The sequence below is a fragment of the Lithobates pipiens genome, unplaced genomic scaffold (genome assembly GCF_037356315.1).
Source record: "Lithobates pipiens isolate NorthernLeopardFrog02 unplaced genomic scaffold, aLitPip1_a1.2 Scaffold_18, whole genome shotgun sequence".
NCBI classification, from domain to species: Eukaryota; Metazoa; Chordata; class Amphibia; order Anura; family Ranidae; genus Lithobates; species Lithobates pipiens.
In genome coordinates, this window is record NW_027507758.1 from 82,042,752 (window position 1) to 82,114,840 (window position 72,089).

A 72,089-nucleotide genomic window follows, 5' to 3' on the forward strand; every position below is an offset into this window, starting at 1 on the left:
ATATTCCTTTGGTCCCCTCCTCAGATACCTCCTCGGGCAAATCCTCCGTCCCGCCAGCATACAGGAAAATAATAGCGCAAACCCTTCATACAGCTCAGCTGCTTCACGTGTGGCGACTACAACACTCGGGGGAACGGGATTATACATTCTACTCCCCTCCACATAAGTTGTATACCAGAATAGATCTCTTCATGATACTCCATGACCAATTACACCTAGTGAGTAACACCACCATCAGCCAAATTACGTGGTCGGACCACTCTCCTATTTTTGTCACATACATCCTCTCGGAAAGACCCTCGTCTAGATCCCTATTCTGGCGTCTAAACGAGAGCCTCCTACAGATCCCGGAGGTTCTAGCAGACGTGACTAAAGAAATGACCCTATACTTTTGGGAAAACTACAACACTGCGACCCGGGTTCCCTTTGGGAAGCGCATAAGACAGTCCGTAGAGGGATCCTCATCAAACATGGAGCGCGGGTCAAGAGGGAGCGCAGTGCTCAGCTAGTTGGCTTACACAACAAACTAGCCATCGTGGAATCGCGTCACAAACACGCTCCCTCACCTGTGCTAGAGTTAGAGCTGGGATCCCTACATAGACAAGTAACAGACCTGTTGCACTATAGGGCCAAAGCAGCCCTACAATTCAGCCGTAAGTTAACTTACGAGTCAGGGGACAAGTGCGGGAAGACGTTAGCCAGAGCGGTCAGAGAGTTGAAATCAGCGGCCTATATCCCCCAGATTACAGGCCTCAAAGGTCAAAAAGCCACGATACCGACACAAATCTCATAGGGATTTGGAAACTTTTACTCCATGTTGTACAACCTACCAGGCAGCCAGGCCACCCAACCAATGTGAAAGTTAGCATTTCCGGCATGCCGGTAATGTAAGTGTTTTTTGAAACTGGGTTTACTACCACTTTAACGCAGTGGTATCAGAGACCAACTTTCCTAGAGACACTCTGAGGGCCCACATCTCCTTAATTCATAAGGAGGGGAAAGACCCAAGTTTTTGCTGCAGCTACATCTCCCTATTAAATATAGATTTGAAATTATTCGCAAAGATACTGGCCACACGTCTAGCACAACACCTCCAAACCCTGATACACCTCGAGCAGGTCGGCTTCATCCCTACTAGGGAAGCTAGAGACAATACTGTAAAGGTGTTAAATCTGGTACATGTCGCAAACACTTTCGGAGTTCCCTGTGTCTTTGTGAGCGCTGATGCCGAAAAGGCGTTTGACCGTGTGAATTGGAAATTCATGTTTTCAGTTCTTCGTCACATTGGCCTAGGTCAGGGGTGCCCAACCAGTGGCCCGGGAGCCACATGTGGCCCGTGAAGCCTACCGATGTGGCCCACGGCCTCCTGCTCTAGGATGGCTGGTTGGCAAGCCCGGATAACGGATAGGTCATCCCAGAGCATCAGTGTTGTGAATGAAGCCGGCGGTAGAGAAAGCAGGCGGCTGCGGAGCAGTGTCACATAAGCCAATGCTTCCTGCTTTGGTATCACTACTGCAGAGTGATACCAAATATGGCCATATCTGTTCTGCAGTGGTAACTGGGCTGCTTCCAAACTGATCCGCAGGTGCACCGCCTACCTCCAATTTGATGTGCTAAAATAAAAAAAGGGAATCCACCCCCTTCTGCCTGCATGGATAGGATAGAAGGGCCCATAGAGTAGAGTGGGCTGTGTCCGTGTCTGTGCTCCATATGCAGAGTGGAAACAGGCCTGTCATCCGCCCGCTCCACTCATTGTGGCCCGCGACCAGTTGCCAAGTCACTTAAGTGGCGCTCGCTCTTCAAAAGGTTGGGCTAGGTAGAAGGATGCTTGACTGGATTGATATGATAAAATCTTGAATTTGATTTACTGCTTGTGTTTCTTTTATCTGTCTCCTAGGTTCTCCTAGTGCACTTGTAGTGCCAATTGGTTTTTCCATTATTAAATAACACCCATTGTCACTATAAACACAAACTTAACTCAAAAAGTGGTATTGAGCATTGAAAGAAGAAGCCACACATTGTTGAGTAGAAAGCCTTTTACTCTGTGCACATGTGCATTATAAAACATTTTGGGGTAAAAAAAAAATCTTGGTTTTTAAAAGTTTTACCTTGAAATTTTTTGAAAAGTACATAAACAGGCATGTTTTCAAACATATACACAACTCTAGAACTTACAAAGTTAAACATAGAAAACACGAAGGCAATATCAGATATTATAGTGTCAAAACTGTGTTGATCTGTTGATCTTGCCTTCATCAGATGGGGTGATGTCACCCCTCTAAAAGCCAAATTTAGAAGATGCACACAAATTGGGAGTCAAAATGGGGATTTCCTTCCTGATCCCATACCTAATGTCAACATGTACTACCTCCCATCATGGGGGATCAATGGATGTGTTTTGGGGGTGTAACCCCTTCCTCTCACCTACTAGAGTTGCGAGGAAGGGTTGCACCCACAAAACACGTACATTTATATCCCCTGGTGGCAGATAGCAAGTTGACACACTGTGTGCATCTTCCAAATTTGGCTTTTAAACTGTATGAAAACTTTAGTTACATTTTCTTAAAAAAAAAAAAAAAAAGGTGTAATATTTTATGGATTTAGATTCTCCCTAAAACATCAATCGTGTTCTTCATTCTTTGTTCAATCTCCTTGGTTTTTTCCTTGATGATGTCTAAATCCCGACTACTACACACCATTATCTCCCTGATGAGGATCTGTGCACTTGCACTGGTGAAGTTAGATTGTTTTCCACAACATGCACATCACCTAAAAAAAAAAAAAAAAAAACACCATGTATTATAAATATGCAGGCATACATCTATTAGCTGAAGCTGTGGTGTCAGACACTGACCTGTTGTGACAAGTTCAACCACTTTCACTTCCACCTCTCCTTCATCCACATCCTGAGGCTGTGGTGTCCTCTGCTCCCCTTCTTCCTGAGGTGTGGTGTTCTTGGTGTAACAAAAGGTATACTTAGCACACCGATATTTGTGGCCAGAAATATTAATGTGAAACATTGCTTGGAAGTGGGGTACAATTGTCTGTTTTGGCAGAGTTACAATTTGAAGACAGGATTTATTGTCTTAACAAACCTGGAATAAGTACCTTTTTTGGACAAGTTTCACACATGTAGACACCCCTAGTATACACTGGAGCACCTGTGTGGGACACCGTAAAAAGTTTGTTCTGGTGTCCCACACTAGTGCTCCTGAGTCCAGATGTGTAAATAGCTGCCGAGTGTCCTCTCTTTACATTACACTGAATCAAGTTTGCAATTCATTCTAGTTACAAACACATCTAGACAACAATGTCCTAAACTTCTTTTAATACAAATTAGCATGACCAAATGTAGTTAACCCTGTATCTGCCAAAAATATCGTCTTTAGTTGGAAAACAAATGATGTGTACTGCGAAGGATTACTGTGCCCACGAACATGAAAGTAGCCATTTTTAACTGTAAAACACTAAAGAAAAGCACATGGAGCAACATGCAATTAATAATAATAATAGGAACACACGACAACTACTTACTTTTTAGAAGCACTCTCTTGATCCTTCTGTATTGATCAATTTCAGGTCTGACCAGCTTTTCCTCAATTGCTCCTTGGATCCTTGTACCCCAAAATTCCTGTGCACACTTCTCACAACTTTAGACATGATCTTGGCCTTTCTTAGATTTGGGTTTAGGTAGGGTACATACTTCCCATCATAATCTGCCCTCTTCAAGATGTCCACCGTCTCCACCATCTCTCCAAAGGACATATTTGAGGCCTTATATCTTCTTCTCCGGGATCATGACGTTTCTGGCTCCGGGCTTTCCTCCATGTTACTGCTACTACGCACCTGCTGTGTCTCTGCCATGTGCTCTCCCACTGTGCCGAAATAGAAGGGGAGGGCAACGCGGGCAGAGTTTCACGCATACGCAGTGTATATAAAGCTAACATGCGTGTCTCGTACCTACATTCTGTGTGTGGAGGAAGGACGAACGGAAGCGCCGCATGTTATAACGAAGGTACCATTTTAACTTGGGACATCAGTGGCCTATACTGATTCTAGATTGAGGCCTATATTGGGATAAGATTTTTGAGAGTTTTGCCTGATATTAGTGTTTTGGTCTTGTGTTTTGTCTTCCAGCAAATATGAAACAATTCAAAGACCCTGAATTCATGGGCCAGTTCATAAACCGATACAGGGATATGAGAAATTTGTGGGAGGTTAAAAACCCCCTTACATTGCAATAAACCAGCTAGGAAGGCATCGCTGGAGAAACTGCTGCAATTTGTGAAGACGCAGGTCCCCGACGCAGACATCGAGTTTGTGGAGAAGATAATTGGTAGCTTGAAAAGCACGTATGGGAAGGAGCTTAATAAGATCCAGGCTTCCATGAGATCAGGAGCAGCAGCAGAGGATGTGTATGTACCCAGTCTGTGGGACTACAACAGGATGCGGTTTCTGGAAGACCAGATTGAAGCCAGAGAATCACTTTCTACACTTCCGGCCCCCTTCCATTCATCCTTCCTTTCATCCTTCCCTCAACCCCACCTGGGCCTTCCATCCTGGAAGAAGTTGAGGAGCCCAGCTGGAGCCAGGAATAGTATTTTTTAATATTATTAGAGGACTGGAGTTAGGGACTTTAAATGAAGGTATGGCCTGGTAAGGTCAATTCTTCCATCCCTTGGGACTTTAAATGAAATTGTGGCCTGGTAAGGTCACATATTTCCATCCCTATACATATCAAGAGAGGAGAGCGAACAAAGGGGTGGGACTTTAAATGAAGCACATGGTTACAATAGAGTAGTTTGGTGATCATGATAGGGATTTATTGATTGCCAAAATATACAAACAAGGTATACGATGTACAGATACATTAAAATGGTGCATGGGTAGAACAATACATCTTCATTATAACTTGAGTACACACATAATGGCAAGGCAATCATATTCCAAATTACACCAAAAACATATTTAAGGTAAAACCATAATACAAGGTAATGCCTGCAAAGCCTCGGGCCTCTTGGATCCTTATATGGGATATTAAAGGTTAGCTAGCAAAGTTATCTGGGTATAGACGAATATCAAATTGTATGGCAGCTCTATGCATTTCGTGGCTAGAAGGCCACTCGTCAGGAGCCAGCACTTGATGTACCTAAAAATAAAAATATTAATATTGGTATAAATTTAGATAATAGAGTGAACACAAATATGGGCAGGGGTAGAATTAAACACCCCCATACCACATGCAAGTTAACTTACTCGAGTTTGTGCGGTGGTGGTGTGGTGCCAAGTAACGTTAGCCATCTAACAGTATCCCATATTTATTGTCTGAAAATTATTGTTGGTAACTAGATTTTATTATTGATAACAAATGAATGATTTAACAAAAAGTTTTTCACATATGAATAGACAGTAGATAGAAACTTTTTCCGTCGGAAAAATAGAGAACCTGCTCTCAATCTTTTGCTGGCAGAAATGCCGCCACCAAAAGTCCGATGGAACACACACACGGTCACATTTTCCGACCAAAAGCTGACATCGGTCTTTTGCTGGTGGAATTTCCGATTGCGTGTAAGCGGCGTTACTGTTGCCGTCCTATCATCTAAAACCAGTCTGCCCATTTTCCTCTGACATAAACGAGGCATTTTTGTCCACACAACTGCTGCTCACTGGATATCTTCTCTTTTTCAGATCATTTTCTGTAAACCCGAGAGATGGTTGTGCGTGAAAATCCCAGTAGATCAGCAGTTTTTGTAATACTCAGACCAGCCCGTCTGGCACCAACAACCATGCCACATTCAAAGTCACTTAAATCCCCTTTCTTCACCATGCTGATGCTTAGTTTGAACTTCAGAAAGTCACCTTCTCCACATCTAGATACCTAAGGCTGGGTTCACACATATGCAATGCGAATTGAATCTCAGGTTTCCCTGCAAAGAGAAAAATCTATTGTTCAGCATTTCATGTCAGTTTTTGATCAGGATAAGGTCAGGATTGCATCAGTATCAGGTCAGGTTTATATCAAGATCAGGTCAGGAATTTATCCTATTCACATCGGAATGCATCTGCGAATCAGATGTGTTCCCAAGAAGATAATGTGCTTGTAATTCGCACCGCAATGCACACTTTTTTGGGCAATGCGCAGTGCGAATGCAACGCACATACGTGAACCAGATGCATTCAGATGAATGTATTTTAAAATGCCCTGCGAATTGGATGCGGTGTAAGCTACATCTAATTTGCATAGGTGTGAACGGGGCCTAAATGCATTGAGTTGTCAGCATTCGATTTGCCGATTAACAATTTGTGTCAGCAAGCAGCTGAACTGGTGTACCTAATAAAGTGTCCGGTAAGTGTGTGTGTGTGTATATATATATATATATATATATATATATATATATATATATCCCTCCCTTTACACGCACATGAACTTTTTTTTTTATTATTATACTTCTTTATTTTTATTAAATTTTCAACCATTTACATAACAGCAAGAACAGAATGTACATAGCGCTCTAAAACCACCATCTCTATCGAGACTAGAAAAAAGGAAAAAAAGAAGAGAGAAAAAGAGAAGCGATGCACATCATTCAAATTATTGCACCCCTACCCATTAAACCATCTCCCAACCTACCCCACCCCCCAATACACACTGCTCGCACCAGACACTCCAGCCAAGGGACACTTGACTGGTTGGGAGGGAAGAGGAGACGACAGGGACATGAGGGAAGGCGGGGGGGAACAGCGGGGGGGGAAGCAGGGCATCCCGCAACCTCCCCCGTGCCCCCACCTGCACCACCCGGGGAATAGCCCCTCTCGTTTAGCCATGGGCTCCATAGCTCCCTAAATTTCCTTAAGTTACCCTGCTTTATATACACCACTCTCTCGCACCAAATTGTGGAGTCCATGGCGCTGACCCATGATTCAAGTACAGGGGGGTTTCTAGCTTGCCAATTCAGTGCTATCAGCCGCCTAGCCTGGTACAAGCACCTTAGTACAGCCGTTCTTACCATGGGAGGAGCTCTACCCTCCTCCAGAATTCCTAAGAGACAGGTCCTAGCTTCTGGCTCCAAGGTAACCTTAAAAGTCCTATTTATTCTCCGAACTATTTCTATCCAGTACCTGAACAGCTTTGGACATTTCCACACCATGTGGAGGAGATCCCCTGGTGCCTTACATCTGGGGCATTCATCTCTGGCTGACCTTCCTATCTTCCACATTTTATGGGGGGTATAATACACTCTGTAGGTAAAAAACAAATGGGACACTCTCTGCGAGGGGGATAATGATACCAGCCGCCCACGTTCTAGTATCCTCTCCCATTGCTCCTGGGTTATCTGCCCTATGTCTCTAGCCCATCCCTCCCTACTCCTATCTGGTCCCTCTCCCTTCAAGAGCTTATCCCTAAGTTTAATATATAGTTTGGAGATCACCCCTTTCTTTTGCGTATGTTCAACCAGGCCCCGGAGCAAGGGAGTTTCGACCCTCTCTATAGTCAACGACCCAAACTGGGCCCCGATCCCATGCCTAATTTGTAGATATTTATAGAACTCCCTATTCGAAATGCAAAAATCTCGTCTAAGATCTTCAAAAGATTTCATGTGGTTCCCTTCATATAATTGCATTAATCTATTGATTCCCTGCCTTTCCCACTCCCGAGGCCTGTCTATTCTACCTAGCTCTGGTAGATTTCCGTTATACCACAAAGGGGTATAGTCGGTCACCCCCGTATATCCCATGATTGACTTAGATACCTGCCACACTTTCCTCAGCAAGCTGCTAGTAGGGCACCTGCAGGTAAATAAATCAGCCTCCAAAATCTCAACCAGCAGCTTATAAGGTGATCCCTCAATCATCATGTTATTACTTGAACACTCTCTACCATGGACACCAGCCCCGACCAGATGCTGGAGCTGGGCTGCCAGAAAATATAGCCTTGGGTGTGGGATTGCCACTCCTTCCCTCTCAGCAGGAAGCTGCAATGTTTGCAAACTGATCCGAACATTACCCCTCTTCCAGATCAGCTCTCCACTTTCTTGAACCACTTCTGATTGATCCAAATGGGTGAGTTATGCAAAATATATAATATTTGCGAGAGCCAGATTATTTTAATTAAATTGCAGCGTCCCGCTACCGAAAGGGGAAGGCAACACCAAATATTCGCTTTTTGTTTTAACTTTGCTAGTAATGGTACCAAGTTCTCGCTGACATAGTGGTTTACATCTCCAGAGACCCAAACGCCTAAATATTTTAACTTGGTTACCACCTGTCAGGAAAGGCTGGCTGGGGACAGTGGTCCGTCACCTGTCTGTGCGCGCCTGCGGGTGCCTGGTGCGCGTGTTCGCGGTCGCCCGGTTGCGCGCTGTCGCCTGGTTGCGCGCGAGCGCACGGTTACCGGCGACAGGCGGGCTATTTAAACCCAGTTCTCCCTTCTGATCTTGCTGCTTGATCTACAGCGTTCCTGAGACTATTACCTGAATCCGATCTGTTTGTGTATTGACCCGACCTGACCTGCGACCTTCCCTGCCTTCTGCCTGCCTCTGACCTTGTCTTGTCTACGACTCTGCACCTGTCTCATCCTCTGGTCCATCCGTGCTCATCCGTTATCGACCCGGCTTGTTCCACGTTCCTGCCTCTGCCTGCTGCATCTGTTCCTGTACTGACTGTCTGGTTTGACCCGGCTTGCCTGACTCTTCTGTGTGCCTGCCCCTGAGTGATCCACCTGTTCCTGTTGGTCTCCTGCTGTCTACTGGTTCCTGTCTGCTGTCACTGGGGCCTGCTTGTCCAGCTACAGTTCCTGAAGTCAGCCAGATCCATCCACCGGCTGTTGATCCTGCCAGGCACTCGTGCTACCTCTGACTCCCGTGCCTCCTGTCACCATCATCAGGGGCCGTGAGTCGGGGACGCAAGAGAGGTCTCCTTCTGCATTCCGGGCTCACCACTAGGTACGTGACAGTATCAAGCAGCCATGACCGGGCCCGCGCAGGGAGCCTCTGCCAGCATGCCTGCTCCACCAGCAGTGGTGATGTTACCCCCTGAACCTCGAGTGCCCACGCCTGAAAGATTTTCTGGTGAACGCAGCAAATTCAGGGCCTTTCGCAACTCCTGCGAGTTATACTTTGCTCTTCAGCCACGGACTTTTTCTTTGGAAGCCACCAAAGTGGGCTTTGTGATCTCCTTGCTCCAGAATGAACCCCAGACATGGGCACATCGCCTTCTTGAACAAAAGGCTGACGAACTTTCCAACCTGACCACCTTTTTTTGACGCGATGGCCCGAATCTATGAGGACCCTCAGCTCTCAGCAACAGCCGAAGCTGCTCTCCATGCATTACAGCAGGGTCGCAGGGCCGCAGAGGACTACGTTGCAGAATTCAGGCGTTGGAGTGCAGACACCAATTGGAACGATGCTGCTCTCCGCTACCAGTTCCAGTTGGGTCTGTCTGATCCCCTGAAAGATGAACTCGCCCGTGTAGGGGTTCCTCAGACTCTAGATGAATTAATCAATCTATCCATACAGATTGACAGGCGCCTACGTGAACGCAGGTCAGAGAGAGCCGCAGGTCCGTCACGTCCCACCTGGATGTTGCCAAGAGTGCCCAGTTACCCAAGTACTATGCCACCAGCTCAGTCTACTCCTACTACTGATGTGCCGGAGCCTATGCAGCTGAAGAACGTCAGCGTCGCCGCATGAATGATCTGTGCATGTATTGCGGGGAGCCTGGGCACTACGTGAGGTCCTGCCCAACCAAGATCCGTAAGTGGCTTCCTCCTTCTGCTGATCAAGTCCTTGCAATCACCAATGATTCCCCTCATCTTGCTCTTTCCATTTTTTTGCAGCTCCCCGGAAAGAACATCCAGGTTCCCGCTATCGTTGACTCGGGAGCATGCAGCTGCTTTATGGACTCTGTTTTTGCAGCAAAACACCACATACCACTACGCTCCAAGACCCAAGGACTACTGATACATCTTGCCGATGGATCCGCCATCCGGTCTGGTCCTGTCACCCAGGAAACCATCCCCATCTCTGCCAGCATATCCAATCTTCACCATGAACTTTTATGTCTTGACATCATCACCTCACCCTTGTTTCCTGTTATCCTGGGAATGCCCTGGCTCCAGGCCCACAACCCTTGCATTGACTGGACTACCAGAGATGTTACCTTTCCTTCACCCTATTGCTTCCAACATTGTCTACCAAGGACTTCCAACCAGCCCACAGCTCTGATGTACCTGGATACGGAAGCTCGCCAATTAGTTCCAGATGCATACCACGACTTCATGGATGTCTTCAGCAAGAAAGGTGCAGAGACTCTTCCCCCTCACCGGGTCTATGACTGTCCTATCGAGCTCCTCCCTGGGGCCGAAGTACCATTTGGAAGAATTTTTCCTTTAACTGAACTGGAACTGGCAGCACTCAAGGACTATATTGACGAAAATCTTAAGAAAGGATTCATCCGCTCTTCCACATCCCCTGCAGGAGCTGGCATTTTCTTTGTGGAAAAAAAGGACCATACCCTTCGGCCATGTGTCGATTATCGGGAACTAAACAAGGTGACCATTAAAAACCGATACCCTCTTCCTTTGGTGCCAGAACTTTTTCAGAGACTGGGGGCATCAGTAATTTTTACTAAATTAGACCTACGGGGGGTCTATAATCTGGTCCGCATAAGAGAGGGTGACGAATGGAAGACAGCATTTCGCACCCGATTCGGACATTTCAAATATCTAGTTATGCCGTTTGGGCTCTGCAACGCCCCCGCCACCTTCCAGCATTTTATAAATGACATCTTCAGAGACTTCCTGGACCTATTCGTCATCATCTACCTGGATGACATTTTGATCTTTTCTGCCTCCATCAGTAGCCATCGTCAACATGTCAAGTGTGTGTTAGAGTGACTCCGTCAGCATCGCCTTTATGCAAAACCTGAGAAGTGTGAATTTTAACAACAGAGTATAGTTTCTGGGACTAATCATTTCTGTTGAGGGCATTAAAATGGACCCTCAAAAAATTTCCGCTATCCTTGAGTGGCCTGCTCCTGTGGATAAAAAGGGTGTTCAGCGGTTTGTGGGCTTTTCGAACTTTTATCGGAAATTTATTAAAGGATTCTCAGCCATCATCTCACCTATTACCCAGCTGACCAAGCAGGGAGTTCGATTTCATTGGACTCCCGAAGCTCAAACTGCTTTTGACACCCTTAAGAGACTTTTTACCTCCGCTTCCGTACTGAAACACCCTGACCCGGCTCTCCCGTTTGTTCTGGAGGTTGATGCATCCGAAGTCGCCGTTGGGGCAGTACTCTCACAACGACAAGGCCCCAAGTCTCTTCTGTTCCCTGTTGGCTTCTTTTCACGCAAGCTTTCTGCTCCTGAAAGAAATTATGATGTGGGAGACAGGGAACTATTAGCAATAAAAGCGGCTTTGGAGGAGTGGCGGTACCTTCTGGAAGGAGCAGCTCACCCGATCCTGATCTATACGGATCACAAAAACCTGGAGTACCTGAAATCTGCTAGAAGATTGAAGACGCGTCAAGCCAGGTGGGCGCTGTTCTTTTCCAGGTTTGCCTTCCATGTCACCTACAGACCGGGTTCAAAAAATACCAAACCGGACGCATTGTCCCGCATGTTCAATGATCCCAAAGTACCTACCTCTCCGGATACTATTCTGTCGGCGGAAAACTTTCTCATTCTTCAGGAAGATCTGTTAAGCCGGATTAAGCAAGCTTCCAGTGAAGACCCCCCTCCTGCAGTAGCAAGGCTGCTTGCGAAAGACGGTCTGTTCTGGCTTGAGGACAAAATCTTCATTCCAGAAAATCTTCGGGCCACCATACTCGGGCTCTGCCATGACCATGTACTAGCCGGTTGCAAAGGACTGTAAAAGATATGTGGAGTCTTGTACCATCTGTAATCGCAGCAAGGGTAATAAGGCCAGGGCTTTCGGCCTGCTCAAACCTCTACCTGCTCCAGAGAGACCCTGGAAGTTAATCTCCATGGACTTTATTGTTGAACTTCCCCCTTCAGAAGGCCATACGGCCATCTTTGTGGTAGTGGATCGGCTGTCCAAGATGGCACACTTCATCCCCTTGAAAGGAACACCATCAGCACCGGAAACTGCACAAGTTTTTATCAGGGAAGTCATCAGACTTCATGGAGTTCCAGCCAACATCATATCAGATAGGGGGTGCAGTTTACCTCTCGTTTCTGGAGAGCACTATGCAGTTCCCTTGGCATCGAGCTATCTTTTTCTTCTGCATACCACCCTCAGACAAATGGGCAGACAGAGAGAACTAACCAGACTCTTGAGCAGTATCTACGCTGCTTTTCCTCCTTTTCTCAGGACGACTGGTTCTCTCTGTTGCCACTGGCCGAGTTCGCTTATAATAATTCCATCCATTCTACCATCAAGCAGACCCCGTTTTTTGCCAATTATGGTTTCCACCCATCATTTCTACCTAACTCTGTTCCTGAATGTTCTGTGCCAGCTGTTCTAAAGACTGTGGATTTTTTCAGTATCAACAATAAACTGTTGCAGGAAACCATGACCAGAGCACAAGCGCTAAACAAAGAGACTTTTGATAAAAACAGACGGGGGGAACTGATTCTGAAACCTGGAGACCAGGTTTGGCTGTCTACAGTTCATCTCCGACTCGCTTGCCCTTCAAAGAAATTGGGCCCTAAGTTTCTGGGTCCCTTCACAGTCAAGAGGAGAATCAATGAGGTGGCCTAGGAACTGAAACTGCCAGAAACACTTCGGGTACACCCCGTTTTTCATGTTTCTCTCCTGAAACCCGCCATCTCTAACCCTTTCCTAGGACGAGCCACAGATCCCCCTCCTCCTATTATGGTCAATGTTGAAGAGGAGTTCGAAGTGGAGGCAATAATGGATTGCAGGAAGAGAAATAACTGTGTCCAATTTCTCATTAAATGGAAGGGGTACGGTTCCGAGGAAAACTCATGGGAGCCTGAAAGCATCATACATGCCAAGCATCTGATACAAGCCTTCAAGAGATCCCATCCTGAGAAAATGGCCCGGTTGGGCATCCGGAGGCTGCCCCTTGGGAGGGAGCAATGTCAGGAAAGGCTGGCTGGGGACAGTGGTCCGTCACCTGTCTGTGCGCGCCTGCGGGTGCCTGGTGCGCGTGTTCGCGGTCGCCCGGTTGCGCGCGGGTGCGCGGTTGCGTGCGCGCACAGGTTACCGGCGCCAGGCGGGCTATTTAAACCCAGTTCTCCCTTCTGATCTTGCTGCTTGATCTACAGCGTTCCTGAGACTATTACCTGAATCTGATCTGTTTGTGTATTGACCCGGCCTGACCTGCGACCTTCCCTGCCTTCTGCCTGCCTCTGACCTCTGGCTTGTCTATGACTCTGCACCTGTCTCATTCTCTGGTCCATCCGTGCTCATCCGTTATCAACCCGGCTTGTTCCACGTTCCTGCCTCTGCCTGCTGCATCTGTTCCTGTACTGACTGTCTGGTTTGACCCGGCTTGCCTGACTCTTCTGTGTGCCTGCCCCTGAGTGATCCACCTGTTCCTGTTGGTCTCCTGCTGTCTACTGGTTCCTGTCTGCTGTCACTGGGGCCTGCTTGTCCAGCTACAGTTCCTGAAGTCAGCCAGATCCATCCACCGGCTGTTGATCCTGCCAGGCACTTGTGCTACCTCTGACTCCCGTGCCTCCTGTCACCATCATCAGGGGCCGTGAGACGGGGACGCAAGAGAGGTCTCCTTCTGCATTCCGGCCTCACCACTAGGTACGTGACACCACCTCCAAACATGAAGTCCTAGGTAGCTGTTGGTCCCCTGGTCTAGCAAGTGGCAAAAGCGCTGATTTATTCCAATTTATTCCCAGGCCTGACTGTTGTTCAAAGTCGCCCATCATCTGCATCACATTTTTTAAAGTAGGATTTATATCTTCAATAAAGAAAAGGACATCGTCCTCAAACAAAGCAATTTTTTCTTCCCCAGACCTACGTCGGAAACCCTGGATGTCCGTACGCGATCTTGTCAGGACAGCCAGGGGTTCCATAGCCAGGACAAACAGGAGGGGAGACAGGGGACATCCCTGTCTAGTCCCCCTTTCCAGCTGGAATATTCTATAAAGTGTCGTACCCATTTTCACTTTTGCCCTAGGTTCGCTATAAAGCAATTTAAGCCATCTAATAAATAGTGGGCCAAAACCAAATTGCTCCAGCACTCCCCATAAGTAGTCCCATTCCAAGCTATCGAAGGCTTTAATGGCATCCAGGGCTAGTATGGCGCTGGGGCCCTCGTTATCCGTTGGCATTTGGATATTTAGAAAAACTCTTCTAATATTGTTACTAGTTCTACCTGGAATAAACCCAGTCTGGTCTGGATGAATTAATTTATGGATATATTTATTTAAGCGGGTTGCCAGCACTTTAGCTAGAATTTTAACGTCGGAGCACAATAGAGAAATCGGGCGGTATGAGGAGACTTCCTGATGGTCTTTCCCCTCCTTAAGAATCAAGGTGATATTAGCCTCCGACATTGAAGTAGGGAGCTTGCCCACATCCAATGCCCATTTGAGTGTTTCCAAGAATTCTGGCAGGAGTACTTCCCCATATCGCTTATAAATCTCTATTGGTAGACCATCTGGGCCTGGGGCTTTATAGTTGGGCATTTCAATTACTGCGTTTTTTAACTCTTCAAGAGTAAGAGGCGCATCGAGGCTCATTCTGTCTTATTCTGTTAGGGCTGGAATTGTTGTTTGATGCAGAAAATCGGTTACTATTCTATCTCGGCCCCTTGTAGCTGATTTATATAAATTTTCGTAGTAGTCAGCAAGTACATTCATAATCTCTGATGGACTAGAGACAAGATCCCCATTCATGGCTTTTATTACCTGGATTGAACCAGGAGAATTATTTGACTGATTCAAAAGAGAGAGGGCACGTCCCACCCTCTCCCCTTCACCAAAATAATGTTGACGTTGAAATATTCTCCTGTTCTCGGCCCTTTTCATAAGCATCATTTTATGCACCCGCTGACTATCTAGCCATTTCTTCTGTTTTTCGGGCGTCGGGTCTTCTATATATGCTTTTTCTGCTTGGGCGACTCCTTTTGCTATTTCCCTGTCCTGTTGCCGAGATTCCCTCTTGATTTTTGCCACTTGCTGGATTAATATCCATCTGAGATAGGCCTTTAACGAATCCCAAACCACTCCTGGTGTAGCTGAGCCTGCGTTAATTTGGAGGAATTCCCTAATCCTATCTATCAGCACACTTGGGGTACCAATCAGTTCCAGCCAACTAGGATTTATCCTCCATTCCCCCCGGATAATTCCATCGCCCGTCCTTATAGATATCGTCAAGGGGGAATGGTCTGAAATCCCTCTTACCCCGTATTCTATATCCTGCACCAGCCCCGACGCCTCGCTATTCCCCAAGACCATGTCTATCCTCGAGAGGGTATGGTATGTACTTGAAAAACAGGAGTACTGTCTTTCCTGTGGGTGTCGCATACGCCATAAGTCACTTAATCCTGTTTCCGTTAGGAACTGTTGCAAGCGGCCACCCCTTTCAGCCCTGTTCCCATCCAGTATAGGGAATCTATCCAGCTTTTTGTCTAATGTTTCATTAAAATCTCCCAGTATTATTATTGGGGTCCCTAGTTTATCCAAGCTAAACGCAAAAAGCCTATACATCACCTCCAACTTAACAGAAGGGGGTATATAAATGTTTGCCAGGATATAGTTTTGTTTACCAATTGAACAGTGCAAAAAGACATACCTACCTTCCAAATCAATAGAGGACTCCCTACAAGAGAAGTCCGTCCCCCTTTTTACTAAAATACTCACTCCCCTTGAATACGAGGAGTGGAAAGAATGATAATAGGTTTGAAATTTGCGGCTGGTTTATTTGGGAGGCTGTGCTAGGAGTCAAATGTGTCTCCTGCAGGAATAATAGGCCAGGTCCCCTCCCCTCCAATTCGGCCAGGACCACGCTTCTTTTATTTAAGTCACCCAGTCCCCTCACATTCCACAAAATAATATCTACCTTATTTGTTTGCATGGGTGTTATCCAGGTCAAAGAAAAAGGCAGACCAGAAGGGAAGCTCTGAGGAGAGAGGGAGCAGCACCCTCACTAATGGCGGCGCAGCCCATCCCCCCACCCCCCCAAGTCCCGCCACATCCCCAGCCCTCCCAATGCGCGAGCAGTGTGCGCTACCTTCCCCACCCAGCCTCCCTACCCTGCCCACTTGAGCCTCCCCTAGGGGTCCCTGCTGTGGCCCTATCATTCGCTACCCGCACATGAACTTTAATGGCATCCCAGTCTTAGTCTGTAGGGTTCAATATTGAGTTGGCCCACCCTTTACAGCTATAACAGCTTCAACTTATCTGGGAAGGCTGTCCACAAGGAGTGTGCCCATGGGAATGTTGGACCGTTCTTTCAGAAGCACATTTGTGTGGTCAGGCACTGATGTGGACGAGAAGGCCCAGCTTGCAGTCTCCGCTCTGGCATATTCGCACACCCCACGTGCAGAGCCCGCCAGGAAGTCAGCTCTGTGCTGTGCTAATCACAGGCAGTGAGACATTGTCCCGCGGCTGCAGAGATCAGGAAATGTCTCACTGCCTGTGATTAGCGCAGCGCAGTGCCGACTTCCTGGTGGGCTCTGTACGTGGGGTGTGTGAACATGTCCAAGCTCATCCTTCGTGCTCAGCCGCAATGAAGACAGCTACAGTTGCTGTAGCAACTACAAACAAAAATCAGCCATGCTTCCTACACATCATGCACAGAAAACCAGGAAGCACATTTCCTTATGATGCCACTACAGGAAAAGCATCTTCATTTGTTAAAGCGGACCCTCAGACATTTTTGCAACTTTCCATCTAATAAATCTTCTGCCGTTGTTGTTTTAGCCCTGGTTCATATTGATGCAATTTGACATGTCAAATCGACAGCCACTTCTGGCAATGGCAGCGTCCGAATTGGTGTGAATCCGCATTTGCGGCGCCGCACCAATTCCCAAAAGTAGTTTCCGTACTACTTTTTGCCAATTTCGGCGTCGCGGTATCCATTGACATCTATGCAGAAAACCGCACAGATGTCTCTGAAATCACACAGAAGTCGGGACTGATATGCGGGAATTAAATCAGCTGAACATGCACGATTTCATTCCCACAGTGTGAACCTAGGCTTAACTCTGGATAGTAAAAAAAAAAAAATTCTGCCAGTAAATACCTTATATGGCCCACTTCCTGTTTGTCTGTAGGGCCAATGAGAGCTGCAGGGTTTCAGAGCTGGAGGTGTGCCTCTGTGTAAATCCAGGAAGCGAACAAGCAGCAGCTTCCACTGCCCACAGTTAACATGGCTGCAGCCAGACTTAGTAGAGGGAGATTTCTGCAGTATATTTGGCAAGTACAGAATCACAGTATATATAAAACAATATGCAAAGTGGTTGGAGGGAAGCTTCAGAATTATCTCCTGTTAATCTTACCTTGAATCTTTACAGGAAACTGTATGAAAAACAGCCAAGATTGGAAGAGAGAACAGAACTTGGCAAGAACCTGCTGAACAATACTGTGTTGAAGTTTTTTTATCTGGAGCCTCTTCAGGAAGCAAGCAAAAAAAAAATTCCTTGAAATTCAGGAATCATGGTAGCAATTTTCTAGGAAATGCAGTCCACCTCAGATTCTTCCCTTTTTTAATGCTGTTGAAAAAGAAGCTGATGACAAGGATGGAGTCTTGAAGGGGGATTTGAGGTATCTTAAGGACAAGTAGTGTTAGAACCCGACTGAATGCGACTCTCACATCTTCTAAAAAAAGCTGAGATCTCTTGAGCAGTCCTGGGGCCTTATTGGCTCTATGACACAACGTCTACATTTTAAAAATGTGTTTTACGTAGGTACATCGGCCCATTTAAAGCAGAGCTCCACCCAAAAGGGGAAGCAGATACCTGTCAAAACCAGGTTCCCACTTCCGTGTAAAATCGTTGCGATCTATGCAATTTCTGCGCCCCCCCCCCGCTGTCTTCTGGGCAACACACAGGTCCAAGAAGACAGCAGGACCATTCAGAAAGTGCAGCATGACTTGCGCATTTGCAGTAGGAAACAGGCTATGCCGCAAGGCTTCACTTCCCATTTCCCTTAGTATGTATGCCATTGCCTGCTCCCGGAGCTGATGGATCAGCTTGGCGACCAGCTCACGCACATACATCGGCAAAGTGATTCGTTCCCACAAAACGCTGTACCCGTACATCAGCTCCTTTAAAGAGGAAGTAAACCCTGATGGGTTTACTTCCTCTTTCATTCCCTGCAAAGGCAAAGCATAATGGACTACTATGCATCGCATAGTAGCCCATTATGTGTCACTTACCTGACACAGGAGCCAGCGATGTCACCGCTGTCCCCTGTAGTCTGGCGCATCCATCTTTTCGGTGGGGTCTCGCAGCTCCGTCGCTGTCATTCGGCGGAACCGCAAAGACGTCACTCCCGCGCATGCGCACGGGAGCCGACGCGCACGGCAGCTCCGTTGTTGGAAATGCCGCGCTCAGTGCGCCGCTGTCTACGGCGCATGCGCCATAGACAGCGGTGCCTGTCTTCGGGCAAATATCTCCTAAACCGTATAGGTTTAGGACATATTTCTTGGACCTACAGGTAAGCCTTAATCTAAGCTTACCTGTAGGTCAAAGTGGTTTGTAAGGGTTTACAACCACTTTAAGAGCCATAGCAAGCGCATGCGCTACATGGCGTGGGACCCGATTCGCGTGCCAGCCAGAACAGAAATTTGTGTGTGTAAACACACAAATCCTCATTCTGACAGAAGAGAAGAGACAGAACTGTTCATAGCAATTACGAACAGCGATCTGTCTCCTCCTTCAGTTAGTCTCACCCCAAGCCCAGTCAGAAATACTCATGAGGGAACACATTTAACCCCTTGATCGCTCCCTAGTGTTAACCCCTTGCCTGCCAGTGACATTTACACAGTAATCAGGGTATTTTTATAGCTGTATAAATGTCAATGGTCCCAAAAATGTGTCAAGTATCTGATCTTCCGCCGCAATGTTGCAGTCCCGCTAAAAATCACAGATCACTACCATTACTAGTAAAAAAAAAGAAATAATAATAAAAATGCAATAAATCTTTCCCCTAGTTTGTAGATGCTATAACTTTTGCGCAAACCAATCAATATACACTTATTGCAATTTTTTTTAACAAAAATATGTAGAAGAATACATATTGGCCTAAAGTAATGAAGAAATATACTAAGAGATAGGTTTGGTTCAACTAAACAGAAAAAGCACCCATGAGAATAGGCACATCCCAGAATTAGAAAATATAATAAATTAGGGAGGTCAAAGGGATTTTAACGGTGTTTATTGTCAGGAAAAAACAAACAAAAAAAGAACAAATTGTAATACATAATTATGTACATTTTTATTAGACTCAAGATTAAAATATCATATATATATAAAAAATAGAAACAGGAGCAGTACAATACAGTGCAGTGCAGTGGTGGTTTGGATGGTCAAATATACTGAATGGAGATATATTATTGTACATTATCCTGACATGTTTTGCAGAAATGCTTCCTCAGGGGATGTGCGAATATTCAAACAGTAAAATATCTAAATTTGAAAGAAATATACAAAGATTAAAGATTAGCCCTCTACGGTCTACTGGTGACATTTGACCTGTGGGGCTGATGACTAGCTGCATTTCAATTGGCAGTGATTGGAAGTGGGTTATGTGGTATGGGGTAAGCAGTGTTCGCTATCTAAATGGTGCTCTCTTTCAATATGTTTTTTTCTTTCTTCTTATACTTATATTGATTGTAATCTTTGTATATTTTTTTCAAATTTAGAGATTTTACTGTTTGAATATTCGCACATCCCCTGAGGAAGCATTTCTGCGAAACATGTCGGGATAATGTGCAATAATATATCTCCATTTAGTATATTTGACCATCTAGACCACCACTGCACTGCACTGAATTGTACTGCTGCTGTTTCTATTTTTTATATATATGATATTTTAATCTTGAGTCTAATAAAAATTTACATAATTATGTATTACAATTTGTTCTTTTTTTTTCCTGACAATAAGCACCGTTAAAATCCCTTTGACCTCCCTAATTATTATAATGAAGAAATATGTTTTTTAAAAATATGTCTGGGGAAATTATAGCAAAAAGTTAAAGATATATCTATTTAAATTTTTTTCAAAATTATCGCTCTTTTTTTGCTTATAGCGCAAAAAATTAAAACCGCAGGGGTGATCAAATACCACCAAAAGAAAGCTCTATCTGTGGGAAAAAAGCAGCTCAATTTTGTTTGGATACAATGTCGCACGACTGCGCAATTGTCAGTTAAAGTGACGCAGTGCCGTATCACAACAAATGGCCTGGCCATTAAGGTGACACTTTTTCCGGGGCTAAAGTGGTTAAAAGTCAGCAGCCACAGTATTTTTTAACTGCTGTCATTTATTTATTTTTTCTCCCAGTCTAGAACTCTGCTTTAAATGAATAGGCTGCTGTACCTGTACAAGTGTGAACCTAGCCACGGTCCGACCAAGCGCATGTTTCCTGCATGTCATGTGTAGGGGAGCCCTTTGATTTCAATAGGCTGCCATACACACAAAAAACACGGAAAAGACCCTGACCCTATTCCAAAAACACACATCACCATGCAGTTTGCTGTTATCAGATGTGCAGAAGTGACATCAATGTTTAGGGTTGGTTCACACCTACAGGTGCAACCGAGCACGCACGCATTTACACGTATTTCAATAGGCTGCCCTACATGCAAGAAACTCAAAAAAATAAGTTCTTGACTTAGTTCTAGAAATATGGCACACCAAAGCGCATGCCATTTGAAGATTTGTGGTGCGCCATTAAAAATGAATGGCACCACTGCACATTTGTTAAAGGTCAGTGCTTTTCTGTGCATGTCGTAAACACACACAAAATTGTGTGCTTTCCCTGCATGCACAGAAATGCACTGACCTTTAAGCGCTTCAGATCCAAAAGATTTACCCCCCTTCATGACCAGGCCATTTTGTGAGATACAGAACTGTGCTACTTTGACAATTGTTGTGCCGATGCTGTACCCAAATAAAATATATGTCCTTTTTTTCCCAAAAATACCTTTCTTTTGGTGGTGTTTGATCACCTCTGCGTTTTTTATTTTTTGCGCAATAAACAAAGAAAGACTGACTATTTTGAAAAAATTATATATATTTTTTACTTTTTTTCTATAAAACATTTCTAATAAAAATAAAAAATCTAATATCTTCAATAATTTAGGTCAAAATGTATTCTGCTACATATTTTTGGTAAAATCCCAATAAGCGTATATTGATTGGTTTGTGCAAAAGTTGCAGCGTCTACAAACTATGGGCTATAGTTTTGAAATTTTTATTTTTTTACTAGTAATGGCATCGATTGGCAACTTATAGCGGGACTGCATTATTGCAGCGGACAAATCGGACACCTGACACTTTTTGGGGAAACAGTGACACCAATACAGTGATCAGTGCTAAAAATATGCAGTCACTGTACTAATGACACTAGCAGGGAAGGGATTAACATCTAAGGTGATCAAAGGGTTAAAAGTGTGCCCAACTATGTGTAATATGTGTGCTGTTTTAACTAAGCAATGTGCTCTTTTTTTACTGCCTGATTTGCAGAATCCTATGAGCCACCACTGACCAGATGCCCATTAAATGTATAGAGAAAGAAAAAGCTGCTGCCGTTAAACACGTCTCACAATTTGTGCAAACATAAATGAGTAAATACTAAATGTATATATAGCATAGAAACATACAAATATTGACCAATGGTGAAGTGCCAGTAAATAATAAATAAATAAAAAATATAACGGGAGTGGAAACTCAAATGCACAGTGAGTATATAGTGCTCATGTGAAATAACAGATTTGTAAAATTCATAAAGTTTGTAGAAGTCCATAAAACATATGCGAGAGAATTTTTTTTTTATAATATATATATATATATATATATATATATATAGCAAGTAATAAAGTGCTCATGAGCAGACAGTGTGTCCTGCTGTGCTTCTAATAAATACGCAGGGTGGTCCATGCAATCACAAAACAGCTTGGTAGGTGTTCAAACGTGCCAGGGTGTCCTCCCTCCAGTGATCCCCTAGGTAGTGAATGCTCTGTTCACTACCTAGCTGCTGTTTCTTATATTGATCCTATTACCTTTTACATATTTTTATATTTTTGATGAGATCATATTTATAGTGCAGCGTAGTATTTACTAATTTATGTTTGCACACATTGTGAGACGTGTTTAACGCCAGCAGCTTTTTCTTTCTCTATACATTTAATGGGCATCTGGTCAGTGGTGGCTCGCAGGATTCTTTGTGTTTTCTAGCTTTTACCTGTCCCATATACCTGCTTGCAGCCCCATGGATCCATTTGCATTCTTTGAGAACTGGGAGTTGGATTTAGACTAGAGGATTTATTCTCTGAAACCACCAATAAAGAGAATGATGTTACACTGGTCTAGAAAGCTGAGACATAATATGGACAAAAAGAGTAACATCTGGTGAGATCTATCCACCATGGAAAAATATTATGTGCCAAAGGTGTCCTCCCTCCAGTGATCCCCTAGGTAGTGAACGATCACCTTAGAGCGTGTGACTTAGTGATTAAGCCGAGTCTAAATACACATTTGAACCTCCTCTGGGCTCAGAAGGGAAAAACTGCATCCAGGACTCCTCAGTGAAATACCTCAGTTTATGCAAAAATAAAAGCGTTTGATAGTATAGTAGGTTTAAACAATTTAATGAACACAACCACACAAACCCTAATACAGGGTACTCACACTTATAAAGTGCGTCTAGTTCACCACTCTATTGCCAGCAATAACCAATATTATTATTATATAAATTATTATTATAAACATTTATTTTGCATAAATGGAGGTATTTCACTGAGGAGCCCTAGATGCAGTTTTTCCCTTCTGAGCCAAGAGGAGGTTCAAATGTGTGTTTAGACTTGGCTTGATCGCCAAGTTGCACCCACTAAGGTAAGCGTTCACTACCTAGGGCAGTGATGGCGAACCTTGGCACCCCAGATGTTTTGGAACTACATTTCCCATGATGCTGAACTACACTTCGGAGTGAATGAGCATCATGGGAAATGTAGTTTAAAAACATCTGGGGTGCCAAGGTTCGCCATCACTGACCTAGGGGATCACTGGAGGGAAGACACCTTGGCACATTTGAACACCTACCAAGCGGTTTTGTGATTGCATGGACTACCTTGCGTATTGATTAGAACCACAGCAGGACACTCTGCACATGAGCACTTTATTACTTGATTATATATATATATATATATATATATATATATATATATATATATATATATATATATATATATATATATATATATACACACATATACATATATATTTATTTTTTTCCCCTCGCATATATTTGATGGACTTCTACGAACTTTATGAATTTTACGAATCTATATGTTTTTTTTCACATGAGCACTATATACTTACTGTGCATTTGAGTTTCCACTCCCTTATATTTTTTTATTATTTACTGGCACTTCACCATTGGTCAATATTTGTGTGTTTCTATGTTATATATACATTTGGTATCCAATTATTGGGTGTATAGTGCATATTACATAGAACAGCACTTTTCAATTCATTTATTTTACAATTTTAGCTGCCGTTTCTTATATTGATCCTATTACCTTTTACATATTTTTATATTTTTGATAAGATCATATTTATAGCGCAGCATAGTATTTACCCATTTCTGAAAATAAGTCTCTGGACTTTTTTCCAAAAACTTGCTGCACAATGGGGTTTGGCGGGTGCATTTGCAGATGCGTGAAGGTGTCATTAACAATTAACAGCACTGCCATGCATCTGCTAAAGGGCAGTGCGTTTGTCCATTTCAGGATGGCTCACAATTTTGCACACATTCCCAACACTTATAGCAGTGAGCCTAGCCTAAAGCCTAGTACACAGAAGCCAAATGTCTGGTGACATCAGCCGATTCAATAAAAAAAAAAAAAAAAAAAAAAGTGGTCAACATTTGGCCCGTGTGTACTGCAGCCGGTCCAACAGAAGACAGCCGCGTGGCCAGCTTCTGTTGGACGAGCATGCTGTAAAACCAGCAGCCGACCAGCTCCCGATCATTGCTCTCAGTCAATAGGTGAGTGCGCTGACCAGAGTGTTTTGCCATGGGGGGGAGGTCCCCCTGTCAGCACACAACAGCTCAGCAGGGGAGATCAATGTACTAATGTTGGATTGTTATTACAGTGGCTCCAACCTGAGCGGGCAGGTTTTTGTTTTTTTCGTTCAACGTGCTGGGTTGAACAAAGAACCCTGATTGTTTGTAATAGGCTTTAATGATATTACTTTAGAAATTAGCTTGTTAGTATACACGACAAGGCAGGATTTCCTGTTAACTTTCCTCTCATTTCCTGTTACCTCTACAGGGCAGTAAGTGAAAAATCAGACATAAAAAAAAAAAACGAATACATGTTTAAACCTACTTTTAGCTTTAGATATACTGTACTTTAATAAACCTATGCAGAGAGAAATACGGGAGCTACTAATTTGGTGACCCTTGGCAAATCATCATTCGACCCCCAGGTTGAGAACCAGTTTTAAGGGGTGCCACCCCATAAATCTCCATACCTCCCTGCAGACTGTGTACTTTAAAGTGTCAAACACAGAGCTGAAATCTTCGTTTGGGGGATCCCAATTCATTTAGGAGCATTAAAAAAAAAAATCTATAAGAGGTGCCACCCCATAAATCCCTGAGTTTGGGGGGGGGGGGGGTCAAAGGCATGAAATTAGCATCCTTACAAAAAAAAAACAAGGGGGAAGACGGAAACATGAACATTTTCACTGTCTGGTGAAGCCATTATCAATTGAGCAAAAAGCAAAGAAAATGTTGCCAATGGAGCTCCGAAAAACAGTAAAAAAAATTTTTCAAAAGTTGAACACTTTTCACAACATCTTTTGAAAAATATGGTCTTCAATTTATACTACGGTATAGTGAATCTTTACAGGGAATAGTATGAAAAACAACTGATATGGAGAGAGAGAGAGAACAAAAACTGGTAAGAACCTGTGAAATAATATTGTATCCAGGTTTTTCTGTCTGGAACCTCTTCAAGAAACAAGTAAAAAAACAAAACAGCAGCAATTGAGAACACAATGTATTTTCACAGCATCAAGACTTAAGCTGTTAATCTGACAGAATCCTTCAAGAATCTTATAACAGAAAGTATGTCCATTTCTTGAAATTCAGGATTTGTAGCAGCAATTTTCTGGAAAACGCCGACCACCTCAGACTCATCCATGTTTTTAATGCTGCTGAAAAAGAAGTCAGTTACCTCGTTTTTAGGCATGGAGTCTGTGGGGGGATTTGAGGTGTCTTTGATCAAAGTAGTTTCAGAACCCCATGAATGTGACTCTGTTTTATTTTCTAAACTATGTGGGATCTCTTGGGCAGTCCTGCTTGTGTGCAACAATGGAGCCTCTGAGTGATAAGTGGTCTTCTGCCTCTCTGTCTCTTCTACCTTAAAGTTTGTCATAGCCCTAATGCAGTTCTGGCTAATCGTCCGGATAAAGACAGCATCTTCATCATTAGAAATCACAAAATTTGATAAATATTTATAAAATTCTTCATTTGTTCTGAACTCTAATTCCTGCATGGCTGTTGTACAATCCATTCTAATGGCATGGCTCTCGATATACTGTGAGCTCCTATGCTTTGAAATGTGCAATCTTGAAGGTAAGACATCCCAGTCACCCTCAGGGGAAAGCCTGCTCCTCTTGGCCAAAGGTGGGTCATCACTTTTAGATACTTTGGGCCTCTTACTGTAGCGGTAGCTTTCATCCAAACCTTTCTTCCGATATGATAATGGTCTCCATTTTGAGTGAGAACTTCTACTTTCGTGTTTGGATGGTAGTGTGTCCTCAAAAGCTTTCCTTGTTTTACGGCCACCCTCACGCTTGGATGGTAGCATGCCCTCAAAAGCTTTCCTTGTTTTACGGCCACCCTCACGCTTGGATGGTAGCGTGCCCTCAAAAGCTTTCCTTGTTTTACGGCCACTCTCACACTTGGATGGTAGCGTGTCCTCGAAGGCTTTCCTTGTTTTACCGTCTACCTCACGTTTGGATGGTAGCGTGCCCTCAAAGGCTCTCTTTGTTTTACCATCCCCCTCGGGTGTGGTTGGTAACGTGTCCTCCATGGCTTTCCTTGTGGTACTGTCACCCCCTGGGAATGCAGACTCAGTCGGGCCACCAACAGTGGTATTTTTTACTTGAATTTCTTTGCGCCCCTGCAGGGATATGATCTTTAAAGAAACATCTCTCAGGGCTTTGGGATAGACAATTTGTTGGAGGCCGGGATCACGAGGGAAAAACTGATCACCATAGTGTCGCCAAGCATAAAGTATAATGTGGGTTGAATCAGTGATATGGGCGACTATTTTCATCAAGTTCACTTCCACAACGCCACACAGCTGGCAAGAGAATTTGTACAATGAGCCCTGTTTCACCTCCATGACATATTCCAGCCCCACAATGGGGTCTTTGTTCATGTGGGTATTCAGGAAGTAGCTCAAGCGGTTTACATCATCTTGCTCCTGAGGCAAGAGGTTTTTTTTATGCTTGTTTCCGGTGATGTGTTGACACATCGCCACAGCTGAGGTACAAGTTACACTGCAGAGGTTACAGGCATACTTTTGAAAATTAGCAATGCTTGTGCCCTGTGTGCATTTCTCTCCTTGTGTTAACATCTTTAGATCCGACCCCTTCTCCTGCGGTACAGAATCACACGGCAGTCTTTCCTTCATGTGCTCCGTCTGTAAATCATCATCTGTGGAAGGCAGAGCATCATTATTCTTAATGTCTCCTATGGGGGATGGGCCAGCTACCACATCCGGGGTACCGGCATTTGACTTCTTAACATAGATTTTTCCATGGCCGAACTTGGTGCAGATGGTTTTGGCTACTTTCATCAGCACTGCGTTCTCCTCCTCCTTTTTGAGGTTGGTGGATGTGGTTTTCAGCTCACTGTGGTGCCTCGTGACATAGCTATCCATGTGTTCCGGGTCTGTGACATGAGCAATCATCTCCTGCCAATTATACTCTTTGTTACACAGCATGCAAGTGTAGAGGTAGGATGATCCCACCTGCTCCTCCACCACATATTCCAGGCCCAGGACGGGAATATCCTTTAGATAAGTGTCCACAAAGTACTGCACTCGTTGAAATTCCTCTTGCTTTTCCGGTGACACCAGCAACATAACCGCCTTGTGTTTCTGGCCGGCCACATGCTGGCACAACAACTTGGGTGCGCTACAGGACACCCCACAGAACTCACAGGACACCCACACCATGACAGCGGAGTGTTTACTGACTGCGTCACTTCCGGCGCAGGCAGAGTGACGTCACACTGCTTGAGCTGAGTTCTCAGCTATGTGAACGATAGAGAACCGGGGGGGAGAGGCGCGCATGCGTGGCAGCCGGCCAGTCAGCGCACGGGGCGGGGAAATTAGACGCGTGGGCAGAAGACGTGCGTGCAGTAGGCGGGGAGATTAGGTGCGTCCAGTGGGCGGAGAGTTCTGTTATTATTATTTACACAAAATTCTGCTGTAAAATGACATAAACCGGTGTTCTGCCCAATTGAGTCCGACCATCGATATGTGTCCGTTCCGTACTGCGCATGCGCAGTACGGAGCAGACGAAGCTTCGGAAAATCTCCGAAGCTGAACGGCGCCTGCGCCGTGAGTGGAGGAGGTAGCCCCACTATCCAAGCGGACATAGGGTTTAGAATTTTAGAGGGCCCCTCGCGGGCGAGCTTCGCTCGCCACGCTTCGGGCTCGGCCTCGCTGCGCTCGGCTCTTTTTTATTCTAACTCTATGTCCACTTGGATAGTGGGGATAGAACCTGGACTCACGGCGCAGGCGCCGTTCGTCCTCGGCAATTTTCGGAATCTGTGCTCCTGTGTACTGCGCATGCGCAGTACGCAGAGGACAGCATCTGATGGAGGACCCTATTTTACAAGACACCGGCGGGAATAACAGAATCGTCTTCAACCGGATTCAGTAACAGTTTGGCCTTTGTAACGCAAAATAATGGATATATCATCAGCAGTAATGCTATTCAGTGAGGCAGTTTAGTACGATATGCATTTAGCTAAGTTAAAGTGGTTGTAAACCCTTACAAACCACTTTGACCTACAGGTAAACCTAGATTAAGGCTTACCTGTAGGTCCAAGAAATATCTCCTAAACCTACACGGTTTAGGAGATATTTGGCAAACTACAGGCATCGCTGTAAGCGGCGCGCAGGCGCACTGAGCGCGCCACTGTCAACAGAGATATGCCACGAGTGGTGGCTCCCGTGCACATGCACGGGAGTGACATCATCGCGGCTTCGCTGAATGACAGCGGGGGAGCAGCGAGACCCACTGAGAAGATGGATGCTCCGGACTACAGGGGAAAGAGGTGACTCGCTGGCTCCTGTGTTAGGTAAGTGACACATAATGGACTACTATGCGATGCATAATAGTCCATTATGCTTTACCTTTGCAGGGAATCAAAGAGGAAGTAAACTCATCAGGGTTTACTTCCTCTTTAACATCTTGAGACCCGCGCTATAGCCGAATGACGGCTACAGCGCGGACCTCCTTTGCCGGGACTCGTCCCGTGCATGAGCAGCCTGCGCGCCCCCAGAGGGGCGCGCGCGGCGCGCTCTGTGATCGGCGAGTCTATGAGACTCGCCTGATCACCGATCCGAGCAAGGGGTCGATCCCGACCCCTTATCATGTGATCAGCTGTCAGCCAATGACAGCTGATCATGTGATACAACGGAGCCGGTAATCGGCTATTATTCCTCCTCGCGCTGACAGCGCGAGGAGAAAAAAAAAGAGCCGATCACCGGCGGGCGTGATCGGGACATCAGTCCCGATCACGGCCAGCCCTGCCAGTGCCCACCTGCCCCCTGCCAGTGCCACCTCAATAAAAAATAAGTGCCCCCTGTCAGTGCCACCCAGCAGTGCCCACAGTGCAACCCAGCAGTGCCCACAATCTGCCTCAACAAAGGTGCTGCACCCCAGTGCCACATATCCGTGCCCATCAGTGTCATCTACCAGTGCCCATCAGTGCCGCCCATCAGTGCCCAGCAGTGCCACCTATCAGTGCCCATCAGTCCCATCTATCAGTGGTACCTATCAGTGCCACCCATCCGTGCCATCTTATCTGTGCCCATCTTTGCCCATCAGTGCCTCCTTATCTGTGCCCATCGGTGCCGCCTTATCTGTGCCTATTAGTGCCACCTTAACTATGCCTATCAGTGCCCACCAGTGCAGCCTATCAGTGCCCACCAGTGCAGCCTATCAGTGCCGCCTCATCAGCACACTTCAATGAAGGAGAAAAATGACCTGTTTGCAAAATTTTATAACAAACTATTAAACATGATTTCTTTTTTTTTTTTTGCATCTTTTTTTGTTTGTTTAGCAAAAAATAAAACTCCGAGCTGTAATTAAATACCACCAAAAGAAAGCTCTATTTGTGGGAAAAAAAATGATAAAAATTTCATTTGGGTACAGTGTTGTATGCCCGCGCAATTGTCATTCAAAGTGCATCAGCGCTGAAAGCTGAAAATTGGTCTGGGCATGAGGGGGGGTTTAAGTGCCCAGTAAGCAAGTGGTTAAAGGCTAACTTCACTTTTGTGTGTGTGTGTGTGTGTGGGGGGGGTGTAGCAAATAAAGAAAAAATAATATAGCGTGTAAAATTGCGACACAAGTCATATTGTAATAGAATATTATTTAAAATGACCTTTCCTTTTCAATCTGCAGCCACTGTAATTTTCTATAAATGCAATATGGCTACCTGGAGGTATTCTGTACACAGATGGTATACAGCAGTGGTCCCCAACCTTTTTGGTACCGGGGTTCGGCTGTGTAGAATATAATAGTGGCAAGCGATTTATTGCAGACAATTTGTCAGGACAATGGCTCCATTACAGCACCATGCTTGATATAGTGTTGGGGTGACTGAAGCGCATTATTTCTATTATTACATTGTAGTAATAAATTATATAGTTCAACTCCCAGAATCAGTGGGAGCCCTGAGCGTGTCACTTGCCACATCACCTGCCACCAGATGCAGCTAATCACCTGCCACATCACCTGTCATTCCAGATGTGGAATGTCACCTGCCAGATCGCCTGCCACCAGATGTGGATTGTCACTGGCCACGTCACCTGCCTTCAGATGCAACTTTTCGCCTGTCATGCTGCCTGCTATCAGATGTGGATTGTTGCTTGCCACAGCGCCTGCCACCAGATACAGCCTGTCACTTGCCACGTCGCCTGCCTTCAGATGCAGTTTGTCGCCTGCCACTTTGCCTGTCATGCTATCTGCCACCAGATGTGGATTGTCACTGCATTGGTGGCAGCACTGGTCCATTTAGCACAGAGGCAGGAGAGCGGTGCTGCGGGGCGGGCGGTGAGAAATGATGTAATTTCTCTGCTCCCCGATGCACCTCCAACATTGAAGAGGTTGACAGAACACCAGTGTTCTTTAAAAACCGACTGTGAGGGCAGAAGAGCAGTGATGCAGGCGGGCGGAGAGAGATGATGTCATCTCTGCTTGCCCTTCTGCCCACTTTTCTCATCTGCCTGGCTCTCATGCCGCCTGCCCGGCTCTCTAATGCCGCCTGCCCAGACTGCAGAGAGGCTACGGTCCGGTAGTGGTTGGGGACCCCTGATATACAGAACTTCCCCCAGATACATAATTTCCTGCTTGTGTGATTGGCTCATTGATTTTCCCAGAAGTCTGCACTAAGATACAAGTCAGATTTCAGGCATCCCCTGCAAAAAATATTTCATTTTTAGTGAGATTCTCCCTATAGGAAATTACATCTAAAGAGATGCAGGCCCAGCAGCTTTCCTCATTAGTGCCCTGCGAGTGCACAGCTGATTGATAATTATGAAACCACACCCATTAGACTTACTCAGAACCAGTGGCAGCTGGTGCTCCATCGGTCAGACCACCTCACCACGTCACTCGCCACCCCACACTAACCCCCCAGCCTGCCACCATACACCTTTGACAATGTCACCCTCTCGCCTGTCAGCCCCACACTTACCCCGTGGAGGAAACGGCTACGGGTGCGATGGGGGCTTCCCCCCTCTGTGTCCCAGCCATCGCTTCTCCTCCTGGGCCCGCTTCCTGATTGGTGGGAAGGAGAAACAGGAAGACATTAGCGAACATTAATTTGCTAATGTTGCACAACAGGGTGGGCTCAGGGCGTATTGCTCTGTGCCCCAAGCCCACCCTTTTTTAAGTCAATTAGAGCCTCAGGCTCTAATCATATGCTTCTAAATAAAATAAATGTGTACGGCGCCCTACATGTAGATTAGGGGGTGGATGGCACCCGTGCACCCCTAAGGAGCGGCCGCCACTTCTCAGAACAGGGGCACAAAGGAACACACAATGATTTCTTCAGACTAACAGAAGGTAGAAATCTGTAAAGTTTGTTAAAACCCCTGCAATGTACATAGATCACCTAGAGGGGAATGTTTTTTCTCAACAAAAGTGGAGTTACACTTTAAATGAAGTAAATACAAAACATCTTTATAAATGCAAAATATTTAATGAAAATAGTATTACAAATCACACACACGTGTGTGTGTGTGTGTATATATATATATATATATATATATATATATATATATATATATATATATATATATATATAAATATATAAAAGTGTGTATATATACTATACTACCAAAAGTATTGAGACACCTGCCTTTACATATTCATGAACTTTAATGGGAACCCAGTCTTAGTCCAAAGGGTTCAATATTGAGTTGGCCCACCCTTTGCCGCTATAACAGCTTCAACTCTTCTGGGAAGGCTGTCCACAAGGTTTAGGAGTGTCTCTATGGGAATGTTTGACCATTCTTCAGGAAACACATTTGTGAGGTCAGGCACTGATGTGGATGAGATGGCCTGACTCTAATTCATCCCAAAGTTCTATTGGGTTGAGGTCAGGACTTTGTGCAGTTCCTCCACCCCAAACTCACTCATCCATGTTTTTATGGACCTTGCTTTGTTCACTGGTGCGCAGTCATGTCAACAGGAAGGGCCATCCCCAAACTGTTCCCACAATGTTGAGAGCATGAAATTATTCAAAATGTCTATGAATGCTGACGCCTTTAGCCCACATTCACATTGGGCCAATTTGGTATGCGATTTGACAAGTCAAATCATATGCCAAATTGGAGCCTATTGCCGACTTTGCGGCACGGCACAGATTCCCAAAAGTTGTTCCTGCACTACTTTTGGCGATTTCAGGGGAGATTTCAAACCTGCCCTCAGTGTGAACGTGGGCTAAGAGCTCCCTTCAGTGGAACTAAGGGGCCAAGCCCAACCCCTGCAAAACAACCCCACACCATAATCCCCCCTCCACCAAACGATTTGGACCAGTGCACAAAGCAAGGTCCATAAAGACATGGATGAGCGAGTTTGGGGTGGAGGAACTTGACTGGCCTGCACAGAGTCCTGACCTCAACCTGATAGAACACCTTTGGGATGAATTAGAGCAGAGACTGCGAGCCGGGCCTTCTCATCCACATCTGTGCCTGACCTCACAAATGTGCTTCTGGAAGAATGGTCAAACATTTCCATAGACACACTTCTAAACCTTGTGGACAGCCTTCCCAGAAGAGTTGAAGCTCTTATAGCTGCAAAGGGTGGGCCAACTCCATATTGAACCCTACGGACTAAGTGTGGGATGCCATTAAATTTCATGTGCTTGTAAATGCAGGTGTGTATATGTATATATATACACACACACACACACACACACACTTACCGGACACTTTATTAGGTACAGTGGGGCAAAAAAGTATTTAGTCAGCCACCAATTGTGCAAGTTCTCCCACTTAAAAAGATGAGAGAGGCCTGTAATTGTCATCATAGGTATACCTCAACTATGAGAGACAAAATGTGGAAACAAATCCAGACAATCACGTTGTCTGATTTGGAAAGAATTCATTTTCAAATTATGGTGGAAAATAAGTATTTAGTCAATATCAAAAGTTAATCTCAATACTTTGTTATATATCCTTTGTTGGCAATGACAGAGGTCAAACATTTTCTGTAAGTCTTCACAAGGTTTTCACACACTGTCGCTGGTATATTGGCCCATTCCTCCATGCAGATCCTCTAGAGCAGTGATGATTTGGCGCTGTCACTGAGCAACACAGACTTTCACCTCCCTCCAAAGGTTTTCTATGGGGTTGAGATCTGGAAACTGGCTAGGCCACTCCAGGACCTTGAAATGCTTCTTACGAAGCCACTCCTTCATTGCCCGGGCGGTGTGTTTGGGATCATTGTCATGCTGAAAGACCCAGCCACGTTTCATCTTCAATGCCCTTGCTGATGGGAGGAGGTTTGCACTCAAAATCTCACAATACATGGCCCCATTCATTCTTTCATATACACGGATCAGTCGTCCTGTTCCTTTTGCAGGGAAACAGCCCCAAAGCATGATGTTGCCACCCCCATGCTTCACAGTAGGTATGGTGTTCTTTGGTTGCAATTCAGCATTCTTTCTCCTCCAAACACGACGAGTGTTTCTACCAAACAGTTCTACTGGTTTCATCTGCCCATATGACATTCCCCCAATCCTCTTGATCATATCCCGAAGAAGATTGGGAGAATGTCATGAAATCAAATGCTTTCTAGCAAACCACAGATGGGCCCGGATATGTACTGGCTTAAGCAGGGGGACATGTCTGGCACTGCAGGATCTGAGTCCCTGGTGGCGTAGTGTGTTATTGATGGTAGCTTTTGTTACATTGGTCCGAGCTCTCTGCAGATCATTCGCTAGGTCCCCCCTTGTGGTTCTGGGATTTTTGCTCACCGTTCTTGTGATCATTTTGACCTCACGGGGTGAGATCTTGCGTGGAGCCCCAGATCGAGGGAGACTATCAGTGGTCTTATATGTCTTCCATTTTCTAATTATTGCTCCCACAGTTGATTTATTCACACCAAGCTGCTTCCCTATTGCAGATTCAGTCTTCCCAGCCTGGTGCAGGATTACATTTTTGTTTCTGCTGTCCTTCGACAGCTCTTTGGTCTTCACCATAGTGGAGTTTGGAGTGTGACTGTTTGAGGTTGTAGACAGGTGTCTATTATACTGATAAGTTCAAACAGGTGCCATTAATACAGGTAATGAGTGGTGGACAGAGGAGCCTCTTATGCAGACCTTACACGGTCGAATTTCGAACAAATTTTCTTTTCAAAATCAGAAAGTTCATTTTGTTTGTGATCCGATGGCGCCACCATTGATTTTCGAAATTCGGCCGACCAAGCCTTCAATTTAACCTCATGTTGCTACAGAAAATAATTTTCGTGGCCAGGAATCTTCTTTTCTCACCGTAAATTTTCTTTTCTTATTACATTTTTTGCACAATTCTCCCATCATTGATCAGAATAACGTTAATTTTTCTAGAAATTTCCAATCTGTCCGATTCCTCAAATTTGATTTCCCCACGAAAAACGGCTGTTGCTGCAGCCCACTAATGGTGCGAAATTCATACGAAAATTCTTAGATACTATTTTCGAAAGAAAATTCTTTCGAAATTGGAACCGTGTATGGCCGGCATTAAAGAAGAAGATACAGATCTGTGAGAGACAGAAATCTTGCTTGTTTGTAGGTGACCAAATACTTATTTTCCACCATAATTTGCAAATAAATTCTTTCAATAATCAGACATGTGATTGTATTGATTTGTTTCCACATTTTGTCTCATAGTTGAGGTATACCTATGATGACAATTACAGGCCTCTCATCTTTTTAAGTGGACTTGCACAATTGGTGGCTGACTAAATACTTTTTTGCCCCACTGTAAACCCTTTCAGCTGCTTGGTGACACAAATTGTTAATAAACAAATCGAATAGCAGCAACTCAATGCATTTAGGCATCTAGAAGTGGAGAAGATGACTTGCTGAAGTTCAAACTAAGCATCAGCAGGGTGAAGAAAGGGGATTTAAGTGATTTTGACCATGGCATGGTTGTTGGTGCCAGAAGGTCTGGTCTGAGTATTACAAAAACTGCTAATCTACTGGGATTTTCACGCACAACCATCTCTCGGGTTTACAGAGAATGATCTGAAAAAGAGAAGATATCCAGTGAGCAGCACTTGTATGGACAAAAATTCTTTGTTTATGTCAGAGGAAAATGGGCAACAGTAACTCAAATAACCACTTGTTACAACCAAGGTATGTAAAATACCATCTCTGGACACACAACACATCAAATCTTGAAGCAGTAGAAGTCCACACTGTGTTCGCCCACGTACACACGGTCGGAGATTTCCACAACCAAATCCGTCGGATTTTGTCCGTCAGATTTAGTCTGTCGGATTGTGTCCAAAACTGTTGCATACACACGGTCGAACTAAGTTGTCGAAAAATCCGATCTTTCAGAACGTGATGACGTAATTTCGTTACGATGGGACTAGATTCAGGCTAGTAGCCAATAGCTTTGATGTAGGAATTTGATCTGAGCATGGGTGGCACTTGGTCCGATCAAAATTCTCTACACATGATCGGATTACGTCCGACTGGCCCAGTTGGTCGGGAAATATTGCCAACATGTTGGAAAATGGGGTCCGACGGAGATTCGGATGGAATCAGTCCGATGCATACCACACACAGTCGGATTATCTGACGGCACGGTCCGATAAGACGCATTCCGACGGATTCTCCGACTGTGTGTACGCGGCATTCCACTTCTGTTAGCTAAAAACAGGAAACTGTTTTTAGCTAACAAAATTGGACAATAGAAGTTTGGAAAAACATTGCCTGGTCTGATGGGTCTAGATTTCAGCTGCGACATTCGGATGGTAGGATCAGAATTTTGCGTAAACAACATGAAAGCATGGATCCATCCTACCTTGAATCAACGGTTCATGCTGGTGGTGGTGTAATGGTGTGGGGGATATTTTCTTGGCACACTTTGGGCCCCTTAGTACCAATTGAGCATTGTTTAAATGCCACGGCCTACCTGAGTATTGTTGCCGACCATGTCCATCCCTTTATGGCTACAGTGTACCCATATAGAAAGCATATGACCACACAAGTAAGCCATGTTGAGTCGCCAACATCCCTGGTATAAACACAAAACACCACAGTACCCACCCCCCCCCCCCCCCCCCGGTCAGATATATATAAAAATATACAATTTAATATGAAGATAGTTTAAAAAAAAATTGGTGCATACATCACCAAATAAAAACATTGATGTAAGAACAGCTGTGTAATGACTGATTGATTCTCTAGAGTGGTCCTAGAAGCCCAACGCTTTTCGGGACCAATAGCGTCCCTTCATCAGGGGCGTTACTATATAAGGATCACAATATTCTACAAGAAAAACGGCATTTTAGCATAAAAATGTAACAAAGCGATATGTACATTCATCGTTGTATATCACCAGAATGAGATTAGATATAAGTATAGCGTACCGATAAGGACAGTCAATGAGGAGATCAGCTGTGCTGCAGTAGCATGGGTTGCAGTGTCGGGGGAGAAAAGCAGCCCAAACCCCAAGGGGGGGATCCTGGGGTGAATGCTGGGCCCCCTCTGTTCCACACAAATATCCCCAAATGGTGGTAGCCGCGACAGAGCTGCGCCAGTGATGGTCACTAGGGCAGATATGAAGATTTGTGGAGAGAGATATACCACAAAGGGGAGAGGTTAAAAAGGAGGAAAAGAGAAGGGGAGACACAAATGATTAGAGTCAAGGGATCACTTGTGTCCCCCCTTCTCTTTTCCTCCTTTTTACCCTCTTCCCTTTGTGGTATATCTCTAGTATACGATCCTAAATCGCCCCTGCCCATTAAAATCAATGGGCAGCACCGCTGCAGCGGCGCTTTGCCGGTGCTTCTAACCCTTATTTGGCCACTAGCGGGGGGTTAAAAGCACCCCACTATCAGCCGAAAAGTGCAACTAAAAATAGCGTCGCTTTACCACTGACATCCCCAGCGTCCCAGTGTGAAAGTACCCTTTGTGTAAAGATGAGACCTGAGATCTTTTTGACTCCAGATCCCACATTTAAGAGGTCCTGTCATGCATTTTTTCTATTACAAGGGATGTTTACATTCCTTGTAATAGGAATAAAAGTGTCCCAAATTTTTTTTTTAAATAACAGTGTAAAAATAAAAAATGAAACAGTGTTCAAACCACACATGTGTGGTATCAGTGCTATCATTAGAGCGAGAGCAATAATTCTAGCGTTGGATCTCTTCTGTAAATCAAAACTGGTAACCTGTAGAATATTTTAAATGTTGCCTATGGAGATTTTTAAGGGTAAAATTTTGTCGCCATTCCACAAGCGAGCACAATTTTGAAGCATGAAATGTTGGGTATCAATTTACTGGGCTTAACATTATCTTTCAAAATAAAAAAAAATTTGGGCTACTGTTGTCTTATTTTTTAATTTAAAAAAGTGTATTTTTCCCCAAAAAATTGCGCTTATGAGACCGCTGAGCAAATATGGTGTGGTAAAAAGTATTGCAGCGACCACCATTTTATTCTCTAGGGGGTCTGAAAAAAGGACTTAGTTAGATTTACTGGTGATGGTATTTCTAAGAGCCTTTCAGGACAACCTTGGAGAGAGCGCAGCTCAGCCCATTTTCCAGGAAAAAACACATGCAGCCTTTAAATCCCTCCTCTTTCACCATGGCTTCAGTTATTGTGTGGTCTCTGACTTGCTGGAAAACAAAACACAGAAAACCACCAAACAACCATGATAGACACTTAAAACCACTTCTAAGATAAACAAGAAAGGGAAGTAGCAGTTGTCCTGAATAGTGATGGCCGAACGGTTCGCCCGGCGGTCGTTTCGCGGCGAATTTCCGACTTTCGCCGTCCGCGGGTTCGAACGCCTTTTTCCGTCGTTCGCCCCGGCGGACTTACGTGTTTAATGTATACAAGAACTTTAACCTTTCGTGACACGTTTATCATGTGTTACAGGACAACCAATTGAGACATGACAGCTCATGGACACTTGGACATTCCCCCTAACCTATAAATACACCCGATCCGGTGGCCATTTTACATTCTTTCTTCTGTCACTGTAGGGAAAGGATCCTGTGTGGAGTAGGGACAGAGAAAACGCTAGCTATTTGGTACACAAAAGTTCTTTTCAGGACTGGTATAGGTGTTAGGTCAGCAGCCTGAGTTTCTTTTGTCAGTTTAGATAAAGGGACAGAGCGCTGTATGCTGCTATTTTAGGGACAGCTCAGCCAGATTAGTCTTTCTTCATCATCATCATCATCATCATCATTAGCTGTTACTATCAGGTCCACAAAAGAGCTGTTCCAGCTAATCGTTCCAGCCTACTCTTTTTTGCCAATTTGTATAGGGACAGGCAGGAAGCAGTGTGTCAGGCAGTGAGGATAATTTTAAAGACTTGCTGTTACTATTAGTTCCACAAAGGTTCTTTTCAGGACTGGTATCAGTGGTACGGTAATAGGCTTGTACACGTATAATATTCTTTCTTCCAAATATAGAAAGAATATTATACTTGACTGCTGCCCTTCTGCTGCAGTCTGCTAATCATTCACAACTCACTTGTTCCACAAAGCTCTTTATCAGGACTGGTAACTTGGTCTGTCTAGGGTGCTACGGTACATAGGCTTGGGTGCGGTACAGTCTGCTGTTCTGTAAGGACCGCTATCGGTCCACAATACATAGGGTTGCCGTGCACTACTGCTGACCGCTGCCCTATACTGCAGCAGTCCTTCATTGGTATAGGGACTGACGTACAGTCTGCTAATCACTAACACACAACCTGCTTGGTCCACAAAAGTTCTTATAAGGACTGGTAACTTGGTATAGGGTGCTACGGTACATAGGCCTGAGTGCGTTACAGTCTGCTGTTCTGTAAGGACCGCTATCGGTCCACAATACATAGGGTTGCCGTGCACTACTGCTGACCGCTGCCCTATACTGCAGCAGTCCTTCATTGGTATAGGGACTGACGTACAGTCTGCTAATCACTAACACACAACCTGCTTGGTCCACAAAAGTTCTTATAAGGACTGGTAACTTGGTATAGGGTGCTACGGTACATAGGCCTGAGTGCGTTACAGTCTGCTGTTCTGTAAGGACCGCTATCGGTCCACAATACATAGGGTTGCCGTGCACTACTGCTGACCGCTGCCCTATACTGCAGCAGTCCTTCATTGGTATAGGGACTGACGTACAGTCTGCTAATCACTAACACACAACCTGCTTGGTCCACAAAAGTTCTTATAAGGACTGGTAACTTGGTATAGGGTGCTACGGTACATAGGCCTGAGTGCGTTACAGTCTGCTGTTCTGTAAGGACCGCTATCGGTCCACAATACATAGGGTTGCCGTGCACTACTGCTGACCGCTGCCCTATACTGCAGCAGTCCTTCAGCGGTATAGGGACTGACGCACAGTCTGCTAAACACTAACACACAACCTGCTTGGTCCACAAAAGTTTTTATAAGGACTGGTAACTTGGTATAGGGTGCTACGGTACATAGGCCTGAGTGCAGTACAGTCTGCTGTTCTGTAAGGACCGCTATCGGTCCACAATACATAGGGTTGCCGTGCACTACTGCTGACCGCTGCCCTATACTGCAGCAGTCCTTCATTGGTATAGGGACTGACGTACAGTCTGCTAATCACTAACACACAACCTGCTTGGTCCACAAAAGTTCTTATAAGGACTGGTAACTTGGTATAGGGTGCTACGGTACATAGGCCTGAGTGCGTTACAGTCTGCTGTTCTGTAAGGACCGCTATCGGTCCACAATACATAGGGTTGCCGTGCACTACTGCTGACCGCTGCCCTATACTGCAGCAGTCCTTCATTGGTATAGGGACTGACGTACAGTCTGCTAATCACTAACACACAACCTGCTTGGTCCACAAAAGTTCTTATAAGGACTGGTAACTTGGTATAGGGTGCTACGGTACATAGGCCTGAGTGCGTTACAGTCTGCTGTTCTGTAAGGACCGCTATCGGTCCACAATACATAGGGTTGCCGTGCACTACTGCTGACCGCTGCCCTATACTGCAGCAGTCCTTCATTGGTATAGGGACTGACGTACAGTCTGCTAATCACTAACACACAACCTGCTTGGTCCACAAAAGTTCTTATAAGGACTGGTAACTTGGTATAGGGTGCTACGGTACATAGGCCTGAGTGCGTTACAGTCTGCTGTTCTGTAAGGACCGCTATCGGTCCACAATACATAGGGTTGCCGTGCACTACTGCTGACCGCTGCCCTATACTGCAGCAGTCCTTCATTGGTATAGGGACTGACGTACAGTCTGCTAATCACTAACACACAACCTGCTTGGTCCACAAAAGTTCTTATAAGGACTGGTAACTTGGTATAGGGTGCTACGGTACATAGGCCTGAGTGCGTTACAGTCTGCTGTTCTGTAAGGACCGCTATCGGTCCACAATACATAGGGTTGCCGTGCACTACTGCTGACCGCTGCCCTATACTGCAGCAGTCCTTCAGCGGTATAGGGACTGACGCACAGTCTGCTAAACACTAACACACAACCTGCTTGGTCCACAAAAGTTTTTATAAGGACTGGTAACTTGGTATAGGGTGCTACGGTACATAGGCCTGAGTGCAGTACAGTCTGCTGTTCTGTAAGGACCGCTATCGGTCCACAATACATAGGGTTGCCGTGCACTACTGCTGACCGCTGCCCTATACTGCAGCAGTCCTTCATTGGTATAGGGACTGACGTACAGTCTGCTAATCACTAACACACAACCTGCTTGGTCCACAAAAGTTCTTATAAGGACTGGTAACTTGGTATAGGGTGCTACGGTACATAGGCCTGAGTGCGTTACAGTCTGCTGTTCTGTAAGGACCGCTATCGGTCCACAATACATAGGGTTGCCGTGCACTACTGCTGACCGCTGCCCTATACTGCAGCAGTCCTTCATTGGTATAGGGACTGACGTACAGTCTGCTAATCACTAACACACAACCTGCTTGGTCCACAAAAGTTCTTATAAGGACTGGTAACTTGGTATAGGGTGCTACGGTACATAGGCCTGAGTGCGTTACAGTCTGCTGTTCTGTAAGGACCGCTATCGGTCCACAATACATAGGGTTGCCGTGCACTACTGCTGACCGCTGCCCTATACTGCAGCAGTCCTTCATTGGTATAGGGACTGACGTACAGTCTGCTAATCACTAACACACAACCTGCTTGGTCCACAAAAGTTCTTATAAGGACTGGTAACTTGGTATAGGGTGCTACGGTACATAGGCCTGAGTGCGTTACAGTCTGCTGTTCTGTAAGGACCGCTATCGGTCCACAATACATAGGGTTGCCGTGCACTACTGCTGACCGCTGCCCTATACTGCAGCAGTCCTTCATTGGTATAGGGACTGACGTACAGTCTGCTAATCACTAACACACAACCTGCTTGTTCCACAAAAGTTCTTATAAGGACTGGTAACTTGGTATAGGGTGCTACGGTACATAGGCCTGAGTGCGTTACAGTCTGCTGTTCTGTAAGGACCGCTATCGGTCCACAATACATAGGGTTGCCGTGCACTACTGCTGACCGCTGCCCTATACTGCAGCAGTCCTTCATTGGTATAGGGACTGACGTACAGTCTGCTAATCACTAACACACAACCTGCTTGTTCCACAAAAGTTCTTATAAGGACTGGTAACTTGGTATAGGGTGCTACGGTACATAGGCTTGAGTGCGGTACAGTCTGCTGTTCTGTAAGGACCGCTATCGGTCCACAATAGATAGGGTTGACGTGCACCACTGCTGACCGCTGCCCTATACTGCAGCAGTCCTTCAGCGGTATAGGGACTGACGTACAGTCTGCTAAACACTAATACACAACCTGCTTGGTCCACAAAAGTTCTTATAAGGACTGGTAACTTGGTATAGGGTGCTACGGTACATAGGCTTGAGTGCGGTACAGTCTGCTGTTCTGTAAGGACCGCTATAGGTCCACAATAGATAGGGTTGACGTGCACCACTGCTGACCGCTGCCCTATACTGCAGCAGTCCTTCAGCGGTATAGGGACTGACGTACAGTCTGCTAAACACTAATACACAACCTGCTTGGTCCACAAAAGTTCTTATAAGGACTGGTAACTTGGTATAGGGTGCTACGGTACATAGGCTTGAGTGCGGTACAGTCTGCTGTTCTGTAAGGACCGCTATAGGTCCACAATAGATAGGGTTGACGTGCACCACTGCTGACCGCTCACCTATACTGCAGCAGTCCTTCAGCGGTATAGGGACTAAGAGTTTTGTCACAGGGTCATTTAAAAAATGACATGCAGAGGAAGAGGCAGGCCCTTCCGCAGGGGTGGTAGGGGTAGGGCAGGAGCAACAGGCTTGAGCCAAAGTGGGAAGTTGCAGAAGGTGCGTTCAATTACTTTAAAGGATGCACCAGACTTGGTTGAGTGGCTCGCTCAGCCTTACTCTTCTGCACCCTCCTCATCCTCTCGATCTGCACCCTCTTCTTCACTCTCTGCTATGTGCACCCCCAAAGACACTACCACCAACAACACGACCACCACCACCACCACCACATACCTTCCGCTTGAGTCACTGGAATTATTTTCCGATCCATATCAAGAGGACATTTCTGATGCGCAGCCACTCTTGGTATTGGATCAGGAAGAGGAGGTAGCAACAAGCGCTACTCAGCAGTCTGACGCCAGTACCCAGATCAGCCCAAGGAGGAGGTTGGTCCCCGGTGTTGCTGCCTACTCTACTTATAGCGGTGGGGAAGGTGACGTTGATGATGACGTGTCTAGTGATGTCACGTGGGTGCCCACAAGAGAGGAAGAGGAGGGGAGTTCAGAGGGAGATATGGACCAGCAGATAGGGAGGAGAAGCAGCAATGACTTACATTGCACAGCAGGGACAAAGCAGACTGCAAATGTATCAGGAGCGAGTCATCGACCATGTACGGTCACATCTGGCGCTCCCAGGACACCGGCACATGGCTCCGCAGTGTGGGCTTTTTTTAACGTGTCCGCTGCTGACAATAGCGTTGCCATCTGCAATCTTTGCAGTCAACGCGTTAGTCGCGGTAAGCCCAATACTCACCTAGGGACGACCGCCTTAAGAAGGCACATGAGCAGCCATCACCGAGCCCAGTGGGAGCAACGGAACACACAAAGCCACACTGCAGGCTCTCACCGTCCAGCCTCGTCTTCTACTTCTCCTTCTCCTCTCTCCTCACAATTGTCCTCCACTCCACCTTCCATCACGCCAAGCTCACATTTTTCTGCAAAAAGGCAGGCTTCCGTGGGCCTAATGTTTGAGCGTAAAAAAATGATGACGCCGGATAACCCTCTTGCCCAACGGTTGGCGGCTGGCTTGTCAGAACTCATAGCCCGCCAACTACTGCCATATAAACTGGTGGACTCGGAGGCCTTTCGCAAATTTGTGGCCATTGGAACACCACAATGGAAGGTCCCAGGAAGGAAGTATTTCTCAGAGAAGGGCATCCCAGAGCTATATGGCCATGTTCAGCGGCAAGTGAATGTATCTCTGGCACACAGTGTCGGTGCCAAGATACATCTGACCACAGACACGTGGTCTAGCAAACACGGGCAGGGAAGGTATATCAGTTTTACTGCCCACTGGGTGAACCTTCTGACGGCCGTCAAGCATGTAACCCGTGGCACCCGTGTAGATTTGGTTTTACCGCCACGGATTGCATGCAGGCCTGACTCTTCTTCTCCTCCTCCTACTCCATCCTCCTCCCTCTCCTCCTCAGCTGCCTCCTCCTTTTCCGCTGCTAGCGTCTCTTCCACTGCACCGCCCAAGCTCCCCAGAACCTATTCCACATGCCAGGTGAGACGTTGCCATGCCGTGCTGCGTCTGTTGTGCCTGGAAGCAAAGAGCCACACTGGCCCGGCACTCCTTTCAGCTTTGCGTTCACAGGCAGATGAGTGGCTAACACCGCTCAATTTGACAGTTGGTAAAGTGGTGTGTGACAACGGTGCCAATCTGCTTAGCGCATTGAAACAGGGCAAAATCACGCACGTGCCGTGCATGGCACACGTCTTAAACTTGGTCGTGCAGCGATTCCTTGTCAAATACCCTGGGGTCCAGGACATCTTGCGGCAGGCAAGGAAAATCTCGGCCCATTTCAGAAGATCTTACACGGCCATGGCTCGCCTTGCTGACATTCAGCGGCGACACCATCTGCCGGTCAGACGTCTTATTTGCGATTGCCCGACGCGATGGAACTCAACCTTCTATATGCTTGATAGGCTGCTCCAGCAGAAACGTGCAGTTAACGTCTACCTGTATGAACTCTGCGAAAGAAACGGTTCTGGGGAGCTGGGTTTTTTTTCACCGCGCCAGTGGCTGCTCATGCGCGACACATGCAGACTTCTGCGGCCATTTGAGGAGATCACCAAACTGGTCAGTCGCAGCCATGGCGCCATCAGTGACATGGTACCTTATGCCTTCTTTCTGGAGCGTGCATTGCGTCGTGTCATTGATCAGGCTGTGGAGGAGCAGGAGCGGGAAGATGAGGAAGTCGCAATGCTGGATGAATTCCCAGGGGGGGCTACTCTATCTGAGACAAGTCAACAACAGGAGTCTGATGAGGAGTCAGAGGAGGATGGTGCCGGGGCGGATGAGCAGGAGCAAGAAGAGCATGCTTTAAACCTTTCTGGGATCCCTGTTGTGCGAGGATGGGGAGAGGAGAATGAAGAGGACGACATTATCCTGGATGATGAGCAGGAGCCAGGCCACCACACCGCTTCCACTTTAGTGCAAATGGGGGCCTTCATGCTCCAGTGTTTTAATAGGGACCCCCGTATAAAAAGCATGAGGGTCAAGGACCAGTACTGGGTGGCAACGTACTTAGACCCCCGGTACAAACACAAAATGGCGGAAATGTTACCGCCGTCGCAGAGGGCTGTCAGAATGCAGCACTTCCAGGCCTTGCTTCGAGAAATGCTGCATTCTGCTTTTGCGTGCGCTGGCAGAGGAGCAATTCCCACTCCCAGAGAAGGATTTGCGGGTACCAATCCAACAGCGCCTGCAAGAAGAGGCCGGTTTGAAGATGTGTTGGTGACTTCGGATATGAGGTCATTCTTTCAGCCGACCCATCGACAGGTGTCATCCGGATCCAGCATCAGGGAACGCCTAGACCGTCAGGTGTCCGACTACATTGGGTTAACGGCCGATGTGGACGCTCTGAGGAGTGATGAACCCCTAGACTACTGGGTGGGCAGGCTTGACCTCTGGCCAGAGCTTGCCCAATTTGCAATCGAACTGTTGGCTTGCCCCTCATCCAGTGTCCTGTCCGAAAGGACGTTCAGCGCAGCAGGGGGGATTGTGACCGATAAGCGTACTCGCCTAGCTCACCACAGTGTTAACTACCTCACATTTCTAAAAATGAATGAGGCATGGATCTCGGAGGAATTCAACACATGTGATCAGTAGACCATGTATATGTCTATAAACAATTTTTGGAATCAAGCACACAGACCTTCTTAATTCATTTGGCTCACTTCCCTGACCCAAAAAAGCACACCGTACTATATGCCCCTACCCTCCTCTTTGAAGAGGTTGAGCGGTGTCATATTTCTACTGGGGCTGCTTATTATGAGGGGTTCCCACCATCCCTGTGCTGTGCTGACTTCCTCCTGGGTGTTCTTATTATGAGGGGCTCCCACCATCCCTGTGCTGTGCTGACTTCCTCCTGGGGGTTCTTATTATGAGGGGATCACACCATCCCTGTGCTGTGCTGACTTCCTCCTGGGGCTGCTTACGGTGCTGCTGTCAGCGCTGTATGTCACGGAGCTGCTGTCAGCGCTGTATGTCACGGAGCTGCTGTCAGCGCTGTATGTCACGGAGCTGCTGTCAGCGCTGTATGTCACGGAGCTGCTGTCAGCGCTGTATGTCACGGAGCTGCTGTCAGCGCTGTATGTCACGGAGCTGCTGTCAGCGCTGTATGTCACGGAGCTGCTGTCAGCGCTGTATGTCACGGAGCTGCTGTCAGCGCTGTATGTCACGGAGCTGCTGTCAGCGCTGTATGTCACGGAGCTGCTGTCAGCGCTGTATGTCACGGTGCTGCTGTCAGCGCTGTATGTCACGGAGCTGCTGTCAGCGCTGTATGTCACGGAGCTGCTGTCAGCGCTGTATGTCACGGAGCTGCTGTCAGCGCTGTATGTCACGGAGCTGCTGTCAGCGCTGTATGTCACGGAGCTGCTGTCAGCGCTGTATGTCACGGTGCTGCTGTCAGCGCTGTATGTCACGGAGCTGCTGTCAGCGCTGTATGTCACGGAGCTGCTGTCAGCGCTGTATGTCACGGAGCTGCTGTCAGCGCTGTATGTCACGGAGCTGCTGTCAGCGCTGTATGTCACGGAGCTGCTGTCAGCGCTGTATGTCACGGTGCTGATGTCAGTGCTCTGTATTACGGTGCTGCTGTCAGTGCTCTGTATCTCCTGCACCCTCTTGTTTGCCTACCCTGGTCCCTGACCTTCCCTCTCCTCCATTGCCTTCATTAGCTCCATAGTCCTGAATTGTCAGAACAATTTCCCAAATAAAAAAAAAATGCTTGTAGTTATCGATCCCAAATTCACCTCATACATGTATTATGCTATTGTCCAGGTGGTGGGACTACGTGCTACCCCCTAATAATTACCCCGTGGCCGCAAATTCGACCTAAAGGTTTGCGAAATTCGCCTCCCATTGAAGTCAATGGAGCCCGCGGCGAACGGTCGTTTTCGCGAACGTTTGTGCCCGTTCGCGTTTCGCGTTCGCGAAACGTCCCGTCGGAAGTTCGTCCATCACTAGTCCTGAAAGGCTCTTAGAAATACCGTCACCGGTATGTTTAAATAAGTCTTTCTCAAATCGCCTTTCAGGACAACCTTGGAGAGAATAACTGAGAAACTTACCCTAGGGTGGGACTACCACCTGCAGTACCTTTCTGCCAAAGGCTTGATCTGCAGTGGACAGTAAGTCCAAGCTATAATATCAGAGACATGTTGAGTAGTTGGACCAAGTGGCAGCCTTGCAAATGTGGCTCAGGAAATTGCCCTTGATCTCGTAGAATGAGCAGCAATACCTGAGGGGGTATTTCTCATTTGGCTTTGTAGGCCTTCATGATTGCCAATCTAAGCCATTTTCCCAGCGTGCTTTTGGAAGCTTTCTCTCCTTTAGGTGAGCCTGAGAATATCACAAAGAGCGTTTGACCTTTTGAATTCTTTAGTGACTGTCAGAAAGTGTAACAAACATCTCCCCACATCCAGTGTGTGAAAAACTTCTTCTCCTGGATTGGCAGGAGCTGAAGAAAAAGTGGGCAGGACTATTTCATATGAGTGGTGAAAGGTCGAAGAAACCTTGGGTAGGAATGCTGGGTCTGTTTGAAGGATCACTCTAAAGCCCCAGACACACTATCAGTTTTTCTGCTGAGTTTTTCCTTCAGGTTTACCAAAACCATGTAGTGCAAGGGCCTGCCTGATTGCATACAAATTTAAACTCCTAAGGTTTGACCTCATATTATATGGTTTTGGTAAATCAGAAGGAAAAACTCAGCAGAAAAACTGATAGTGTGCATTGGGCTTAAGAAGACCTTCAGAAAAGGTTCTGTGACTGCCAGGGCCTGAAGCTCGCTGACTCTTCTTGCCGATGTGATGGCTACCAGAAACATTGTTTAAAGAAATAAGTTCTGTAAGGATGCTTCCTGTAAGGGTTCAAACGGAGGTTCCGTGAGACCCTGTAAAACGACAGACAAATCCCAACTGGGAAAAACTTTGAGGGCTATTGGCCCTATTTTGTGCACGTGCCCTAAAAAATCTTGAAATTATGACTTCTCTGGATAGAGTCCTCTAAAAAAAAAAACGATAGGGCTGCCACCTGGGTTTTCAGGGTGTTGGCTGCCAGCCCCTTCGCCATTCCATCATGGAGAAATTCTAAGACTGACACTAAACTTTTGACTTGGGGGCCCTTAGAAGTGCACCAGGAATTACATTTTTTCCAAACTTTCAGGTATATAGCTCAAGTTACCTCTTTTCTACTGGAAAGTAGAGTCTTCACTAATTTTTCGGACAGTCCCTTGGCTTTCAGGAGGTCTTCCTCAGAAACCAAGTGGTTAAATGTAGTCTGTCTGCTTCAGGATGGTTCACCGACCCCTGCGTTAGCAGGTCCTTTCTGGGCGACAGCTTCCATGGAGGTTCAGTGGCCAGGTTTAGTAATGTTGCGAACCAGGGCCTTTTTGGCCAGAAGGGAGTGACTAGGATCAGATTGGTATTTTCCTCCCTGAATTTCCGTAGAACCAGTGGTATCAGGGTCTTCTCGGTGGAGAGAGAAGAACTTCTGTACTTTCGAGTTCTGTTGGCTGGTGGTTTAGTCAGAAACCTTAAGGCAAACGCTGCGCTATAACCAAAATATATATAATGAAGTGAAATATATAATAAGCAGTGTGGCAGCACGCAGGTAAAATCACCTGGTTGTATCCAGGATGGGAAATATGTGTGTCCTAGATTCAGGCTTTATGCAGACTTTTACAATTAGAGGGGAAGAGTTAATGAGCCCAGCTGAAGTAAGTGGGCTCATTAAGACCTCTACAAAAAACCCCAGCATGCATAGGGAGATGCTCCATCCTGGAACCAGTTTTGTGTGTATAGACTGGGGAGTCTGAGATCTGTACTGTGCGGTGAGTTAACGCCTGTGTGGCAAACCCCTACAATAGAGACAGGGACTGGGGCAGCACAAGGCTGCACCCAGTTGTTAGACAGGGAGTCTACGTGTGTAGTTAGAGGTCAAGCTGACCAGGATTTATTTTCTTGTTTTATTTTGTTTGGCTGTTATATGTATCACTGCATGTAGCGTAAATAAACCGGATCTTTTGTTTTTTGAACCTACACCGCTGTCTGCTGTGCCTGACTTTGTGTTGTGAACCCATCCAGGGGGTCACACACACCCGCTACCGAGCAAACCCCTCACAGCAGCTAACTTCTAAACAAACATAATAACAAAACAGATGCAGCACTAATAACAAACTCATAAGTACTTATGAAAATGAGTGATCAATTACAAAAAGAAAAAAATGTGATAAAAAAAGAAAGAGAAAAACGAATGCAGAGTCCCATTAGAAACAATGGTGAAAAAACAAGGTGTTCACACAAATAAATTAAGTATTAATGATAACATCCGTGACATGTCTTCAAAAGCATGCAGAGTGTGTACTCGTCACCACAGACTATATATAAATTGCGTGCTTACCAAAAGGTGATGACTGCCAAAACAGTCTCGCCCAGCTTCCAGAAGTAAGTTCTCCCTCAACCCTATAGATGTTCCTGGAGCCTCCGTAAAAAGTACTCAAAGATGGAAAACAAAAGAGACTGCCATAGTGTAGTATGTAAAATCAATATGTTTAATGAAAAGAAAAAGTTTGCACAGATTAGTAGTCATCAAATGGCTGAAAAGTTGTTTGGAATGCATAAACATCCAGTGCGGACTCGTCGGTTATCTTGCTCTACTTCCTAGTTTGTATGTCCATCCACCGTCTCGTGGCTAGCGTGATGATGTCACCATCAAGGCCCCACCCTACGCGTTTCATCAACAACAGGACGTCGTCTGGGGATTGGCCAGTGACGTTGTCATCACATGAAAGGTATAGAACAGATACGGAACGGATGGAAAATATGGTATGGAACAGATGCAAAATAGTTTGCCAGATTGATGGCAAGCCATACAATAAGGTAGAGAATAAATATAGGAAATAGAGACATAGCAACTAGTGCCATCTAGCGAGAAAAATAGTTAATAAAGCCAACAATAGAGAACGATGGAGGATAAGTAAAGGACACATAAAGTCCAATAATATGGGAAGAGAGAGATCATGAGGAAAGGGCAAAGGGATGCACAACCACTACAAAATAAAATACCCATAAATAAATTTAAAAAATATATAAAATATAAACATTGAAAAATTCATATTACTATATAAAAAATAATAATATTTCATATCATTTAAATAAAATACAATGAAAATTCATACAATTCAAGTATATAATATACATTTTGAAAATAGTTTTAAATAAAGACAGATACCATCAAAGTATCAAAAAAAAGGGAAAATCATGAATTACTAATAAAACTATTTATGTCCCAGTCCACATTTAAACCAAAAGGCACATAGGAACGCATGTCAAATATCCACCTCGTTTCAAGTTTTGAGATGGATCTCACTATATTGGTCCCCCTCCAACGTGGTTGGATTTTATGTAGAGCCAAAAAAATAGTACCTTCTAGTTTTCTATTATGATATTTATCAAAGTGTCTGGACAAATTATGTTTTTTAAAATCACGCTTAATATTCCCCACATGTTCAGCTAGCCACAAATGTAATTCCCATTTAGTACGTCCAATATATTGCTTTGAGCAAGGGCATTGTATCATATAGACTATATAACGTGTAGAACAAGTTATAAATGATTTAATGTCATATGATCTATTGGTTACAGTAGACTGAAAACTTTCACATCTACGTTCTCTATTGATTTGGCAGATGCTGAACTTATGACATGGAAAGAAACCTTTCAAGGATTGAAAGAATGATAGCGTTTTAGGAGGGTCAATAACATTTGGAGCTAGATTCTGTCTAAGTGAGGGAGCTCCTCTATAAATGACAACAGGGCATTCTGGAATAATGGGGCCTAATACTCTATCATTTTTCAGTATGTCCCAATGTCTACTGAGGATTTTTTTGATAGAAAAATGTTGGTTTGAATATCTAGTGGTCATAGACCAACTGAACTTATTATTAGGCCTATGGACATCACTTCATAAAGTATTACCCGGCCTTTTAAGCATACTGGTCCTTTTTCAAAATAGAGGCTTGTTGGTAATAGTCAGCAAACTCTGTACAATTCCGTCTAATCCACTGTAATTGTCCTTCAGGGACAGCCGCCAACCATGACTTATGGTGGCAGCTAGAAAGTGGGATGTATGCATTGCGATCGGTCTCCTTAAAATGAGTATTTGTAATGAGATGCCCATTACTGTTAATAATATTAAGATCTAGGAAGTGAATTTGGGTATCACTAGCCACATATTCCAGAACAATGCCTCTATTATTAGTATTCAATTTAAGAAAAAAAGCCTCTAATGATGACAGATCACCTTCCCAGAGAACGATTACGTCATCAATATATCTTTTCCAGAGTTGTAACTCACTAGGGCGATTGGTATCTACACATTCATGTTCCCAATGGGCCATGAATAGATTCGCCAGACTGGGTGCAAATTTACCACCCATAGCAAAGCCGCAAATCTGCAAGAAAAAGTCCCCTCCAAACCAAAAATAATTATGGCCTGTAGCAAAACGTAAAAGTTCCATAATGTGTCACAGACAAAGATTCATCTTGTTCCAGGTAAAAATTAACTGCCTCAAAACCTTGTTGGTGGGAAAAAATAGTGTAAAGGGAGGCTACATCAGCATTAGCTAAGATGCAGCCCTCCTTCCAATCAAAACAATCTAAAAGATTAATGACTCGTGTGGTGTCTCGTAAATATGAGGGTGTCTTGACAACTAAGGGTTGGAGATAATTGTCCACATATCTACCAAAAAAAAAAAAAAAAAAGGCCACCCGAGAAAGGTAAGCCGCACAGCTTAATCTTGGAAGCGTTGTCACCAGATCGAGTTTTTAGCAAGACAGAACGTCTGGCTGAATTCACCAGTGCTGACGACCTTGCTGACATCTTAACTGATTCAGCAGATGCATCAGCCATGTACTTTACTGCCTTCATTATCATTGGAAAGGATTCCAAAAGATATTTCCGTGATGTGCCTGCCTCTATGTGGCTTTTCATCTTCTCTACCCAGCATTCGAGGTTCCTTGCCACAACCATGGAAGTCATAGTGGGTTTGAGGCTGGCTGATGTGGAATCCCATGCTTTTTTCAGGAGGGAGTACACTCGTTTATCCATCGCATCCTTCAGCACCCCCCATGTCCTCGAATGCTAGGTCTGTGCGTCGGGAAACCTCTGCAAATGCATCATCTACCCGTGGTTTCTTATTCCATACCTCTGACTCATCTTCGAAGGGAAACCTTCTCCTAAGGGTCTTGGAAAAAGAAGGGGCCTCTCTCATGGTTCTTTCATTCCTTCTTTACCGTCTCCGAGAGGATTCTATGGACTGGGAATACTCTGTGTTTAACGTCATGCAGTCCTTGGTACACTTTGTTGCGAACCGACAGTTGTACCTTCTCCTCCTGGATTTTGTGGGTAGTGTAGATCACTCTCAGGAGGTCGTCCACTTCCTCCAAAGATAGCATTTACCTAGAGTTTCGGCTATCGCTTTCCTCCTTGTCTGAATCCTTGAGGGAGGGAAGAGTACTTGCCCTCTCATCACCTGAGTCCACAACCTCCACTGCTCTGGAGGAGGATGCCCTCGGGCTGGATGGTGGATGCTGGGGCTCGGCCTGGACTGTCGGGCTCTGTACCAGCATGGACTTGACTGAACTCAGTGAGCTTGTAAGTTCCCTTACTGAAGAGAACAAGTCCTTGTATTGCTGGGACATTTCCTCTTCAACCAAGTCCTTAATACAGGACCTGCACATTGCCTTCTGTCATGAATCTCTAAGGGGGTTTTTGCAGGAGGGACATTTCCTCTGACTTGGTGCATTTGAATGCTTGGACTTTCCTAACTTTTTCCTGCAATGAGAAAAAATGTACTGTATTTATTGTGGTATAACACTCACTTTTTCACCATGAAAATCGGGTGCAAATAGCGTGTGCGTTTTATACGCCAATACTTTAATTTTAGCTGCCTTATTTAAAATGTACGTTTTTTTTTCCTGAAACTTCCCTCTTAAAATGAATGTGCGTGTTATACGCCAATAAATACGGTAACTCGCCTAGGGCCCCTAACATAATTTACCAACCCCTAGTGCACAGCTAGACCACCACCAGACAGAAAGGAAACAGTGCCCCGTGCAGTGCAATCCCAACAGCAACCACCCAGTCAACACTGCAGGGTCTGAGTGAAGTAACCTCTGACCGTGCAGCACAGGCTCCCTGCAGGGAGGATCCAACATAAGCCCATATGGATCAGATCACTTTACGCCTCTTACTTGGACCTGACCAGTGCTTGGAGCGCCTGCTTACGACGTGGTTGGTCTCTCCTCCATCTTTGGCTTAGAACACAGCAGGGTACTGAGATACCATCTGGTTTTTGATTTTAAAAGTCAGCAGCTGCAGTATTTGAAAATTTTCGTGGGTCTTCCGCTTTAAATATCCATTTATTGACATTTGCATTAAAGCTAAAAACCAGCCTGATAGGAGGATTGCACATTTCAACCACTCCACCAAACCAAGGTTTTTCACAAGATGTTGGATTGTAGAGGGAATTTGTTGCTATTCATGCAAAAGATCAGGTAATGATGTTGGATGAAAAAACTTGGCTTGCAACTAACTTTCCAATCCATACCAAAAGTGATCAATAAAGCATGGTTCAAATGCATCTGTGCATTTTTATGTGCATTTTTCAGTGCATAAAAATGTATGTCATGAAAATACATTGAGTCCAATGAGGTCATTCACATTTGCTTGCTGTGCTAGGTTATTAAAAAATGAGCCATGCCCAAATTTACATGTATTTACCTGCATATTCTGGCCCATAGATGTTTATGGGAGCACAAAAAAATGCACATATTGTGCATTTTCATGCGCTTTTTTTGTGTCTTTTTTCCATGCATTTTCAACTTAGGCGCACCGATTCCCAAAAGTAGTTTCTGTACTATTTTTTGGCGATTTCAGGGGGCGATATCTATTGACATCTATGCAGAAACCCACACAGATGTTTCTGAAATTCCCCTGAAGACAGACTGCGGGAATTAAATTTCGTCCCCACAGTCAGTGTGAACCTAGGCTTAACTTTGGATAGTAAAACATTTTTTTTTGTGCCAGTAAATACCTTATACGGCCCACTTCCTGTTTGTCTGGTCATTAGCTTAGGTTTATGGCATCATGCACAGCTTCCTCTCTCACTCTCGTGAGAGTTTGCCAAGAAGGGAGGGGGGGTGAGTCATAAGAGGGCCAATGAGAGATGCAGGGTTGCAGAGCTGGAGGTGTGCCTCTGTGTAAATCCAGGAAGCGAACAAGCAGCTGCCCACAGTTAAAATGCCTGCAGCCAGACTTAGTGAAGGGAGAATTCTTCAGCATATTTGGCAAGTACAGAATCACAATTCATATAAAAATAATATGCAAATTGGTTTGAGGGAAGCTTCAGAATGCCAAAGATGAATTGGACTTACCGCATGCTTTTTGGATGATATTTTTAATGATGATATTTTAACATTTTTAATTTTGCTGTAAATATCGCATAATCGTTAATTTCTTCTTTTTGTGAATTGGACTATTTACTGCATGTGATAATTTATGCCAATGAGTCATGTGACCATGTTATCACATGCTGTAAATGTTAGTGAATTGACCCAACAGTACTGTACTAAGAAACCAGTACTGAGAGAAGAATGGAAGCTGCCACTGCGGAATTCCATCTGAAAATACAAATTGCCTGGCTTTTTTCTAGCTTCATTGCTTCACTTATCTTAAAAAAACAAGCACATTACAAAATCAGAAGTACTGTATGAGGTCAGCGCATCTGCAAGCATTGAAACAAAAAGATCAGAATGACAGCCAAACAACTAGACTTTTTAGAAGAAAAACAGACAATATATGGACAATTTAAAGGAAATATATTTGCGCCTAACAGCTAAAAACCTAACATGCTAAAAGCCTCAAAGAGATGTCACCCCATAAATCCCCTACAGAATGTGTAGGGAGGTAGTGTAATTTTGAAGCTCAAAGCTGGGTTTGGGGCATTCCAAGGCATTTAGGAGCATTCTTAATTGAAAAAAAAAAAAAGAGAGAAAAGGAAGAAAAAAAAATATGCACATTTTCCCTCATTTCCTGTCTGGTCAAACCATTAAGGGCCGGTTCACACTGCAGGCGAGGCGAGGCGACTCCGACTTGCCTCGCCGCGACCTGCCGCGGCCTCAGCGGCGACTTGCAAATGACTTCTGTATAGAAGTCAATGCAAGTCGCCCCGAGGTCGCCCAAAAGTAGTACAGGAACCTTTTTTCTGAGTCGGAGCGACTCGAGTCGCTCCTCTCAGAACGGTTCCATTGTAGAGAACGGGGGCGACTTGCGAGAGTGAGGCGAGGCGAGTCGTGTCGCCTCGCATCGCCCGCTGTGTGAACCGGCTCTTACACTGGAGAAAAAAAGAACAGAAAATATTGTCAACAGACTTCCTGAAAACAGTAGAAACCTGACAGGGGCTCTAAGCCTTCCTCAAGCTAAAAAAAATAAAAAAATTGTGGCTAGACACTTTAACAACACCAAAAATATTGTCTCCAGTTTATCTTACCTTAAATCTTTACAGGAAACTGCATGAAAAACAGCCAAGATTGGAAGAAAGAACAGAACTTGGCAAGAACCTGCTGAGCAATACTGTGTTGAAGTTTTTTTATCTGGAGCATCTTCAGGAAGTCCCTTTTTTAATGCTGTTGAAGAGGGGAGAGTCTTGAGAGAGGATTTGAGGTATCTTTAGGAAAAGTAGTTTCAGAACCCGATTGAATGCGACTCTCACATCTTCTAAAAAAGCCGAGATCTCTTGAGCAGTCCTGGGGCCTTATTAGCTTTATGACACAACGTCTACATTTTAACCACTTCAGTACAGGGCATTTATACACCCTTCCTTCCCAGACCAATTTTTAGCTTTCAGCGCTCTAACACTTTGAATGCCAATTACTCAATCATGCAACACTGTACCCAAACAAAATTTTTATCATTTTTTTCATACAAATAGAGCTTTCTTTTGGTGGTATTTAATCACCACTGTTTTTTTTTATTTTTTGCGACATAAGTGAAAAAAGAACGAAAATTTTGAAAAAAAAAACACTTTTTTTAGTTTCTATGATAAAATTTTGCAACTAAGTCATTCTTGTTCATAAATTTAGGCCACAATTTATACTGCTACATCTCTTTGGTAAAAATAACCCAAATTCGTGGATATTATTTAGTCTCTTTGAAAGTTATAGAGTCTACAAGCTATGGTGCAAATCATTGAAAATTGATCACATCTGATCACACCTGATGCACTGACGGCCTATCTCATTTCTTGAGGCTCTGAAATGTCAGGAAAGTACAAATACCCCCCAAATGACCCCTTTATGAAAAGTAGACAGTCCAATATATTTAGTAAGAGGCAGGGTGAGTTTTTTGAAGTTGTAATTTTTTCCCACAATTCTTGGGGAAAAAGAAGAATTTTTTTTTTTTTTTTTTTTTTACAAAACTGTCATAATAACAAATTATTTCTCATACACAGCATATGCATACTTCCAATTACACCCCAAAATACATTCTGCAACTCTTCCCGAGTATGGCAATACCACATGTGAGGCCCAACATGCAGGGAGCACCGTCAGGGGTTCTAGGAGCATAAATGACACCTCTAATATCCTAACGACCTATTACATTTGTGAAGGCCCTGGAGCACCAGCACAGTAGAATTACCCACAAAATGACCCCATTTTGGAAAGCAAACACCCCAAAGTATATTCTATGAGGCATAATGAGTCTTTTGAAGAGTTAATTTTTTTCCACAAGTCTTCAGAAAATGTGGAAAGAAAACGAAAACATTTTTTTTTTTACACAAAGTGGTCAGTTTATAAGATATTTCTAACTCAAAGCATGTACATAGCAAAAATTACACCCCAAAATACATTCTGCTACTCATCCTGAGTATGGCGATACCACATGTGTGTGACTTTTACACAGCGTGTCCACATACAGAGGCCCAACATGCAGGGAGCGCCGTCAGGTGTTCTAGGAGCATAAATGACACCATTAATTTCCTAATGACCTATTACATTTGTGAAGGCACTGGAGCACCAGAACAATAGAATTACCCACAAAATGACCCCATTTTGGAAAACAAACACCCCAAAGTATATTCTATGAAGCATTATGAGTCTTTTGAACGGTTCATTTTTTTACACAAGTCTTCAGAAAACGTGGAAAGATAATGAAAATCTTTTTTTTTTTTTTACACAAAGTTGTCCATTTATAAGATATTTCTAACACATAGCATGTATATAGCAATAATTACACCCCAAAACACATTCTGCTACTCCTCCTGAGTATGGCGATACCACATGTGTGAGACTTTTACACAGCCTGGCCATATACAGAGGTCCAACATGGAAGTGGTACCTTCAGGCGTTCTAGAAGCAGAAATTACACATCTCATTTCGTTCCTACCTATCACACTTTTGAAGGTCCTGGAGCACCAGGACAATGGAATTAACCCCAAAATGACCCTATTTTGGAAAGCAAACACCTCAACGTGTATTCTATGAGGCATGGTCTGCAAATAGGTATTCAGGTACTCTGACGGGCTGGTGACAGGTACTCCGTTACACCGACAGGCTGGTGACAGGTACTCTGTTACTCCGACGGGCTGGTGACAGGTACTCGGGTACCCCGATGGGCTGGTGACAGGTACTCGGTACTCCGACAGGCTGGTGACAGGTACTTGGGTACTCTGACGGGCTGGTGACAGGTATTCAGGTACTCAGATGAACTGTGACAGATACTCAGGTACTCAGATGAACTGTTCAGGTACTCAGATGGGCTGTGACAGGTACTCGGATGGACTGTGACAGGTACTCAGATGGACTGTGACAGGTACTCAGGTACTGAGATGGGCTGTGACAGGTACTCAGATGGACTGTGTCAGGTACTCAGATGGGCTAAGACAGGTACTCGGGTACTCAGATGGACTGTGACAGGTACTCAGGTACTGAGATGGGCTGTGACAGGTACTCAGATGGGTTAAGACAGGTACTCGGGTACTCAGATGGGCAGTGACAGGTACTCGGGTACTCAGATGGGCTGGGACAGGTACTCGGGTACTCAGATGGGCTGGGACAGGTACTCAGATGGGCTGGGACAGGTACTTTGGTACTCAGATGTGCTGACAGGTGCTCAGGTACTCAGATGGACTGTGACAGGTACTCAGTTGGGCTGACAGGTACTCGGGTACTCAGATGGGCCGACAGGTACTCAGATGGGCTGGCAGGTACTCGGGTACTCAGATGGGCTGTGACAGGTACTCGGGTACTCAGATGGGCTGTGACAGGTACTCAGATGGACTGTGTCAGGTACTCGGGTACTCAGATGGGCTGTGACAGGTACTCGGATGGGCTGTGACAGGTATTCAGGTACTCAGATGGGCTAACAGGTACTCAGGTACTTGGGAACTCAGATGGGGTGTGACAGGTACTCGGGTACTCAGATGGGCTGTGACAGGTACTCATATGGGCAGTGACAGGTACTCAGGTGAGCTGGGACAGGTACTCGGGTACTCAGATGGGCTGGGACAGGTACTCAGATGGGCTGGGACTGGTACTCAGATGGGCTGACAGGTACTCGGGTACTCAGATGGGCTGACAGGTACTCAGATGGGCTGACAGGTACTCGGGTACTCAGATGGGCTGACAGGTACTCGGGTACTCAGATGGGCCGGGACAGGTACTCGAGTACTCAGATGAGCTGGGACAGGTACTCAGTTGGGCTGACAGGTACTCGGGTACTCAGATGGGCTGACAGGTACTCAGATGGGCTGTGACAGGTACTCGGGTACTCAGATGGGCTGTGACAGGTACTCGGGTACTCAGATGGGCTGACAAGTACTCAGATGGGCAGTGACAGGTACTCAGGTGGGCTGGGACAGGTACTCGGGTACTCAGATGAGCTAGGACAGGTACTCAGGTGGGCTGGGACAGGTACTCAGGTGGGCTGACAGGTGCTCAGGTACTCGGATACTCAGATGGACTGTGACAGGTACTCAGATGGGCTGAAAGGTACTCGGGTACTCAGATGGGCTGACAGGTACTCGGGTACTCAGATGGGCTGACAGGTACTCAGATGGGCTGTGACAGGTACTCGGGTACTCAGATAGGCTGACAGGTACTCGGGGTACTCAGATGGGCTGACAGGTACTCAGATGGGCTGTGATAGGTGATGACAGGTACTTTGATGGGTGGTGACAGGTCCTCTTTATTGGGGGGGGGGGGGGGTAATCAGTGTGATTGGTGTACACTAGGCAGTAACGAGATGTTACTGCAATCTCCTCCTCACACAAGATCATTGTGTGAGAAGGAGAACCCAGTAACATCTTGTTACAGCGGTTTGTTTACATTCTGTGACTGGCTGTGATTGGACACAGCCGGTCACGTGGTAAAGAGCCAATTTCATTGGCTCTTTACTGCAATCGGGGTTGGGCTGTGTCAGGGTGACAAGCCGTATCCCCGATCGCCGCTCTGCATGCGCCCCAGGCGCGTGTACGAGCGCTGTGAATGGACAATACATGTGATCGGCTGTGATTGGACATGGCCGGTCACGTGTATCGGGGGGTGGATGGGGATGAAAATCCCACAGATCGGGGATGGGCTGTGTCCGAAGGGACACACCTCACCCACGATCGCCACGCTGTGGGCCCCCGGGGGCCCACAGGAGCCGCAAAATACAGAGGACGTCATATGAAGCCCACCCAGGATGGGAGATCCCATCTGTGGGCGTCATTTGACTATGGCCCGGTATTGGAGTGGTTAAAAACGTGTCTAACGTAGGTACAGCAGCTAATTTGAAGCACAGCTCCACCCAAAAAGGGAAACGCCGCTTGTTTGCCTCCTCCTCCCCCCTCCCCTGCCACATTTGGAACCTTTCAGGGGGCAGCAGATACCTGTCAAACCAGGTTCCCACTTCCACGTAAGATCGCCGCGATCTATGCAATTTCTGGCCCCTCCCCCCACCGCTGTCTTCTGGGCAACACACAGGTCCCAGAAGACAGTGGGACCATTCAGAAAGTGCAGCACTACTCGCGCATGCGCAGTAGGAAACAGGCTATGATGCAAGGCTTCACTTCCCGTTTCCCTTAGTATGGATGCAATCACCTGCACCCGGAGCCGATGGATCAGCTTGGGGTGCCGACATTGCGGGATTCCAGGACAGATAAGTGTCCTTATATTAGCCCCTTGCCGACCAGCTCACAGACAAACGTCGGCAAAGTGATTAGTTCCCACGAAATGCCGTACCCGTACGTCGGCTACTTTAAGAGCCACAGCAGGCGTGCGCGGGCTGCACAGCGGGGGACCTGATTCGGGAATTTGTGTGTGTGTGTTCGTAGTAATTACGAACAGCGATATGTCTCCTCCTTCAGTCAGTCCCACCCCCCCCCCCAGTTAGAAATACGAGGGAACATACTTAACCCCTTGATCGCTCCGTAGTGTTAACCCCTTGCCTGCCAGTGACATTTACACAGTAATCAATGCATTTTTATAGCTCTAATCGCTGTATAAATGTCAATAGTCCCAAAAATGTGCCAAGTGTCCGATTTGTCAACGCAATGTCAAAGTCTCACTAAATTGTCAGTTAAAGCGACGCAGTGCCGTATCGCAAAAAATGGCCAAGTCATTAAGGGGGGAAATTTTCCGGGGCTGAAGTAGTTAAAAGTCAGCAGCCACAGTATTTGTAGCTGCTGACTTTTATTTATTTTTTCCCCCAGTCTAGAACTTCGCTTTAAATGAATAGGCTGCTGTACCTGCACAAGTGTGAACCTAGCCACGTTCTGACCAAGCGCATGTTTCCTGCATGTCGTGCGTAGGGGAGCCCTTTCATTTCAATAGGTTGCCATACACACGAAAAAGATCCTAACCCTATTCCAAAAACACACAGCGCCATGCAGTTTGCTGTTATCAGATGCGCAGAAGTGACATCAATGTTTACACCTACAGGTGCAACCAAGCACGCGCGCATTTAAGCGTATGCCCTATGCTCAAGAAACTCAAAAAATAAGTTCTTGACTTTGTTCCAGAAATATGGTACACCAAAGCACATGCCGTTTCAAGATTCCTGGTGCACAATTAAAAATGAATGGCACCACTGCACATTTGTTAAAGGTCGGTGCTTTTCTATGCATGCCAGAAACACGCACAAAATTGTGTGCTTTCCCAGCATGCACAGAAGCGCACTGACCTTTAATCACTTCAGATCCAAAAGATTTACCGCCCTTTATGACCAGGCCTATACAGCACTGTGTTACTTTAACTGACAATTGTCGTGCCGACGCTGTACCCAAATAAAATGTATGTCCTCTTTTTCCCAAAAATACCTTACTTTTGGTGGTGTTTGATCACCTTGGCAGTTTTTATTTTTTGTGCTATAACCAAAAAAAGACTGACAATTGTGAAAAAAAAATAATAATATTTTTTACTTTTTTACTTACTGCTATAAAACATTTCCAATAAAAAAAAGAAAATGTCTTCAATAATTTAGGCCAATATGTATTTTGCAGCATATTTTTGGTAAAATCAAATCTATTTTTACTAGTAATGGCATCGATCAGTGACTTATCGGACACCTGACATTTTTTTGGAAACAGTGACACCAATACAGGAGGTCCCCGAGTTACGAACCTCTGACTTGTGAACAACTCCTACTTACAAATGGCAGGCGGCGCCGGCGGCACATCGGAAAACATCAGAAGAGAACGGAAAACGATGTTAGAAAACAGAGGAAAACATCAGAAAACGCTGTTCTGCGCATGCCTGTCCGAATTACAAACAAACTCCGACTTAAAGCGGGAGTCCGCCGGGACTCCGCGTTTTTTTTTTTTTTTAAAAGCCAGCAGCTACAAATACTGCAGCTGCTGACTTTTAAAATAGTGACACTTACCTGTCCAGCGCGCCCGCGATGTCGGCACCCGAAGCCGATCTCTAGATCGTCTCTCGTGTGCTGCCGCCGCCATCTTGGGTATGGGAATCAGGAAATGGAGCCTTTCGGCTTCATTTCCCGGTTCCCTACTGCGCATGCGCGAGTCGTGCTGCGCAATAAGGACGGTCCCCGCTGCCTCTGGGATCTGTGCGTTTCCCAGCAGGCAGCGGGGCACTTGTGGAAAGGGGCGGGCACTTGCGGAAAGGGGCGTAATCTACGCCCCTTTCCGCAGAGAGCTATCCCGGAAGTGGGTGCAGATACCTGTACTGTACAGGTATGTGCACCCCCCTCCCCCCTGAAAGGTGCCAATTGTGGCGCCGGAGGGGGGAAGGTTCCGATAAGCGGAAGGTCCACTTTAGGGTGGACCTCCGCTTTAAAGAATAAACAGGCAGTCCCTAACCTGTTCGTAATTCGAGGACTGCCTGAACAGTGATCAGTGCTAAAAATATGCAGTCACTGTACTAATGACACTGGCAGGGAACGGATTAACATCTAAGGTGATCAAAGGGTTAAAAGTGTGCCTAACTATGTGTAATGTATTTACTTTTTTAACTAAGCAATGTGCTGTTTTTTTACTGCCTGCTTTGCAGGAAGAAAAGAAAAAAACAGCACATTGCTGATGTCAGAAGAGAGCCCTGTGTTTGTTTACCTACACAGGGCTCTCTTCAGTAAAATCTGGAGACAATCGTTGGGTGCCGGTGACCAATCAGCCGGGGCAGTAGGGACGCTCTCTACCCTGGAGCACGGATCCACATACTAGGTACGTGAATCGGCGCTGAGCGGCCACCCTGCCACAGTATATCTGCGGTGGTCGATCGTAAAGCAGTTACCAGGCATGCGGTGGCGCCACGACGCCATGCACTTTGGCACAAATACCTGTGACCCCAACTGTATCACTTGACAGTACATTTATGTCATTATTTTGACAGCAAATACCGTACTGCAGCTGCCATAACCTTGGTATTTTTTGTACTGTGGGCGATTCTGCGTCTGATGAGAGTGGTCCAGGTGGTCGACTCGCCACGGGATCACATTTAGGGGCACCGGAAGAGGTTCCCCCTCCCCTCTTCCCGCTCATCTTCAGGATTGCCAGACCTGCCGGTTAGCCCGGAGCCAATGCGATCTATTGAATGCCTTAGCAAGAAGTCAAGTGAGGGCAAGATAGCCCCACTCGGCTCTATGCCCTTGGAGGACCAGAGTGACGGGCATCTTTCTCCTCTCAGCCTTAAAAAGGGATGATTTTTTTTACCCTTAATGGCAAAATTTTTATTTATTTTTTTAAAGCAAAAAAAAAAAAAGTAAGAGTGATTTGGGGTATTTTTAACCCCAGATCTCGCAGTAAAGATTACCTGTCATGCTTATTTCTATTACAAGGGATGTTTACACTGCTTGTAATAGAAATAAACATGATAAAAAATAAAAGGGACTGTAAAAAAAAAAAATAGTAAAATAATAAATAAATAAAAACGACCCTGTCCCTCCATGCTCGCACGCAGAAGCGAACACATACAAAGTCGCGCCCGCATATGTAAACGGTGTTCACGCCACACGTGAGGTATCGCTGCGATCATTAGAGCGAGAGCAATAATCTTAGCACTAAACCTTCTCTGTAACTCTGAACAGGTAATCTGTAAAAAAATAAAAAATAAATAAAAATCTAGAAACAAATACAAATATTTAAACTTGTAAACAAAAAGTTCCAAAAAAGGCCTGGTCTTAAAGTGCTTAAGAGAACTGCTGCAAAAGCGCATTCATTAGCAAATGTGTGAGGGTGCTATTAACATTTAGGTTTGGTTACCACCTACAGGTGCGACTAAGCACATGAGGGGTTTCCTCAGGCATCCCTGACCCTTTTCCAAATATGTACAGCACCGAAACTGCATGGTGCTTAGGGTGCCATTAATATTTAGGCTTGGTTCACACCTACATGTGCGACCAAGCTCACACACATTTCTTCACGTTCACACAGGTCTAGTGTACAGCAGCCCATTCATTTCAGTGGGGTGCCCTATGAGCTAGAAACATGGAAAATACATCACTGAGGCTAGGTTCACCCCCACAGGTACTACTAAAACATGCATCATTTCCACGCATCTTATTTAAGGCAGCTAAAGATGCACCACACCAAAGTGCATGGTGCTGCAGCACCATGTGGTTCAGCACATGTCAAAACACATGCATTAGCAGATGCGTGGGGGGTACCAATAACAGGCTTGGTTCCCCCCTACAGTTGCAACTGGGCACACACATTTCTGTACATTTTTTTTTACTTGGCTGCCCTATGTGGGAGAAACACTGAAAAGAAGTCCTTGAAACTTTTCCAGAAATGCACTAAACCACATGGTGCACAATTTTGTGCATGTTCCCAACACACATAGATGTGAACTTAGCCTGAATAGAACTACCTCAAAAACACATGCATTAGCAGATGCATGGGGTTGTCATTAACATTTAAGCTTGGTTCATATCTACAGATGAGACAGAATGCATTCCCATGCGTTGTGTATGGCAACCCATTAATTTCTATGTTCTGCCCTATGCACAAAAGACATGGAAAAGCAGTGCCTGACCCAATACACAACAGCATGGTGGTTTGGCATGCATGAAAGTGTGTGCGTTAGTAGATGTGTGGGTGTTCCATTAACAAATGAAATGGCACCACCACACATCTGCTAAAGGGCAGCGCATTTCTGTACATATTGAGAAAGAAAATTCCCAAAACGCATAGATGTGCACCTAGCCTTAATGGCATCACCACAAAAACACAAGCATTATCAGATGCATGGGGGGTTATTAATATTTAGGCTTGGTTCACACATACGAGCCACATGTGTTTTTAGTGTGTTCCTGTATGTCATCTGTGGGGAAGCCAAATTGGACTTCCCTGGACTTATTTACAAAAACTTGCCACACCATGGGGTTTGGCGGGTGCATTTGAAGATGCATGAAGGTGCTATTAACAATTAACGGCACTGCCATGCATCTGCTAAAGGGCAGCGCGTTTGTCCGTTTCAGGACAGCGCACAATTTTGCACACATTACCAACACTTATAGCAGTGAACCTAACCTAAGCCTCACAAACCAAATGTCTGGTGACATCAGCCGATTCAATAAGAAAAAAAAAAGTGGTCAACATTTGGCCCGTGTGTATGGCAGCCGGCCCAACAGAAGCCAGCCGTGGCCAGCTTCTGTTGGACAAGCATGCTGGAAAACCAGCAGCTGACCAGCTCCCAATCATCACTCTCAGTCAATAGCTAAGAGCGCTGACCAGAGTGTTTTGGCACACAACAGCTCAGCAGGGGAGATCGCTGTACTAACGTTGGATTGTTAGTACAGCAGCTCTAACCTGAGTGGTCAAGTTTTTTTTGTCAAGAACCCTGATAGTGTGTACTAGGCTTTAATAATATCACTGTAGAAATTAGCTTGTTAGTATACACGACAAGGCAGGATTTCCTGTTAAAGTGGTTGTATAGTCATTTTTAGAACTTTTACCTACAGGAAAGCCTATAATAAGGATTCCCCTTGCAATGCGCCGCTGACTGCAGTGGAGCATGCGCACAGGGGATTCTCGGCTGAAAGTCCGGCAGACGCCGGACCCTGCCAGAGAGAAATCTCCTGCACGCATGTGCGGGAGTGACGATATGGTGGCTCCGGCCACTCACAGCGCCTGAGCCACGATACCCGGAAGACACACCGAGGGAACATGTCAGCTCCCTCGGCATGGATCAGGCCAGATGTCGGGGCCTCATTCTAAGGTAAGTATTTCATAATGAGCCAGTATGCGGTGCATACTAGCTCATTATGTCTTTTCCTTTGCAGGTCAAAAAGAAAAAAAAAAAAAAAAAACTTCAGCGGGTTTACTACCGCTTTAACGTTCCTCTCATTTCCTGTTACCTCTACAGGGCAGTAAGTGAAAATCGGACATAAAAAAAATAAAATAAAACCCAATAGATGTTTAAACCTACTTTTAGCTTTAGATATACTGTGCTGAGAAAAATATGGGAGCTGCCACTGCAGAACTCTATCTGAAAATACTAAATTGCCTGGCTTTCTCTAGCTTCAGTAAATTTGAGTCTTTTACCCTGAAAAACAAGCAGGCTGGAAAATCATAAATACTGTATGAGGCCAGTGCATCTGCAAATATTGGGGGGAAAAAAAGAATTAGAATGACAGCCAAGCAACTAGCATTTTTAGAAGAAGTTGTATTTAATATTTGAATAAATTAAAATACATTTATTGGCGCCTAACACCTAAAAACCCAACATGCTAAAAGCTTCTAAGAGGTGCCACCCCATAAATCTCCATACCTCCCTGCAGAATGCATGCCTTAAAGTGTCAAACACAGAGCTGAAAGCGGAGTTTGGAGGATTCCAAAAAAAAAAAAAAAAAAAAACACATCTATAAGAGGTGCCACTCCATAAATCCCTGTACCTCCCTACAGAATGCATGGTAGTATCATTTCAATTATAGAGCTGAAAGCTGAGTTTGGAGAGGATGGGGAAATCCAAAAGGCATGTATTTAGACTAGAGCATCCTTACTTTAAAAAAAAAATGCACACTTTTCCTCACTTTCTGTCTGGTGAAACCATTATCACTGGAGCAAAAAGCAAAGAAATCGTTCTAAGCCTTCCCCATTCTAAAAAAAATAAAAATAAAATAAAAAAAACACCACCTTTTGAAAAATATGGTCTTCAATTTATACTATGGTATTGTGAATCTTTACAGGAAATAGTATGAAAAACAACTGAGAGGGAGAGGGAGAGAACAAAAACTGTCAAGAACCTGACAAATAATATTGTATCCAGGTTTTTCTGTCTGTAACCTCTTCAAGAAACAAGCAAAAAACAGCAATAATTGAGAACACACTGTATTTTCACAGCATCAAGGATTCTTTAATCTGCCAGAATCCTTCAAGAATTTTATAACAGAAGGTATGTCCATTCCTTGAAATTCAGGATTCGTAGTAGCAATTTTCTGGAAAACGCTGACCACCTCTGACTCATCTATGTTTTTAATGCTGCTGAAAAAGAAGTCAGTTACCTCGTTTTTAAGCATGGAGTCTGTGAGGGGATTTGAGGTATCTTTGAGCATAGTAGTTTCAGAACCCCATGAAGGTGACTCTGTTTTATTTTCTAAAATATGTGGGATCTCTTGGGCAGTCCTGCTTGTGTGCTCCAATGGAGCCTCTGAGTGATAAGTGGTCTTCTGCCTCTCTGCCTCTTCTACCTGAAAGTTTGTCATAGCCCTAAGGCAGTTCTGGTTAAGCGTCTGGATAAAGACAGCATCTTCATCATTAGAGATCACAAAATTAGATAAATATTTAAAAAATTCTTCATTTGTTCTGAACTCTAATTCCTGCATGGTTGTTGTACAATCCATTCTAATGGCATGGCTTTCATTATACTGTGAGCTCCTATGCTTTGAAATGTGCGGTCTTGAATGTAAGGTATTCCAGTCACCCTCAGGGGAAAGCCTGCTCCTCTTGGCCAAAGGTGGGTCATCACTTTTAGATACTTTGGGCCTCTTACGGGAGCTTTCACGGCTCTCATCCAAACCTTTCTCCCGATATGATAATGGTCTCCATTTTGAGTGAGAACTTCTACTTTCACGCTTGGATGGTAGCGTGTCCTCGATGGCTTTCCTTGTTTTACGGTCACCCTCACGTTTGGATGGTAGTGTGCCCTCAAAGGCTCTCTTTTTTTTACCATCCCCCTCAGGTGTGGTTGGTAACGTGTCCTTCATGGCTTTCCTTGTTTCCTTGCCAACGACAGTGGTATTTTTTACTTGAATTTCTTTGCGCCCATGCAGTGATATGATCTTTAAAGAAATATCTCTCAGGACTTTCGCATCAGCAATGTGTTGGAGGTCGGGGCCAAGAGGAAGAAACAGATCACTATAGTGTTGCCAAGCATAAAGTAACATGTGGGTTGAATCAGTGATATGCTCGACTATTTTCCTTAAGTTGACATCCACCACGCCACACAGCTGGCAAGAAAATTTGTATAATGAGCCCTGCTTCAGCTCCATGACATATTCCAGGCCCACAATGGGGTCTTTCTTCATGTGGGTATTCAGGAAGTAACTCAAGCGTTTTACAAGATATCGCTTCTGGGGCAAGAGTTTTTGTTTATGCTTGTTGCCATTGATGTGGTCACACATCGACACAGCTGTGCAACAGGTTATGTGGCAGAGGGCACAGGCATACCTTTGAGATTTAGAGTTGTCTTTGCCCTTTGTGCATTTCTCTGCTTGTGTTAATATCTTTTGACATTTTCGATCTTTCTCCTTCTTATTCAGCGGTACAGAATTAGACGGCAGTCTCTTCTTTGGGTGCTCCGTCTGCAAATCTTTACCTGTGGAAGGCAGAGCACCATTATTCTTAATGTCTCCTAGTGAGGATGGGACAGCTACCACATCCGGGATACCGGCATTTGAATTCTTAACACAGATTTTTCCATGGCCAAACTTGGTGTGGATGGTTTTGGCTACTTTCATCAGCAGCAGGTTCTCATTTGAGAGGTTGGTGGATGTGGTTTTCAGCTCACTGTGGTGCCTCGTGACATAGATATCCATGTGTTGCAGGTCTGTGACATGAACGATCATCTCCTGCCAATCATACTCTTTGTTACACAGCATGCAGGTGTAGAGGTAGGAGGATCCCACCTGCTCCTCCACCACATATTCCAGGCCCAGGACGGGAATATCCTTTAAATAAGTGTCCACAAAGTACTGCACTCGTTGAAATTGCTCTTGCTTTTTCGGTGCCACCAGCAACATGACCGCCTTGTGCTTCTGGCCGGCCACATGATCGCACAACGACTTGGGTGAAGAGCAGGTCACCCCGCAGAACACACACGACACCTTCTTCATGACAGCGGAGTGTTTACTGACTGCGTCGCTTCCGGCGCAGGCAGAGTGACGTCAAAGGGCGGGGAAACGACATATTCGGCGACCCATTGTAGTTTGCTAAGTGACGTTCCGTCGCCGCCATCTTTCTACACCATACACTCGTCCACAGTATTGATACACTAAGAAGCGGGAAAGCGGACATCTTGTTACACCCAGCGGAGTTTTGCTTTTTACACATATTTATAACAGTAAAGTGAGTTTCTATAGTGAAATACAGTACTTAGAACTCCGTTTGACTGGTTAGATGTTGAATTTTAAAAGCAGCGAACTTCTGTCAGATTAGCAAACCTGTGAGATGAGCAGGGTTGCCGCTGCTTTTAAAATTCTAGATCTAAATAGTCAGACGGAGTTGTAAGTACTGTATTTCACTATATAAACTGACTTTACTATTATAAATATGTGTAAAATGCAAAACTCCGTGGGTGTAAAAACATGTCCGCTTTCCCACTTTTTAGTGTATCAATACTGTGGACGAGTGTGGGGTGTAGCAAGATGGCGGCGATGGAACGTCACTTCCATAGCAAACTGTGTTGGGTCGCCAAATATGTCGTTATGCCGGTGTCTTGCTGAGAAAGTTCTCCCGGTGTTCTGACGACAATTGTCCCCCCATCTGAAAGTGTTCGCCCCGTACTGCGCAGGCGCAGCGCTTGCGCAGTACAGAGGACAAGGAGACACTGAAAGTCTCCAAAGATGAACGGCGCCTGCGTACTTAATAGTACCTTCTGTGCTGAGGCCAGGTTCAAGCCCCACCATCCAAATGGACATAGATGATTTAAAACAGCACTTAGTAACCGGGCCCCTCGTGGGCTCGCCATGCTTCGGGCACGGCCTCGCTATGCTCTGCACATTTTTATTCTGCCTCTATGTCCACTTGGATGGTGGGGCTTGAACCTGGACTCGGGGCAGAAGGTACTATTAAGTGCGCAGGCGCGGTTCATCTTCTGAGACTTTCAACGTCTCCTTTGTCCTCCGTACTGCACAAGTGCAGTACAGGGTGGACACTATCCGATGGGGGACAGTATTCGACAAGACACCGGCGGATAAGGACCCCCCCTGTATTGTGCATGAGCTGCTCTTGTGCAGTACGAACCACTACGGAGCCACCGAAAATAGCCAGAGCTGAACACTGAGTCAGCTGTACACGGTGCCTGCACACTACATTCTGCCCTGAGTCCAGGTTCAAGCCCCACCATCCAAGTGGACATAGAGCTAGAATAATAATATGCCGAGCGCAGCGAGGCCATGCCCGAAGCGTGGCGAGCACAGCGAGCCCGCGAGGGGCCCTGTTACAGGTGCCGTGTACAGCTGATTCACTGTGCTCAGCTCCGGCTATTTTTGGCGGCTCCGTTGTGGTTCGTACTGCGCAAACGCTGCGCCTGTGCAGTACAGGTCGGTCCTTATCCGCTGGGGGGGAACTTTCTCGGCAGAACATTGGAACTGGGCAAAAGACGTGCATGCAGTGGGCGGGGAGATTAGGCACGTGCACATTTTAGGGAGTTCTGTTATTATTATTTACACAAAACTGCTGTAAAATGACATAAACCGGCGGGAATAACAGAAATGTCTTCAACCGGATTCAGTAACAGTTTTGCCTTTGTAATGCAAAATAATGATTGTGTCATCAGCAGCAATGCTATTCAATGAGGCAGTTTAGTACAATATGCATTTAGCTAAGTTAAATGGTAGCTTCACTTTTGTGGGGGGGACTAGCAAATTAGGAAAAAATAATATAGCGTGTACAATTGCGACAGAAGTCATATTGTAATTGATTATTATTAGAAATGACCTTTCCTTTCCAATCTGCAGCTGCTGTAATTTTCTATGAATGTAATATGGCTACCTGGAGGTGTTCTGTACACAGATGGTATACAGCAGTGGTCCCATCCTTTTTGGCACTGGGGACCAGCTGCGTGGAATAAAATTGTGGCAAAGGACGGGGGGTGGGGTGTGGTAAGTGGGACAAGTGATTTTTTGAGGGCAATTTGTCAGGGCAATGGCTCCATTATGGCACCATGCTTGATATAGTGTCAGGGTGACTGAAGCGCATTATTTATATTATTTGTTCAGCTCCCCAAAATGCAGAATCAGTGGGAGCCCTAAAAGCATGTCACTTGCCAGATCACCTGCCTTAAGATGCAGCTTGTCGCCTGCCACCAGATGTGAATTGCCACTTGCCACATCACCTGCCAGTGCCGCCAGATGTGGATTGTCACTTGCCTTGTCACCTGCCTTCAGATGCAGCTTATCACCTGCCACATCGCCTGTCATGCTGTCTGCCACCAGATGTGGATTGCAACATGCCACGTTGCCTGCCAGTGCCACCAGATGTGAATTGTCACCTGCCGCGTCACCTGCAACTGCCACCAGATGTGAATTGTCACTTGCCATGTTGCCTGCCAGTGCCACCAGATGTGAACTGCCATGTCGCCTGCCAGTGCCACCAGATGTGAATTGTCACTTGCCACGTCGCCTGTCATTGCCACCAGATGTGGATTGTCACTGCATTGGTGGCAGCACTGGTCCATTTAGCACAGAGGCATGAGAGTGGTCATGCGGGGCAGGTGGTAAGAGATGTCATCTCTCTGCTCCCCGCTGCACCTCCGACACTGAAGGGGTTGACAGAACACCAGTGTTCTGTCAAAACCAGCTGTGAAGGCAGAAGAGCGGTGATGCAGGGCGGGCGGAAAGAGATTATGTCATCTCTGCATGCCAGTCTGCCCGCTTCTCTCATCCGCCCTGGCTCTCTCATGCTGCAGCCCGGACTGCAGAGAGGCAACAGCCCGGAAGTGCAGGTCATGGCTGCGGCTTCCCCCCTCTGTGACCCAGCTGTCACTTCTCCTCCCGGGCCAATCGGGTCTTTGGACTCCCAGCCAATGGGGGTCTCAGGATCCACTTCCTTATTGGCCGGGAGGAGAAACAGGAAGACATTAGCGAACATTAAACAGGGAGTCCACCTAAAAAAAAATTATTAAAAGCTAGCAGCTACAAATACTGCAGCTGTTATTATTATTATTATTATTCAGGATTTATATAGCGCCAGCAATTTACGCAGTGCTTGACTTTTAATAAATGGAAACTTACCTTTCCTGGAGTCCAGCGATGTCGGCAGTCGAAGCCAAGCAATCGCTCGGCTCTCGGCTGCTGCCGGTGCCATTCTCGGTGAGGGAATCAGGAAGTGAAGTATTGCAGCTTCACTTCCCGGTTCCCTACTGCGCATGCGCAAGTCGCGCTGCACATTGTAAGTGGTCCCCGCTTTTTACTGGGACCTGTGTGTTTCCCAGGAGACAGCGGGGGGTGCGTGACTCCCATGGGAGTCTATTCCTGGAAG